This window comes from Polyodon spathula, chromosome 40 (assembly GCF_017654505.1).
Source record: "Polyodon spathula isolate WHYD16114869_AA chromosome 40, ASM1765450v1, whole genome shotgun sequence".
Classification (NCBI taxonomy): domain Eukaryota; kingdom Metazoa; phylum Chordata; class Actinopteri; order Acipenseriformes; family Polyodontidae; genus Polyodon; species Polyodon spathula.
The window spans coordinates 1729602-1800937 of NC_054573.1; the positions used below are offsets into that span (position 1 = coordinate 1729602).

The window sequence follows — 71336 nt, forward strand, 5'->3', positions numbered from 1 at the left end:
TGACAGTCCAGAACCTTTGCATAGGGTTACTCCATTTCTTTGGCTAGGGCATTTGTATTGCTATACAAGTCTAGTTTTATTTCTCTGTCACAAATTACCAAAAAAAAAAAAAAAAGCATAGGGCTATTAAACAGTAGTATTATTTAAAAATGGAAAAATGAAACTACAGCTATGGCCAAAAGTTTTGCATCACGTGGAATTATTGGATTGAGACAAAATGATGTCAGTCACTTTAATTAAAACTGCAAACAGAACTGAGAATAGAGAAGTTTTATGCTGGATAACCAATACAACCGCTGAGGTTAAAATAAATAAATAAATAAAGATAATACATTTTTTCAAAAGTTACACCATAGCCCAAGGCAACAGATTAAGGACACGCGTTTAGTAAACGTTAACCACTTTTTAATAAAAAATTCAAGACGTTGCCCTGCCAAAACTTTGAAAAACAACACATACGCATTATAAAATACATATAGATATGTAGAAACATCACATTATACAAGCAGTGACTGAAGGGAATATAATAAAAAATAAAATAAAAAAAAAAACATACAAAACATTCGACATAAACCTTTATTTACCTAAATGATGAAACTATAAAAAACACACACACATATATAAAACAAAAATATTTTACTATTACACATGTTAACAGACACCAGAGATACAACTGTAACACAGAGGTGTGTACTATTAAATTGTTCATACAGTATATTTCTATTTTACTTAGAACCCCTGCTATTATTAGGATAATCATTCTTCATAGATCTATGGGTTCACTTCACATGCCTGGTTCTTATAACCTTAAAACAAACCTTCCTGAATTTTGCTGTAAAAGGTAAAACTGGAAGTCAAGTAGACAACGTTTTGGCTTTGCGACCAATTCTACCATGGTTAGCCTAAGCCCTTAACCTGCCTTTCTTTAAACTTTTATATTTACACCCAATTTATAGAATTGAAAAAAGATTGCATCATCAATTTAAAGTATTAGCATAAACATCTGAACACTTGACTTTGCATGCAGTTCGACCTTTAACTCTTGCTAATCGTTTGGCTTTATACCAGTCTATAAAATCTGATGTTGTAGCCTCGCTAAGCCACCAGAGGGGGCTCCAAGAGATTTCAATTAAACAAGATTTCAGCACGCCATTACGATTGTACAGGCATTGCTGTCGCACAGTTCACAATTGTGTGTGATTTTTAAATATTATACATACTAAAACAAGTTAATACAAAACGTCACTGCACGTTACAGTGTAAAACCAGGAGAGATTGCACATTTCCCATTTGGCATCAGACCTCGTCTTGGCACTAAAGAGTAAACTGATAAGATAGGACTCGAGCAATTGCTTTGTCTACAAAGTGGTGGCTTATAAAACAAAGCTATTAGCAGCTGAGCTCTCCTGAGTTAGTGCTACTGCAATAAAAATGACTCCACAAAGAAGTTCGGTCACTCTTCTTGTGGTCATAAAAACAAGCAAACTCGTATTACAATCCTTATGGACAACTCACAAGGCACCTCTGGTGAATGTCACACTTATATTTCAACAGAACAATCTTAGGCAAACTAAAAACACTATGTTATACATTTATTTGAACTCTAAAGATGGGTGCACACTGCCGCAATCTGGAAATTCAAACTCGTCATTGAACAGACAATCTGTACAACAGCAGGGGGCTCCAGCCCTGGTCATGGAGAGCTGCAGGGGCTCCAGCCTGAATCCTGGAGAGCTGCAGGGACTCCAGCCTGAATCCTGGAGAGCTGCAGGGGCTCCAGCCCCGGTCCTGGAGAGCTGCAGGGACTCCAGCCTGAATCCTGGAGAGCTGCAGGGGCTCCAGCCCCGGTCCTGGAGAGCTGCAGGGGCTCCAGCCCCGGTCCTGGAGAGCTGCAGGGGCTCCAGCCCCGGTCCTGGAGAGCTGCAGGGGCTCCAGCCCCGGTCCTGGAGAGCTGCAGGGGCTTCTGGTTTTCATTTCAACCAAGTCTCAGTTGCTTAATTGAACCAATTATTGGATTAACAGGTGTTCCAGATCTTTAGCCACTGATGATATAATGACACCTATAAAACCTGCTGGATAGGGGCTCTCCAGGTCCAGTTGGACCTCTGTTGTACAAGGTTATCTGTGCAATCAACCAAAAATGTGCCAAATGGACACGGTGAGGTTACCAACATTCAAAAACCAATTGTATTAAAATATGTATCTTCATTTAAAAATCTAAATCTGGCCATCGGTGGCTGTGGGCTCGGACTGACAGGCTCATCTCTCTCCATCCTTAGTTAGAAGAGCAGACTGGAGTAGAACAGACACTGCTTTATGGAATATCTTATTTGATCTATCTTATTTGAAGTCGGCAGCCTGCGTGAGAATACCGAGAGCTGTCGTCACAGTGCTGTCCCTCCCTGTCTGGGCTTGCTGTTATTGGTTGATGGAGTTGTAAGAGGGCTGGATGCCTGCTATCAGCTGCTTGTGAGCCACTTCCTGGTCTGGCTCGCTTGATTCCTGGGAGTCGATGATCTGAACCTGGTCCTCCTCTCCTCCTCCTCCTCCTCCTCCTCGCACTTGGGCAGATGGAAGAGGCTGGTGAGTCCGTGGATATCGCACGCTTTGTGGAAGGAGCGCAGGACCAGAAGCATCGCCATCAGCCCCACAAACAGATACACTGGGGGGGGGGAGAAGAGAGGAACAGCCCCCTGATTAGCAAAGGACATCAGGCGATTTGGAAGTAAACAAAACTGCTCTGGAAGTTGCAAATCAAAAACAGTAACTGTACTGTGCTGGAAATATCTGGGGGGAAAAAAAACAGTATACAGACTAAGTATTTTTATGTTATTGCATGTGCATGACAAAGCAGGCTTTGAACATAAAACGCTCCAGGATCTGCTCTGTAAGGAGATAAGAGGGCTGATAAAATGTCTATAGAATGCTTGAATGAGGTAAACATACTGTATATGTCAGAATAGAATTCCAGTTGGTATATATACACACACAGAGTATATAAAACAACATTCTATCTATCTATCTACAGAAAGTGTTTAAAAAACATCTCATTTTAATATCAGACTAGGGTTTGCCTATTGTCAGATCCATCCGCTATCTACAATTCAAGCAAGCCTAGTCATTAGACATGGGCTGCAAATTTCTAGATGCAATCTGCTTGCGCTTTTCACTTTGCTGTTGCTTTGCATCACCGTCTCTTTAGGTTGCTTCAGTCTTTTTAGTTTTTTTCTGAGGAGCTCAACAAAAGTTGCTCAGCTTCAGCTCTGGAACAAGCCATCGCAGTGCAGACCGCGCAAGACACCGCTAGTGCATCTCCCGAGACGTGATCGGCTGCCAGAGCGGTGTAAAGATATACATACAGCAGTGTGCAAATGCATTAGCACACCTCAGCATTTGTCATGGATATCCATTACACACCTGCCTGCAAGACAACCCCTGGGCGTGAGAATTTTGTATAATTGGAACTGTAATTGAACAACATAGCATTGGAATAGTAATTGCAGCAAACAATTCCCCTGTAATCAGGGTAATAATTACATCAGTCTGCAGTTAGCTACCACCACTCAGGACAATGCAGCACTGTGCTGCGTACGTACCCATGACAGCGATCTTGTAGAGCGGACGCAGTGCCTGTCCATGTTGCTCCCCTGGCACATAGTCTCCCAGGCCGATGGTGCAGAGTGAGATGAAGCAGAAGTAGAAGGAGTCCAAGAAGGTCCACGTGTGCTCGATGGTGCTGAAGATGGCGGCCGGCACCACGAAGAAACAGACCACCACCGCCACGAGCAGCAGCACGAAGTGGACCTTGCTGGCCGTCCTGCTGGACCAGCCGGCCCTCAGCTGGCACACCCTCATGGGCCAGTAGGTGAAGAGGTGCATAAGCCGCTGCAGACTGGCCGTCAGCACCAGCATGGTGAAGGGAACTCCCAGCAGGGCAAAGGCTATAGAGAAGGCTTTCCCGCCGTCCGACAGGGGAGTGGTCTGACCATAGCCTGGGAGAGAGGAGAAGATACGAGGCATTGTCAACCAATGGCTTTAGTGTAACCACAGCAATTACCCACGCAGCTCAAGATAACTGAAAGCTCCTCCAGTCTCACGACCAAGCCAGCTTCCTCTTTTACACCCAGGAACTCAAGAATAAAGGTCAGCCCTGCAGGTGTCTGCTCTGAGCTCACTGGGCACCTGGCCAGCAGGTTTCACTGCAGCGTGATGAAGAGGAACTGTCCCTGCCAGTTTTGCTTCCCTTACCCGCAGGTTATAACAAGTTAATGACGATCTAGGTACCTATATACAAACGTAGGCCATGGTATAAGAACACATGTAGTGCACAGCCATCACAGAGACGCATGTCAGCAACATACTCGTAGGTTTGAAGTTTTAAACACTGATGTGGAAGTTCATGGTTAACCAGTACGATTTCAGTATCACTTCCTTTGGTTTGTCACAACGGTTCTCTACAGTATGTAGACAAAGGGCACTCTGTGTTCAGCCCTTGCAGGAGGCTTATGCCCGTCACAGGAGAACGCATTAGATTAAACGCTAATCCTTGTGGTCATAAATTACTGCATTATTCAGTATCTGAAATCCACAAACTATATGTTTTCTTTTCTATTTGAATTTGTTTATTTTGTTATATAGGGATCAGTTCGTGTTGGCAGCCAGAAACACAGCAATGGAAGAACTAACAGGAAATTAATTTAGTAAGCTTGGCATTGTACTCTGAAGCTTTCAAAATCCCCCTGCACCAAAAAGAACCCCAAAAAAACCCTTTTCTCTAATCTTTCTTTAGATCTTCCTATTTCTAGTTACAGCAACCACAAAACAAGAAGTCATTCTAACCGATTAAAGCCTAAACTATTGGTTTCCCATTCATTTACATTTGTGTCTGTTTTTAGAATTGTGTCTTGCTGAACATATTTGTATCAGAGTCTAACTCTGCTTTCGTCAAATTTCTTTTTATATATTGACAGCAATATTGCTCTTAAATTACATGTAATGAAAAAATTGAGGCCAATTATTGTCAGGAATAACAGTTGGCAAGTATTACCAGGGAACAGTATACAAGCCCAGAGGGGCATTTGATGGCAATAGGAGATAATAAAATGTTTTTTTAAGCCTCGGGTATTGCTGGTAAGTCACTCAATTTGAACGTGTCGGCATTTGAAAAAGGATATAACCCATGACTGTACGAGAAATAGTCATTCATTCATTCAGTCATTTTTTCTTAAAAAAAAAAAAAAAAAAAAAAAAAAAACACACACACACACAGAAGTTATATTTACTTATATAATTTTATACATTACACTTTTGCGGTTAGCAAAATTTGGGGTACTGGTAAGTTATCATGGCAATATAGTTAGAAAAAATGTAAATAGCAGGTACCTGGTCAGTTAATGCTCAGTAGTAGCATTTAATGGGTTAACTAACCTCAAACAGACAATGAAATACAATACTAGTACTGTGGGTTTCTCAGCCAGTTTGCCCTGACCAGAGCCTGTCTAACTTATCTGCTATCTACTTATTAACTTCACTGACTCGCCATCGGCCTCTATCAGTTATATTGGTGTTGCATGTCTGTACGTGTCTGTCCAGAGTCATCACGTTACAGTCCAAAGTTTGAAAAAAACAACTTGTATCTATTTAAAACCACCATAGCAGAACATAGTTTCCAGAACAACCGAGTCAATGCTGTATAGCAAGTATAAAACGTTGCCTTTCTCTCTGCTCAGACTCCTTGATTGAAGAGGGGAGGAAATCAGCGCTATGCAGACTTCCACACATCTAACCTGCAACACCCAAGTCTGACGTCAAACAGGGTGGCAGCCTTTGTAAAACACACTCCCGGGCTCGCCCTGAAATACAGCACACCCGGCTGTTGCCCGTCGCACGTGTGTGACATCAAAGATTCTTAAAATGCACTTTCAAAATCACCCTTAGCCTGGTTTTCAAAGCCTGAGACCAGACCAGAATCGTAGCGAAATGTTTTCAGAAAAAAAATATCAGTGAATTGTACGGTTTAGGGTTAGGGTTAGGGTTAGGGCAGCTGACGGTAGCTTACTGGTCTCTACTTGAATTTAGTTTCTAAGTTACTGTGCATTGCCCCGATGTCAATCCTCTGCAGCTGTGGTCTTCCCCAAACTAGTCAACCATTAGACAGACCTGTAGTTCTTGCAGCGGTTTCCTTGTTAGTCTTAGATGGAACTACACAGCCATCATTTCAAGCTCTGTTTAATCTGTTTTACTAGCTGCTCTTGGTCTTACACTGCACACTCGCATGCAGCTCTTCAGCATAATGATGTGCTGACATTATTGTCCAACAGGTGGTTAATACACTAGCTACACTCTGTGCTTGTGCCGTTACTAAAAAAAGGTATAGAACGGAAATATCCAAGGTACCTTGATCTTTTGAAACCATTAAACTGGCCGTGACAACTCTGTCTCCCTGACAACAGCATTCATTCTACCAATGCAGTCTTCAATTTCCATGGCAACCAGCTGTTCCTTCCATGCTGGCCTTGTCATTAGTGGTTGCTTTTGTGTGTATTACAATGGCAGGTATGAGGTATGATTGTCGTCAGCTGCAGGATAATCTGGGCAGCTTTTTAAAGAATTGTTGTCCTATAACACAGTTAGTTACCTATTTGTGCAAATCTTCAGAAATGACAATGCTGGGCTGTTAATGATGATTGGTCAACCAATAAGATTCAGCAATCACTCTTAGTTAGGTGGACTGTGTTTATCTTAATCCCAATACAAGCATTACCTCCAGCCTGTCTCTGCTTTGTAGACAGGCATGACTGCCTCTTGGCTTATCAGTTAATTACACTGCAACTACAAATGGAAGTTACATAACACCAAAAGAAATAACAACAACAATAAGTATAACTGCTTTTAAGTTTACTTTTGCATGTTTGTTTTGTATAAAAATGTCCCTTACAAAAGTTTACCATGTATTTTTGCACTTTTTACCATGTTTAAATGATGCACTTAAAGGTTTACCCTGATTTGCTATGTTTTTTAATATGCTTCATCATATATCTCTGTGCTTTACAATGCTTCCCTATGCTTTACCAGACCCCTCTGCTTTACAATGCTTCCCTATGCTTTACCAGACCTCTCTGTGCTTTACAATGCTTCCCTATGCTTTACCAGACCTCTCTGTGCTTTACAATGCTTCCCTATGCTTTACCAGACCTCTCTGTGCTTTACAATGCTTCCCTATGCTTTACCAGACCTCTCTGTGCTTTACAATGCTTCCCTATGCTTTGCCAGACCTCTCTGTGCTTTACCGTAACTTTTATAAGGGACCTATGGTAGCCAGATAGCGCTGCCATAAACTATTTCACTGAAAAACACCGAAAAAGACCACAAAATGTTTGCCTACTTTGTACAGCATAGGTCGCCGTCTGAACTATATCCTTTTCCCCACTATGTGAAATGCAACCAGTAGCAGTTCATTGTGTCTGTTACAAAAACATGATTCAGTACCGCACATGCATTTAAAATGTATGCCCGTGGCTTTACTTTGCAGGACTGCAATGAAATACTTGGACTTTGAACACTTTGAACTGTTAAGCACCGGTTTCAGAGCTACGGCAAGAATGACAAATTAAGCAAATCTTTCAACTCACTTCACTTCTTTAGTTCTTAGTAAATCTGGGGTAGTTTACTAAGAAGTTTACTAGAAGCAGTTCTGGAGTAGACTGAAAAATAAAAACTCGTTCGCCCGTGTGCGTTTCTTACCTACAGTTGTTAGCAAAGTGCTTGCGAAGAAGAGAGAAGAGGCGAAGTCCCAGTTCGTGTTTACCGAGGCGTTGTTGAGAACAGACACGCCGTACTTACTGGCAGTCAGAACATGTTCCAAAAAAGTTTCGAGCGAGGAGGAATCTACACAGCTGCGGTTCAGAAAGTTTGCTTTCAAAATTCTCAGCTCGCCTCTCAGTCGAATTTCCTCCGGTCTTTCGATGCTGGAGAATATAGCAGCCCCCAGAAAGAGGTAGGTGAGATAAAACACGAAAAAAAGAAACACCAGAATGCCAGACCTAGAATTTGAAGACATTTTGGGTTTTTTTTTTTTTTTGGGTGCGTCTTTCCTGTTTTAAAAAAAAAAATAAAAGGCTCTTTTCTGTCTTCCTTTCTCGTTATAGACTGCGCCGTAATGTGTTTTACTCAAACTTTTCTCCACCCACTTCGACGGTATTGCCAGGAAATAGATCAGGGACCGGATCAAAGACAAACACAATCATGTGGGTCGTTTTATTTGAGACATTACGACTGTCTGTGAACTCTCACGACCTCTTCATAATTACACAGTGGCTGGGTTTGTCCAGATTTCTCCGTTTCAGAGTTTGCAGATTCCTGACCGCGTTACCCGTGCACAGAAATAGATTTAGCTCGTAGTAATTACAAAAAATAAAATTTAAAAAAAGCATAACAAACTTGATTAATATCCTTAAAATTAAAGTCCTTAATTAACTCCCGAGTTAAAGCTTTGTGAAATAAGACTGTATAAAGTTTGCTAAATCAGTTCTTATATATATATATATATATATATATATATATATATATATATATATATATGTGTGTGTGTGTGTGTGTGTGTGTGTGTGTGTGTGTGTGTGTGTGTGTGTGTGTTTAGCGCCACCAGATGGTTTACACTGGTACTGCTTCTATCATATTTGCTTCCACTGCACAGTACAGATAATTGTCAAGAGCAATTTGTCTTGTTTCTTATTCTTAACAACAACAACAAAAAAAACACTGTTAAAAAATTGTAGTTATTTAATTTCCCAATTGCTGTTTCTGTGTGGTACTAATAACACGGTCTGATCCCCACAGAGAATCTGTGAATAAAAGGCTTTTAAAAAAACGAAGCTCCAGTATCTGCCGTGGCGGCAGGATAGCGTGCAGCCTTCAGCATTAAAGCCACAGCAATGTTTTCTGTTGAACGCGTACACAGCGGCCCTAGATCTAATCAGCGCGCTCGATTGATTTATATGCATTGTGTTCTCCAGCATCGCCGACCTTGCTTGCCTTTGATATGCATCTGCATTGAGCTGCATCGTGCAAACAGTTTGCATGTTATTGCATCGGTTAGTGGGTCTGGTGGTAGCCATGGCAACTAATGAGCGACAGCGACACGTCCAAGTGCCCAGCTGACACATTGCAACCGCAAACCATCAATGCACGCAAGACAGAGTGCTGCTGCAGTAGATTCGCGTGGTGTAGTCAAGCATTATAAAGCACAGAGAGGTCTAGTAAAGCATAGGGAAGCATTGTAAAGCACAGAGAGGTCTGGTAAAGCATAGGGAAGCATTGTAAAGCACAGAGAGGTCTGGGAAAGCATTGTAAAGCACAGAAAGGTCTGGTAAAGCATAGGGAAGCATTGTAAAGCACAGAGAGGTCTGGTAAAGCATAGGGAAGCATTGTAAAGCACAGAGAGGTCTGGTAAAGCATAGGGAAGCATTGTAAAGCACAGAGAGGTCTGGTAAAGCACAGGGAAGCATTGTGAAGCAAAGAGAGGTATGGAAAAGCATAGGGAGGCATTGTAAAGCACAGAGAGGTCTGGTAAAGTATAGGGAAGATTTATAAAGCATAGAAAGGTATGGTAAAGCATATTAATAAAATAAACATGTTAAACCAACCCTTATAAAAGTTTCCCATAGTAAAAGTACAGCAAAGTGTAATACAGCACATTGAAAGCATGGTAAAGTATAGTCATTGTAAAGCACAGAGGTATGGAAACATATTAAGTTATAGTTGATGCACAGTATAACCGTGGCAAAAGTGCAAAGATACTGTTTAAACTTTTATAAGGGTTTTGCCCGCAAGGGAGGGGCAAAAAAAAAAAAAATCCAATATCTACTGTGGAAGTTTTTTACCTTTGATGGCAGAAATGAACTTGTCTGACATAACAAATACAGGTTGCTATGCTAACAACATCCCAGTGCTTTAGGGTGAAGTCAAACAAGCCACACCATTGTCACGTCAACATTTGTTTTTCTTTATTACATAATTTAATAAATTAACTGTCTAAAATTATACAGATTATTTTGCCAGAAAATATGTTATTTGTTTATATTTTCATTTTTGTTATTCATAATCATAAATTGCCAGTAGTTCATTAGTTGCGTAGTGCAGAATTAATATTAAGAAAAGGAGAGAATTCTTATCTATTTCAAGGTTAAAAATACCCCTCTTTCAGCAATGGTTTGTCCCTCTGGTAAATGAATCTCACCTGGGATTACCCTGCCCAACAATAAGAAGAGGGATGCGTGCCTGTGAAGGTGCTTTTTATATATTGTTTTAAATAAATGCAAACATTGGTGTTAGAAAAAACAAAGTGCTGGTTCACAGGAGAAAACTTTGTGTGTAAAATACAAAGAAAGCATGATTTCATGTAACCTCACCTAATGGCACCTGTTCTGTGCATTTTATAAGCAAGAGTTTTGTACTTGAAATACAGTGGCACCTCCAAGTAGTCACACAATTGCCCTTCAGTATCTGTAATTCAGTACAAGCTGGTGTTTTGTGAATTGAAGTAATCAATTAAACTACACATGTAACTATGCACGTTACAATCGAGTGTCTAATTATGTTTTTGGTGCCACTGTATGTGCTACCTGTGTTTTGCAAACCTTGTGTTCAATTACTTGCTTTATTGCATTGTATGGATTGTGGGCTATATTTTCAAAGGATTCTTAAACCAAGCCTAATGGGAATGTTTGAGAACTTACTTTATGTTACTTATTTGTTTGGTTCTAGTTTTGTAAAATTAACCATCGTTTTAGCTCTTGTAAAAAAAATAGGAGTTGATTAAAAACTGTTGTAGAGGCTTTGAAAACATGACCCGTGTTGTCCTTTCTGTAGACGAAAGCCGCGACCGAGGACATTTTGTTTATCGTTGGTTTTAAAACCAACAAATCCATAAATGCAATTCATATTATCAAACTGTATCTTGTACTATCACATACCCAGGTGTTTTTAAAAGATTATTGCTGTCTAATTACCTGTACAAATAAATTGTCCCGTTTTAGATCAATACAGCACTGGCCTTACCAAATGGTCTTCAGTGGTCACAGGGTGCTTGGTACCCCTGTGCTGGCTGGTGCTTGGTATTCTGACAATAGTATCACAATCACACATTTACTGCTGGTAATTCCATCTCGGTCCCTATCAGTACTAGACAGATGATGTGCTAGCGAATCAGGACCTCTGAACTATGCAATATCAGTTCCAAACCCACTGCCTGTGGCATGTGCTGGCAATGCCACTGTCTGCTAAAGGTTCAATATGGGTAGACACTCCAGCTATGGCCATCAGTTTGGCATCACCCTATAGAATCAACTCATTTCATAAAGTCGAATGAAACCTGCCAAATAATGTTACGCTAACACATTGAATTGCACCCCGCTTCGTAGTTTCCCATATACCAAACTAAAACCTGACAACAAATGTGGCATTTCGTAATCTAATGTGAAACACTACCAGTATTATGGCTTGCGGTAGACTTTCTTTTGCAAGATCATTTTGTAGTTTCTTTGATTACATGATGTTAAATAAAAGATCTAAATTTTATATATATAATGTCTCAATCCTAACTTTCTTGAGGATGCAAAACTTTTGGCCAGAGCTGTAGACTGAGGGAGGAGGTGTGGTGGAGGCATGGAGCTCAAGCCAGCATGTTCTTGTTGGGATCATAGGAGATCTTTTTCTTGCTAATCCTGTCCGCTGGGTTCCGCTGCTTGAACAGGTTGAGTCTGTGATCAGGGCTGGCTCTACTGAGCTGGGGGCAGGCAACGGTGTCCTGCAAGGAACAAAAATAGACTTCTTTAGCAAGGAAAATCTGGTGTTCGGCAGGAAGAGAAAGATGCTTGACCATATTTGTCATTTTTTTTTTAAATTTGCTCCTATTTTTTTGGAAAAGAGAAGAAATCATCGATATTTAAATTAAGAGTCAAGTTAATCCATTTTAGAAAAGTTCTGTGTTTTTTGTTTAGATTTCTGAACGTTAGAATTAGGTGTGGAGTTCTAGGTATGGATGACATTCCCAAAGGATAAGATGTATGGGAATTCTGGCAAATGCTTCGCTGTGATTGGTTGATTTCTGATAGTTTTCATTTTTTAATTATAAAATCACCTAACAAAACAACTCAAAAGAACTTGACATATCTATCGTGGTTGCTGGGTTAGAGTTTTTAATAAAACTGCTTTAATATAATAGGACAATAAAATATTAAAAAAGAAATGGTTTGAAAATATGACCAAAACATTGCACTTATATAAGACAACATGTTTTGACCAGAATGGCTTTTTTTTTTTTTTTTTACATTCAAAACGTCCATTATATTATTCAGAGAAAACAATGCTCAAAAAAAAAGAAATGTAATAAAGCACAAGGAGCCTTTGAGTTATTTCATCAATGAATAATCGATTCACTACAGAAAAATTTGTAAAACATTCATTGCTGATGAGAACCACCAGCGCTTGTACTGTCTTCAATTGGCCACAAGGTGGCACTCAAACAGTATCAATTCATATACAGTCACATCACTTCTTGTAATCAAATAAACTGCAAAATGCTATTACAAAAGTCTACCGGAAGCCACAGTAGTAGCACATTAGTATTTCATGTTAGATGTCTAAATGTCAATTTTTTTCCCCATTTTTGCCAGTTTTCTTCGTTAAGTATATGGAAAACTCCAAAGCGGTGTGTAATTCAATATGTTAATGTACATTATTCAACAGGTTTTATTTGACGTTGTGAAGCAAAATGAATACTGGTGATGCAAAACTTTTAGCCAGAGTTGTACATGACTCTGTCTGGTAAACTGTTTAGAAGTGCGCTGCAATCTTATTGAGAACGTACAAAACATTACAAACAGGTTTACAAACGCGAACTGAATTTAAGGTTAATTTTTTTTTTTTTTTTTTTTACCAACATAACTTTTAAATCTAAAATAACTTCCTTTTAAGTCAAAGAAAACCAAGAACCCAAGTTAAATCAACAGTAAACTGCATTACATCAAAACAGCCTGTGTGGCATTTATTATGTGAGATTAGTGTGCGATTCTGGAAAGCTTGATTTCCAGCCAGGAAAGTAAGATTTAAAGAAAGGATTTCATCAGCTACTGCTGGCGGTCAAGGTCCTAACAGCTGTGTGTGCCTCAGCGAGGGAGTGTCCAAGAACCTAGGAGTCTTCGTTGAAGGGCGTAGAAATCTCACGTGGCAAAGGTGCCCTTTCCAGTTTAAGAAGGTTTTGTTAAAATACTTAGAATGCTCAATTCCGATCCCCTCACCATAGAAACTTCCCACAACAGTTGAGGAGAAGGGAAGGTCAGTGGGGGACCTCTGATCCCACGACCAAGCCAGTTCTCATCACTCTGCATCCAATTTGGGCAAGCTAGCGGCCTCTAGAGGATGGTGGCAGGCATTGCAGGTGCTGTATACTCACCACGTCGATGTGAAGGGAATGTAGGAGGAGTTTTTGGGCACCAGATCCCGCCCACTTGTATTTTAAACCAATTGCCTCGTTCACATCCTGGAGTCCCTCCCACAGACTGGAGGCCGGCCTGTTAAAATGAAAACCAGGTTCCAGTGCGTTAAAACGCAAAACAATCTTTCAAATCCATTTTCTCAGCAGTCCGCTTGCAATCTGAACTAAAACCAATACTGGTCATGCTAATAAGAAGCACAGCAATGGATTTGAGACAGCACTCCTTTAGCAAAAAAAAAAAAAAAAAAGAAGTGTGTTTGCTTTTCGCACGGTTCTGCCTGCCTTACCTTTGCATCTGTTCTCTCAGAGATGGGACCTCGTCTGTCTCCCAGTGTGATGATGTCACAGAAGGGAAGCAGTCTTGAAAGACCCTGGACTGTACAAGACAAAGTAGACAGCATTCAGGTCTCGCTGCATACTGCAGGAACGAATCAAGTGTACTAAACTTGCACTGAAGAAGTGGGATTCTGCTGTTCAAATGATACATGTTTAGCATCTGTTTTGACTGCACTTGCATCTACTTGGATTACAGCTAGTCCTTGCAGTCCTTTCAGTCTCATTAAACGGCTAGCGCTGAACCTGTCATAGCCAAGCTGTGTTTTTTTATTTATCCAGATGCATCAGCAAACAAACTGGCTTTGTAGATCTGCAAGAAAAATATTATCTTGTATGGTTCAGCAATTCCTATGAATCCCTTGTTTTCTTTTATTTATCATGGTTAAACTGGGCAGTTACGTGAAGCGACAGAAAAAAATATGCATTGGTCACTTTCCATCTGTACAGTTCGTAAATGACATAAGTGGGGATAGTGTCTTACAGGATCGGACATTACAGGTTCTGCTGTTCTATAAAAAGGTACTTGTGAATCTACCAGGTTCAGAGGTGTGCATGGTGTAGTTCCGGTGTCCTCTACAGCACTGTCCAGCCACCACTGTCCACCACTATCTCTGTCCTGCTCCGTCCCGTCTCCCGGTCCAAATCCACTGGTGTCCTCCTCTGAGAAGGCAGTCCAGCCGTCCAATGAGGTGGACTGTGGACTGACAGCAACATCTGAGGACAGACATTGGACCACTGTGACACACAGACAGACTGAGGTTCTCTTGAAGTACCCAGCATTTCCTAAATGCGTTTTATTATCTCATTGTCTTTTAAGTATAATAACACAATCACAATTTAACAGCTGTGGCCCAAAATTTTGCATCACCCTATAGAATGAACAAATGTTGCTTCATAAAGGTGAATGAAACCTGCTGAATAATGTTACGTTAACATATTGAATTACACACCGCTTTCATAGTTTTTCATATACTTAATGGAAAACCGACACACATTACAAAATGTGACATGAAATTCTGTACTACTATTCTGGCTTCCGGTAGACTCTTGCAAAATAATTTTGTAGTTTCTTTGATTACATGGTGTTAAATGAAAGATCTATATTATGTTCATATATTAATTATGAAAGATAAATTTACCACTCACCAGCACAGCCCTTCTTCCAGCAAGACCCTTGTTCAAACTCTAAAAATTCTTCGTCCCAGTGGAGGCGATCCCCTGCCTTCTCAAAAAGGCCAAATTCCTCTTCGTCTCCTGCCTGTTCAATACTAGGGCTCTCCCCGTCATGATTACTAATCTCACCGGTCGTGCTGAGAAAAGGATAATGACCTCCGACCACTTCTGAGCTCTCTTGTGCCACGAACGTTGCCTTGGTTACAGAGACTGACAGATCAGGCCTAGCTGCTGCAGCAGGCTTATCAAACTGCAGTGGAACTGTGTTGTCTGAAATGGGGGCTGTGTTTGAATCGCTGCCATGCTCGCCTGCCTGGCTGGTGTGAAACCCCGATAGTAAAGCCCCCTGCTCTGTGCGGCCTGCTTTTTTATCCAGGCCCTGACTCTGTGCCACACTGTCGTTATTGTGACTACAGATAAAATCTTTTGGCATGGGTGTGCATTCAGTCTTTCCCGTCAGAGAGTCTAATGCCAGGCTTGGGTGCTTTTCACAGGCTTTGGCACATTCTGAGAAGCGATTGCCACATGAACCAGCTCCCAGTCTTTCTCCTTGGGCCAACTGCTGCACTGAAGCACATGCTTCAAACTGACTGTTACCCAAAACAGAGACAAAATCAGTGGTCAGACTGTCATACAAGTCTCCCCTATTGGACGCACAGAAATAGCCATTCCTTACATTATCGACTTCTCCATGGAGCTTTCTTTGCCTTAGAGAAGTGATTTCACAACAGTCACAGCCCCCTGGGTTACAGCAATAATATTCCGCAAGATCAGAAGTATCTGCTGTGCACATTTCCACAGGCCTGCTGTCCAGCCTATTGGTTTTCCCACTACTAGTTCCCTCAGGCTTCTTAACCCTTACAGTAGCATGAGCTATCATTTCACCACTGCTGTCTGCAGGGTTATGGTTTGGGTTTTCATATTTTGCAAGATCTGCGATCCTTCTTTCGCTCTGCCCATTCCCCGCGCCTCCCCGCCTGTGACACCCACGGCATGTTTCATTCACGACCCTAAGCCACGGAGGCGCGTTAGCTGTAATTCCACTCCTCCGATCCCCAGCATTGCGTTTTTGAATTTGATATTCCGCAAGCGCTGGAGAATCTCTGGTCACGTGATCCACTGTTCGGCTAGTTTTGTCTCCCCGCATCTGACGCCCTGATCGGCTCTCCAGCGTCATTTCCATAGAACAGCAGCAATGGTTATGAGACTCCGATGCTGCGGAGATAGCCTGCTGCCTCGTGTTCTCCGTCACCAGATCTCCAGCGTGTTGTCTGCTGCCTTCCCTGTTTATCTGTGGGTGGTGCTTCTGATGCTCGCACCCTGGATCTGCTAATTTCCTCTGAACATCATCACTCTGCGTACAGTGATTGAATCCACTCCTCATGCAGTCTTCAGCATTTCCCGACCCTGAGTTTTTGGTATCACGTCTTCCCAGCACACAAGAGTCAGCGCTCAATTCCTTCACATTGTCATCTTCTTCTTCTTCTTGCTTGTCCACATCAATCGTTGTAAAGCCCCAGCTCTCCTTCTGCTCCCCTGCATTGCCACAGGACTCTGTATCAGTCTTAAACCCTTCCCTGGCATCTTTTGCCAAAACCTGTGCGTTTGTTTCCACTGCTTTCCCATCTCCGTTACTGGATCGGACAACCCCATCCTCCTGCCCAGGGAAAGCAGCTTCCCCAGTCATATTTCTGTCTTCCCTTCCCCGGAGGTTTAGAAGAATGTCATGTCTGCCAACAGCCTGTGGTTGGGAAGCAAGACTCTGGGTAGCCCTTATGTAAATGATCCCAGTGCTGTAGTATTGGTCTCTTGCTGTAGTACTCAGGAATGAGCCCTCTACTGTTGTGGGAGCCACTGTTTGGTTCACTTCAGAAGCTTCTAAGGTTGCCACGGTTACCGGTGATCCCAGGCTGCTGATACTGCTTAGACTGAGAGCGCTTACATCGGCACGAATCCCAGGGCCGTCACAGCTATTCTCTGAACGACTGGAATAGAACCTGCCTGTATTCAAGCAGGAGATGGTATCGCTTACCGGGGAATCTGACACCAGCCTCGTCTGGCAGGCTGTAATTCCACCCAGGGGTTGGGAAAGAGGTTGAAGGCCTGGCTTTGTGAGCTTGGCTTTCTTTTTGTTTTTGGCACAGGCCCCGCTCACCGTTCGGCTCCTGAAGCCTTTTGTTTTGGGGCCTTGACGTTGTTCGCCCCGTCTCTCTGCTTGTGAAGTGGCCTGCGGTAGATTGTCACCCCCTCCCCCTCCTCCTCCCCCACAATCGCCGCTGTTTTCTACAGTTATTTTTCTATTGTGACACCCCCGCTCCAAGCACAAGTAATTATTGTTATTGTTTTGCTGGAGCATGTCCGTGATTTCAAAGGGGCAAAGCGAATCACACATAAGGGGAACCAGGGAGAGAGTGACTTGTGTGTTAAGAGGGCAATTGTCCTTATTCTGTTTTAAAATAGTAGCAAATAAAACAAAAAAAAAAAAAAAAAAAAAGGTTTGTTTTTGTGTTGTCCTTTTTTGTAGACGACCTTGTTTTAGGCACAACGCTTTCTTGTAGATGCAGCAGTCCTGTGATGAAATCTTTTGCTTTTCATTTTTCTCATTGAGAGTTCAGGTCTACTATGGTGCATTCATATCCTACAAATTAAAAGAAAGAAATGGGTTACCAACACATACCCACACAAAGAACACAGTGTTCCCTTTTAACAAAACTGAAAGAAAATGCAGGCATGTTGTTAAAGCAGTTACTCAGGTCTATAATTTGCTGTTTATTTTAATAGTGAACAAACAGCCAGGGAATGCATAAGATAACTATTGTTCCAGTATCTAGTTTAAAATTAAAATGAGTTAATTTCCTTTAAAGAAATATGTAATTCTTTTTTTTTTTTTTTTTTTTTTTTAAATAAGATCTTTTTAAAGACATGCTATTGAAAGTAAGCCTGAGTTAAGAAGAGATGCTTTCAGCTAAGTCCTTATAGATGAAGACAGAGCCAAAATGCCTTACTTGACTAACTAATAGTTAACAGTTTCTAAAAAAAAAAAAAAAAAAAAAAAAAAAAAAAAACTTTGAAGGGATCTGTGTGAGATTGGACGCAGTCTTTTAAGTTCTGGTAATGAAATAATCACAATGCGTACCATCGGAATATGCCTCCCTGTCACAATTTGCTACCCGTTGCAATTTGTGACAATTATAGATGTAAAAATGTGCCACCTTGTCACAAATTGCCACCCTTGTATATTCTACAGGATAAAGCAGGTAATAAATTCTAGGAAGTCGTATTGTGATGTTGCAAAAATGCCACCCTTGTATATTCTATAGGAATATACTAGAGTTCTTGAATGCGTTCTAAGCAGAACCTTGTGTTAGTTCCGGAAGCCACGTTTTGCTTTGGGTTCTTTAAATAACCATTCTGTTGCTGATGACAAGCTATGTGCTTTGCTCAGCCTTACTCACCAACACGAAACGACGTCCTACAAATTCTTGTTGTCTTTCTGACTTAATGCCAACGGTATATATTATATAATATAATAATAATATATATATATATATATAATATATATATATATATATAATATATATAATACAATTTATGTTAAAAAGAAGTTTATTTAGACAGGCGTCAGTGACAGACTGCTGCACCTTACAAAACTGACGTTTTAACATGCGGTATAAAAGGCTACAATTAGATGCTAAATTATGTCTACCTAGTCTTGTGGTTTTTTTTACTGTGTCTGTATCCCACAGTATAACTAAACAATATAGTAATCTAGCTACGGTACTGTAATGCGAATGTGTTGGATCCTCGATAGGGCTGATGTTTTAATAATGCATTGCTCACTGTGTCATGCACCAGCATTCCTAGCGTTCAGTATGTGTGAATCTTAATTGATATTCTTACAGTGTTCTGTAAAGGTAACCACGGAGTGTAAATTGAAACCAGTCGAACACAGGAACAAAGACGAGTGTAAGTTGGTACCATATAATAATAATAATAATAATAATAATAATAATAATAATAATAATAATAATAAATGTGAATAATAATATTATATTATCAATATTTTAAAATTGATGTAAAAACTATGCTAATTTATATTTTGGTGGCACCACCGTGTGATACGGATATGCCTATGTATATATATATATATATATATATATATATATATATATATATATTATATATATTTTAAAATTGTCAGATAATAACATATATGTCTGTAACAGTGTAGGTCTAATCTACAGAAAACGACGATCATATGCAAGTGAAATAAAACATTACACACGCATGTCGTCAAAACCGCAATAGTAATAATAATAATAATAAATAAAGCTAATTGCTACTCTAATCTCGTACAGGATGGCAGACAGCTAGCGTTTGCATTTCTGAGACAAATAAGCATTTCACCACAGACACGATAAACATTTTTGTGTTTAATTTAAGTAAATTCTCTCACCTTGACAGGAACCCCGCTCGCTTACAGTGGTATAGTAGCCCACAGTGTACGTGCTCGACGCCGTACAGTTCCCTTCGTCCTGGGGATGTTGAATTTCATTACTCTGATTCCTGTATCAAAATTGCAGTCAACCACAAAGCCCCCTTTGTGTATCCTAACGCGTTAAGCTCTGTTTGCATCCGCTATTCATTTTCCAGCAGAGGTTTGACGGCAGTGCTATGGATTTTAAGCCGCTTCAACGCGCTGCCTTGGTCAGCTCTAAAAAAAGATTGAGTAAAAGAATTACGTCTTGTTTGCAGTATCCAAATATCGCATTGTCTGAAATGCGCTCTCGGTCTACGTCTTAGCTAGGGGGTGAATTGGTGTCTGTCCCACCTATATTCACTAAAATGCAATGGATGCGTGGATGTCAAAATATGCATTTGAAGGAAGCAGTAATATTAGAAGACGCATTTTAATATGGTAGGAGTACTCGTCCATTGTGTAAACAGGCTGCACGCATCCTACAAACAGCACCTCGATGAGCTATAGCTGCGACAGCCTCATCAACTTTGAATCCCGGTTATCGGTGTTATTTCATGGGCTGTGTCTCATTGTAATTGCACACCGGCTTGGTACCGGGCCCTTGAGCTAAGTGGATGGTAATTACAATTTTCTATTCCGTGGGTAATTGAAAAACACCGAGAAGGCTGCGTACGATTTCTAAATGAACCACGAGGCGTGTAGTTTCACTCGTGCGTAAAGAAATAGAAGAATCCCGGTGCACAGACGCACACCCATACCCACATATATATAAAGTGTGTGCTGTATAATGCATGTTTCTAGGTTTTTTTTTTAAACCAGCCTCTGTGATTATCTTGCACAGACTACTAAGTACTGCCCCCACGCATCGAGAGCTAGCCTTTCCGTCCTTCTCTTTTCCAGGCGGACAGAAAGGCTTGGGTGCGGTGTGCCAGTCAGTAGTGAAGATGGCGGTAGGTGTCCTATCACTTTGAGGGTTCCTTCACTTCAATTGCTTTTCTCATTGTTTTCGTGCGTCGGGATATGTGTAGAGCGTACGTTTGGTTAAAGGTGTTTTTATGCGTGTGAGTGTTGATTTGGCATTTCGGTCCAGCTTAATGGTTTAATATGTGTTCGTGCATGGGGTTGCTGGAAATTGCCCAAAAATGGGCACGGCGTTTTGCGGATGTTGTGATTGACTGTACAGCATGCAAATGCTTGCAATTTATAAGCACACGCTTTGTGAACCTCCGCATATATACATTGACTTGACTTGCATAATGCACATTAATACTTATGAAAGACTAGCTAGAAAATATTTAACATTTTCTGCAAAGCTAATACATATCCGTTTTGGGGTTTTCTTCGCCTGGAAATAACATAGGTTATTTATTTTTGTCTAGTTCCAAAATATTACACGGTGTTTGAAACTGAGTTTAAATTTATTTTTGAAGTGCGCATAATGTTAAAGATGCATTGGTTTGACTATTTAAAAACAAATAAGGCCGCGTGTGTGTCGACTGGCGATACAAAGTTTAACTTTATTCTCAAACTATAGCTACATAATGTTACTTTTTTTTATATTCTCGACCACTGTTTTGAGACAAGGAGTGGGATTTAAATGTTAAGTAGCAGCAAACCGCTCACAGATGTGTTTTAAGACACTTCAACGATTCACTATGCTTTAGCATTGCGGATTGCATTTGCAGACTGGGCCGGCCTCCCTTGCAGAACCGTAAACCAAAGGGAAGCATTTCTCCCAGGAGAGCGAGCTCGTAGTTTCTATTACGATATAACACTTGCAGGGGGGCTGAGTTAAAGGGGAAACAGTGTTTTTTTTTTTTTTTTTTTTTTTTTTTTAAATGATGTATCTTTGCGTTTTGTTTGCTATTTAATTTACTATAGTTAATGACGTCACATTCTACTATAACTTTCTACTTCTGCCCTTGCGTCACGGTAGGGAGTACTTAACCAGTTATGTTTCTTTATTCCGTATTCATTATCTAATTGTTAGTTCTAAAACAACAAATTGTAGGTTATTCGTAATATTAAACTGTATGTAAAGTGTTATGTTTGATAGGATGTGTGTGTATTTATTAATAACGGTTCTTTCAGTCTGTTCTGAGACGTGCAACGCAAAATAAATAAATAAATGGTATTTTGAAACCGCTATCCAGACGTCGGGTAACGCTGTTAAGAGCTGCTAGACGACGACACACGCACACCCGTTTCGCCACCAGTTCCACTAACTTCTTGTCAGCGGTTTGAAAGACGCCGACCCAACTGGTGTAGGAACAGAAGCCCTCCAAGCTGGTGCAGAGGCATTTTTATCTAGCAGAATCAGCATTTCATGCGCAGTAGTTAACATTAATAATAATAATAATAATAATAATAATAATAATAATAATAATAATAATAACCCTAATTCGCGTGACCAACTATTTCGGTTTAACGGCGTTACCAGCAGGCCAAACAAAACGCTAACCTTTCGCATCACCCGTTAAATATCCAGAGCTCCATTTTGCGTACCTAGTCATGAAGGACCCCCATACACACACATGAAATTGTCATAGTGGGACAGAAGGCTGTTTTAACTGTTAAACTACTGTCGTTTTTTTTTTTTTTTTTCCAGACTCTGATTGTTGGAGGTCCTGCCCAGTGCTGATAGCTGCCCAGTACCGTGCAGTGCAGCTGAATGTGATTTCTGGACTGTGAGTGAAGATGGACTGTGATTGAACCGATACATTCACTTGCAATGTAGTGCACGGCTCTGAACACAAGGGGGTGGTATTGGTACAGTAGCTCAAAGTAGTCCAAGCAAGATAGCTGCCATTGCTCGAGTGTCTGAACCAATGCATTTAGTACCAGTGGACCTTGGAAGGCTAGACTAGTGAATGATCCCTGCAAAGGGTACTATTCCCCTTTGGTACTGTACACTGTTACTTTGGTACTGTACACTGCTGAATGCATTTGAAGCAGGATTACTCTGAGATTCAGCCTGCTGCACAGGAGGGGGTGCAGTCAAGTGTGAGTGAAGGACAACAAGTTGAATTGCTTTAACATTGTGGGAATTGCGTTTTATTTACTTTTTGTTGTTTGTAGTAAAGGTTTTGGCACCAATTTAAAAAAAAAAAAAAAATGCATTTGATAGAAATGCTAACATCTGTTGAAAGAACTGTCATCTATTTTAACCTGAAAGTTAATCCATTCTGTTCTCAATTATCAAGATTTCTACACTACCTCAGACTGGGACCTAGGAGTCCTGTGAGGTTCCAGCGTGATTTATGACGGCCTGTGTTGACATACAGTGCTAAGATAAAGTCCTGCCTGAACTGAAAGGGTTAGGGTTATGATTTTATGCACGGTACAGCACTGTAATCTGTGCTGTTTGTCTTATTGGTTCAGGATGCCTCAATACATAAAAATTCCAGGACTGTGGTGAAAACCAAAAAAAAACAACTCTATTTGCTTTTTGAATTCTACGAAGAGAAGCTCCCATAAACGCTTCTAGAAAACAGAACAAACGCAGACAAAAACAGAACCCTTTTAATATAATTCAAACATTTTCACAGCTGTCCCGTCCTTAATTTTGATTTTGTTTCCAAACAACCTACACCTCCTACGGTGTCCCTGTCCTGGTAGAGGTTACTTTACCAGCAGTGAATGACACCTTTAATTTTCTTTGTCCATGTTATTAGATGCTACAATTCAGAAACAAAGTCTCCTTATGTATTTTGTCTTGGTGGCTGTTGAAAACCACTCGCTGTAAGTGACTTGTGCAGAAGACTGCTATTCTAACCGTTCTTGAAACTAGATAGCTACTTTCTATTTGACATTGTTCCAAACGCAGCTGTATGACTTGACAGGTAGTGTAGGAAATAGTCAGACCTTTCTAAAGCTTTAAGAAGTCCAAGTTGAGCTGCCTTGTAGAATAACGACATGGTTTGCAGGGATGGGAAGGACTCTTGGTGCATAGCCGTTTTGATCCATTCCGTGCTTTACTAAATAACACACCTGAGCTTGTTGTCCACGCACTGGCTAATCAAGCTGGTAGTGGAATCTGCTGTACAGGAGAAGTCTTCTTTCCAACCCCGAGTTGTTCGACTAGCGTTGGCATGACCTCTTGCCAATTTGCAAAACAAAAAAACAAAAAAAAAAAAACTAGAAACCAAATGCATGCTGTTTTTAACCTTTAAAAAAAAAAATACCAATTTCCAACCAAATGCTTCTCAAGAGCAATGAACTTCAAGGGGAAAACATTGATATTAAGCAAATGTGTTTCTTATTTTTTTTCTAGTTCTTAGACAATCTTATTTTGGTTAATTTCCTGGTCTTCTACCAAAATTAAGTTTTTTTTTATAGATTGTTTTACATTTACTGTTTTTTTTTTTTTTTTTTTTTTTTTTTTTTTTGTTTTGTGGCTTTTTTCAGTTCGTTCTAATCCAGGAATGTCTTCCAAACAGTACCGGGATGGAAATGACTGGCATTGCATAGCAATTTTACCTAGATTTGAATGAGCTTGATTTAGCCTCAGTGCACAGGTAACAAGCTCAGGTGTATCGTATTAAACTCCTAGCAAAACCAGGAATGGATCAAACTGCTATGCAGTGGGAGTCTTATTTCCATCCCTGCAGTCCAGGTCCTTGTTGCTACCCTATCTCAGTTGACAATTGAAGGACCTGGTAGTACTGAAAGAATCCATGAACAAATACCACTGTTGTAGCACAAAATCCGAGATAATGAGGGTGGATCTGTTAAGTTCTACAGCCAAGGGGCTGGGGCTGGAAATGGCCTTGGGCTAACTATGTAGCAATGGAAGCGTGCGTCAGAGTTTCCAGCCTGTGCTCTACGTGCTGGTCCCTTGCCCTCCAGACCCCTAACAGGAAGTCTATTTGTTATCAGGATGTCCTGTGCTTACAATGGAGCCGATCCACGCCTTCGCCGGGAGAGCGCAGGAGACCGAGCCTCCTCCCAGCTCGCATCTCCAGGGAATACTTCAACAAAACCCTTCCATTCACCCACAAAGAGAAATTGCTAGCGCCGAGTTGAAAAGGAAGAAGACCGGCTATTGTTAGGGTTATTTTTTGCAAGAAGACTGCTATAGTCTGCCAAGTAATGGGAGTCTGGTTAGCCGATTGTCCCACCCAACCTGAAAGTAACAAGGGCGCATCGCATGGTAAAAAACTACTGCCTGCTTCAAAAGCTTAACGCTGCAACTTATGAAGCACAAAATAATGTCCGATGGTTTATTACCAGGTGGTAGTCTGGTTTAATTGACTTCCAGATTCTCTTGGAGATTAAATTATAGGCGAACACACAAGACCCTTGCTTTCCCTAGACTAGTTCCTAGATCATTTTCCCTGGAAGTCCCAGCTCCCAATCTAGTCCAGAGAATGAACAGAGGGACCCTATTCAGTTTCTTCTCTCGCATTTTAATACAACTATTAAACGTGATCCTCTCGTAGGGCAGAATACTTAAGATCCATGCATCGGATTTGAGTGACCCAACTCTTGGAAATGTGCACTCGGTACCAGCTTGCAAGTTAAATTATATGGGGCGGTTCCCACAAAGGCAGCAATAAAATTCTATATTGTGTTGTATTGGGTGACCGGACAGCAGATGACTTGATAACATCTACCTAATCAAGTTGTGCCTCAGTCATGACCATGAAATGGTTTAAGAGGTTCAATGTTGTTCAGCTTTGCTTAAGCTGACTTGTAGAAGTCATGCATTATCTGTTTTATATGGCACTTGATTAGTTCCCGAGTCAAGCCACTCTGGTGTGTTCCCTTGCCCGATTCATTGTCCATCGCTTCACACTTTTATCCACAGCAGAAAGATGACGCAGTTGGTTGCAAACGTGGCTAGAGTTTGTATTAGTCTTTTTAGACAGTTCTCTGCTTTTGTTTCATTTAAAAGGTTCCCGAGGGAAGAATAATAGCCTTTGTGCACGGCAGCCTAAGCAGGACAAATCTTTCCCTTCCTCCCTGATTCAGTACAATAGCGCTCGAGTGGAGGCGTGGGCTCTGGGCTGTGCAGAGGAGACTGCGTGGCTGCTGTTGAATCATCATTCATCGTTTTAAAGGGCTTGCCTTGACTGAATCATAAATTACAGAGCAACCAGCGGTTGTGTGATTGGGGGGGGGGGGGGGGGGGGGAGTTTTAAACATGAGTCGCAGAATTAGTCAGGCAAATTTGTTGGCAATTATTTTTTTTCCTTAAATATGCAACGACAGCAAGTATTGAGACTACCTCCCTGAAGTAATAATAGAGAGAAGGATTTGGTTTAATTCTGGTCTGTAGCTGCCTCTAGACTTCTAAGCTGCTAATTGGGATAACCTTTAAACGCTCCTGCTGTAAAAATGCTTATTCATATTACATTTATACACCTGCGTTTCAACCCTGTCTGTACATGCACACCTCTGAATAATTGTTTGCAGCTGATCATTACTGATCCACAGCAATGCAATTTATCCTTTCTCAGACATTTGTGTCTCTCCAAGCAGGACGCTTTTTCTAAGGCTATAGCTGGGAACGAATGTGTCTAGTCTATTTGGATAGCTTAGTTGCTTGCGGTATGTTGACTGGAGTTGGAATCTTTTAAATGACGTCTGTGTTCTATAAAATCTGACAGTGTCCCTTGTTTCTCCGCAGTGAGTACCAATACTCTGAGAGGCAGTGGCCCTAAAGACTCTGCCCTGGTCCAGCAATGGATGAGCTACCCCAATGGGGAGGTTGTACCCTCTGTCACCAATTGGGTCTGCCCAACCCTGGGATCCCTCCTTCCATGAGCCCTTCTCCAACGTCACCTGCTGGTTCTGCTCATGTGTGCACCAGCCCCAGTTCAGTGCCGTACTGGGAGAGGTGAAGATGTACGAGAAGGCTGCCCAGTGCCAAGGTGCAATAGATGCTAGAAATTATGGCAATTTAAAAAAAATAATAATTGTGACTTTCATGATTCAGTCCTCTGGTGTTTTTTTGCAAATCTAGCTTCCTAAATCTAAAGTAGCCTGCAGAACTTCAGAAATTGCAACAGAGATCAAAAGTCCACGGCAATTCAGTCACACTCAAGTAAAAATGTGTTAACTTGAGCAGTTGCAGTGTGTACAGTAGTTTATCCCTCCCTCGAAACCCTGAAGTACAGCTATTGAAACCTGATGTGTCTTGCCTAACCCTGCAAATCGAGATTACATTCCTAGCACTGCTAACAATTTTACTGTGTGCTTCGTGGATATTCTGTCAGTATGAGGACTTACTCTAGTGTGTGTGGTGTAGTTCTGTATTTGTTTACCTGAGCACGTCCTTAATTTTACAGTTAAAGGATGTAAAAACTCAAAGGAAAACTGAGCAGAAGACAAAGGAGGAGGCAGATGGCAGCAGAGAACGAAGCTGAAGACCCCTTTGCTGCCCTGCCTCACAGGTCTGTAGACTCTTTAATACTTAATCCAAAATCAACCAGAGTTTCTTTCTCTTTACAGGGGTGAAAATAAGGCTCTCGTTGTATAGCAGTTTGTTCTATTCCTGGTGTTTTACTATGAGTTTAATAAACACCAAAGCTTGTTACCCATACACTGTGGCTAGTCAAGATCTTATTAAAACCTGGAATTTGAGGAGGAGTTGCTATGCAATAGGAGTCTTATTTCCATCCTTGCTTTATAGATTTAAAAATCCATTTCTGATTTCCATTTTTTGGGGACATAATAAACCCAGTAAGGGTAGTGCTGTCTTGAACTGTCTCTGTTGTGTCTGCCTTTTGAGGACTGTCTTGCGTCCTTCACTAGCACTAATTCTGAGCTATGTGCGTGCTCAACCATTGGAGAGACATGTGTCAGTGTGGGTTATTGTGGAAAGTGTCCTACGTGCCAAAACAGGAAACTCCATTCCTTCCTGTGTCGTAAACTCTCAGCCCAGTAGAGTTAGGAGTGGAGCTCCAAGTTCTGTACAACTTCTGTGTAAGAGAAAACTAATGTACCAGGGTCTGTTAACCAGGGGAGTTTAAGCGCTTTAATTTTAAAAGCGAACTGCATAACTTCTGCATTTTAGAATATATCCCAATGTGAAAATGTAGCAGATGTTCTGTTGGCCGAATGTTATAAAATGACAGCCAGCATTCTCCGTTGTTACTTGCAGTAGATTGAGAACCACTTCATGTCCATAATTTTTATAAATGGGTTTACAATTATAATAATAATTAGTCTCTGTGCCTTTTAATTTCGATATCTTTTTGTATTGCTGTGCAAAACTTGAACCTGCAATTCTGTGGGTTAGGTGGTTGCAATGCACAGCTGTCAACAAGCCTTTTCATCGCCCTATAGAATTAAACACATTTTGCTTCAAAGTCAAATGAAGCCTGCTAAATAATGTTAACACATTGACTTGCACACTGTTTTGTAGTTTTCCCCATACTTAATGGAAAAACTAACATTTGAAAAATGTCAGATTTGAAAACTAACATTCAAATACTGTACTAATATTGGCTTTTGCAATATTATTTTGTAGTTTATTTGATTACATGATGTCAAATAAAATATTTTTTCTATCATTTCTTTAATGGTCTCAATCCTAAAATTCTAGGTGATGTGTAACTTTTGCATATAGCTGTACAATCCCTTGGGTTTGCTGTTTTTCTAACCTTTCCTCTCAATCGCTTGTTTGTTGTGAAGAAGCAACGCCTATCCTGTTTGCCTGCCAGCCTCCCTCCTGCTCTTATTCCCAGCCTGCGTCTCTCTCTCTCTGTTGCAGCCCCTTCGTTCTGGATGAGTTCAAGCGCCAGTACTCCAATGAGGACCCCATTAGCCCTACGCCCACTTTGACAGGGACTGCTGGTCTCTGTGGTACGCAGAGTATAAATATCCCAGTGAGCTGGGCAAGGGAATTATGAGCAGCAACCTTATTGCAGGTGTGTACAGCGCAACATGGCAGCCTGGCACCTGTGTGGTGAATGGGGTTTTTATTAGATGGTGTTTGTTTGTTTATTTTCGACTTGGGGTACTTAACATTATTCCACGCCATTTAAAGTTTCTAAAATACTGTAAGTTACTTTTAATGTTGTGTTACTGAATGTAGCAGCGATGGAAACTTGCATTGCATAGCAGTTTCATTAATTCCTGGTTTTATTATGAGTAAGACACACCTGAGTTTGTTGCCTAGACACTGTGGCTGATCGGGCTAATTTTAAAACCTGAAATGGGGAGAGATTGCTATGCAATAGGAGTTAATATCTGTTCCGGAGTCAGGAGGGTGACTTTTTAATGCCAAACCTTTGCTTCCACTACTACTAGTGATCTGTGTCTGTTTCATGCACTTTAATTACCAGACTATTGGAGTACAGAGCTTCAGGTTTGGTGACAAGGGTGCATGCACTAAAGCGGCCCATTGCAGCTAGACACTTACCCATACTGGAAAAGGCAAGATCAAGGGCCACAACAGTGTAGATGGGACAACTGTTGCATTGCATGTGAGAGACTACTGTAGAACTCTGTTTTACGTGCATGATTTCTGTGTTTTGTTTTTTCCAAGTGCATAGAGGCATGATGTCTTGTGAAGAACAAGTAATTAAGAAAAGGGAAGTGTGTAATGGGGGAGAGGAGGAGAGAATAGACCGATCAGGCCAGGAATATATATTTGAGCAGGGGTGGCCAACCCTGGTCCTGGAGAGCCATCATCAATGGCTAAAGACCTGTGGGCCACCCCTGGTTTAGACAGGTTATCGTAGAACTAACCTAGTTGATCCAACCCAATATTCTTCCTTTAGTCTCTGGAGATCTTTTAAGAATAGACTTCTGGGGGGAAAAAAAAACCGTTTAACTTAACTAGTTCAGATTAAGCATGGACCAGGTTGTTTAGATTGCTAAATTGTGATTTGAAACCTGATCTTCTAACCCTAGCTCTTCCGGTTACACTAACATTTTCAAGTTTGCCCATTTCAACCAATGAGACAGCCAGTCTAGAATTTAAGCCACGTGTGTCATTGTGGTACATCGGCACGCCTCTGGGTACATGGTGGGATGTGGTGAATCCAGGATCTCCCCTAACCTGTTCTCCCCCCTCCCCCCTGGCAGGGGGGGTCTCCAGGCATGTTCCAGCGGCTTCGCAAGAACGGCTTTGCCAGCGTGGCTGTCTTCGGGAAGGACGCCAACAGCTCCATCTCTGGGGTCTGGCTCTTCAGAGGACAGCAGCCGGCATTCAAAGTGGGTACCAACAGGTTCTGTAAAGCTAAGAGAAGATGTGGCTTGGAACTTGGTTTCAGGAGACCAGATTTCACGAAACTGCATAGCACATCAGGGGAGCCTTTAGAGTTTGATTCAGCAAAGTCAAACTAAGGGCTCCTGGAACCAGGTTTCAAGCCACTGTTCCTGAAAGTGGCTTAGTGTTTCCTCTACTTTTTACAGTGCTGGAGAATAATCTGGTTTGGGCCTCTTGAGTGAAATGACCACAACAGAATTCTGTTTATTTTAACAAGTACGATATATAGAAGTATGTTTTAAACAAATTAAACATCAGAGCTTTACTTTCCTTGGTTCAAGCTCTGTAATTTTGGCACTGCACATTTGTCTTTTTTTTTTTTTAAGCAATGCAAGAAGCTTTCCAGAATTTATCTGAAGGAGGAACTGGATGTCTTGTCTATTTTGACTTCTAGTTTTCCCTTGGAATTGTGGTAGAGGGTCTTGAAGTTATGGATGATGTAACGATAAAAATAAAAAAATCACTTGGCAATATGCACAGAACATGACTAGTGATCCATCCCTACAAATAACTCGCAGTGCACATCAGCTTGGTCCATTCTTGGTTTCACTTTGACAGACTTGAGCTTGTTACCTGCATACTGCGGCAAATCAAGCTCTTAGTAAAACCTGGAATGGGTGAAACTGCTACACAACAGGAGTCTTTGTTTCCAGCCCCGGATTATCTGTGTTCTGTTTCATTGTGTGTGTTTCAGCTCTGCGATGACTGGAAGATGGATTACAGCTTGTATTCCTGGAGGAAGCTGTATCCTGACAGCGAGGAGTACAACACCCTGGTGAAGGAGTACTTGCGCTGGGAGGGAGAGTTCAAACACGTGGGCAAGCCCTTCAACCAGGGCAAGATCTTCAAACAAACGCCCACAGCCAGCCTTGGCATTTGGAAAAGGGTGATTGTAGGCGATCAGTTTCTATAGTGCACTGTGAAAATTGTTTCATTTGTGTTGTATGGTGTGCAGGGTTTAAACCTGCATCTAAGTGAGACTAAATGTAATGTATTAAGTTTAAGTACATTGAAAGGGTCATAACCAGGGACTTGCATGCACAGTAAGGGTCCATGTTGGTTTGATGAGCACGGTTTGTATAAAAACCGAGCTGTGTTACACTGATCTTCGTGTCCTGCACTGAGAATGGTTGCAAGATTGTTTACAGACTTGCTCAGTGCAGAATGAAACCAAATGTCTCTTATCAGAAACATTCCTCCAGTATTAGAGAATAAAACTTGCACTCATTTTAGATTAGCTTATTTTCCTATTCAAGCACTGCATGGCTGTCTACCTCAAAACATAAGAACTTTACCCATGTATTATACCATATTAATGTCATAATTTATGAAGGATGTGTACAAATAGTACAGCAGATTAATAATTAAACATGTAAAATGTCTGTCTTTATGCCTGTGAATACAGCTGTGTGAATAACCATGTGATTTGTTTATTGTATTTACGATGGAGTACATGGCGATTAGTATCGTATCAGCTGTTCTTTCAATTCTGTCTGGCACTTCCAACTTCCTTGTAATCTGTGCTTCTCAAACTCCCTCCCCCCCCCCCCCCCCAAATAACCCCTGGGGGTGGGTCTGTCTGCAGACGACCAAAAGTAAGTTTAAATCGAGCTCTAAGTTTAACCAACTCCACCAAAGACTCTCTCCATTTAACCAGACCCTTCACTGAACAGATCATTTGCTTAGACCTTTTTAAAATTGTTTGCAGCTCTTAAAACAGTTGCAGATTTCAAGTTAGCTAGAACATTTTAGAAGTAACTGGAACACTGCAACTTTAACAGCTGATAACAATTAAAGGTTTAGTTAAGAAAATTCATCAGTTGAATTTAAACTTTGGCGCAAGAACTCGGAGTCACTGGGGATCTTGATTTCCTTAACCAAATCAATCGGCAGCTGTCTGCCGTACAAAGGGCTACAAGAAGGGGTGTCAAACTCTGTTCCTGGAGGGCTGCAGTGTCTTCTATGCTTTTGTTCCACCTGAGCTCTGTTACTTTACTGGTCTAATTTGATTAAATGGACACTTAATACTTCAGGCATCAAAATGTTTCATAGGTGATGTATCTTGAATCAAGTGCATTCTTAAAACCATCAACTGTGAAAGACCTTGAAAAATATTAAACGTTGAATTCAACGAATAATTCGATTAGTTATGATAATTGAGAGCTTAAGTTGGAATGAAAAGCAGAAGACCCTGCGGCCCTTGGAGTGGAGTTTGACACCCCTGGGCTATGGGGCCTGTGCTTCCTGAAGAGGATTTTAAGGTGTTAGAAATAGTCTGTATCAGAACCAGAGGAGCAGCAGGAAGGGTGACGACACAGAAGCTGCTGAAAGGTAGGATGCTTTTTAAGGCAAGGGGGGTGGAAGCCTTTAAGAAATAGCTGTTGGGTTCGCAGCAACTTGTTGTCTGTTCTACCTGAACGAAGAACCTGGAAGATTTTCTGCACATTCTCGATACTCGAAGGGGACGGTTTCTTTTATTTCAATCTTGTTAAAAGATCATCTCATTTGCCTTAAGCTTGGGTTGGAGGGAGCACTTTTTTGGGGGGTTGAGAGAGGGAGCAGTTCAGTCTCCATGCCTCTTGCCCTGGACCGGAGAGTTCACTTTCTCCTTGGCTGGGGTGAAGGAGCATTTTAGTCTCCGCTACTCAAGCCTGCCCTTGACTGGAGTACCACCAGTATTCTTAGAATTGATAGTTGTTCTGTCTTCGGGCCCAATGCATATAGAGGGTAAAATAATATCCAATCATAACTGAATCGGACGCCGCACCTCTGAACTTTTCTCCATTCCAATCGCGTCCCCTCTGCACAAAACACTAAGCCTCAGACAAGCCACGCTCACCCAAGTTAAATCCATCCTGTGTGAGACAATAGGGAATAGGTTTAACTGGGGGGCCAAACTGCTGAGTGGGGGGGTTTGCTGATTCAGTCCATTCTCTTCACCCTCTCTCTCTGTCTCTCTCTCATGCCCCGGTTCAGTAAAGCAGCAAGCAATTTCACTCGCACACCCTCGTTCGTTGGTTACCAGAAGAACTGCAGCTTTTTTCTTCTTCTTTGGGTGTCTTGTGTTTGTCTGAAAGATGTGTGACTGTCTCAAAGGACTCTTCAGAGTGACCTGGTCACCCACGACCGAAGCTGGTGAGTGGAGTACATGCTGTAGTCTGTATCATTCTCTGTTGTTGATTCTGCTTAATTACCTTTTGCTTTGGAGGAGAGGAAACATTGGGGTTGCACAGGTATCGGTGCACGTAGCTTCAGTGCAACACTAATATGCTTCCCCACCTCATCTGTAGGGTGGGGTAAGGGAATTAACACATATAGGTGCTTGATGTAGGGTTACCATACGATTGCATGTAAACCTGGACAATTGAGGCTTTTCAACTTGCCTCTCCATGCATTTTGGTACGTTTTGCCGGTCTCGGGTACCTGTTGCATCAGAACTACACTTTCCAGAATGCATTGGGGTGTGAGTTGAAAAGCTCGAACAGTCCTAGCATACGTGAAGTTGTATGATAACCCTAGGTTGATTCAATCCATACTGTAAAAGGCTCCACCGAAATCAGGATACAAGTTACGAGCTCAGAACTGATGGGGGTGAAAAACAGCTGTCTCCTTCCAAAGCCAGATACTAATGTGAACCTTTGCAGTGATGGATGTCCTGTTTATGCAGATAGCAGATCCTGCGTACCATTTGTTATCTGCTCCAGAGCACTTCCTTTTGTTTTGTGTAGATGTTTCTATTCTTGGCGAGCTGTTTGTGTTGTGAGAAACCTTTTCCCCACCCTTGTCTTCGTGTCTGTTTACGAAGTGAAGGTCGATAAGCCCTCAAGGCGAGCATCTCGTTATGTTGATCTTATCCTAAGCTATTGTTCTTATGATACTAAGAAAGGTAGTCAGGAAATATTGGAAAGGCGAGGCACATCCAACTTTCACAGAATAGAAACTTCCGATGCTGTATGCATTACAGCTGGAGAGACTCTACCAAACAGACAAAGGACAGTTCTTTGTTGTCCCATTTCTAAACGAATTACAAAAATAGACATGATATATTACTGTTGGCTTACTAGAACAACTTTTAAAAAATGTACCGTTTATCATACTATTTCTATTATGTAATAACTATCACTAAAGGTATGGCTTGTTGGTTTAGATTTATACATGTATCAATGGTAAAGTTATATTTGAGAATATGTTTGTATTATAAAATTGCATGCATGTTATTTAAAAATGTAATACAAATTATTTATATATATGACATGCATCACATCGCTGCGAGTGAACATGGCCCGTGATTGGTTGAGGTCAAAGCCTTGAGGAAATGTAATAACTAAGCAAGACATTGGCACCTGTTTTGTACAGAAATAAAACACAATAGCAATCTAGTCTTGTCTGCCTAAAATCAATCTCGGTGCAGTCCGGCACCAAGTCGTGAGGTTTATTTAGTTTATAATCGAGTATGTTGTGTAAATTCTTGTATCTGTCACACAGTGTTTGTACATCCGTGAACTAGACTGTGCCAATGTTGTCTGGACAGCAATAGGTTTTTAAAGGGTACAGATACTTTGTCTTTTTATTTCTTTTAATTTTAGTTTTGGCACAGTATTCCAATCCCAGTTCCCTTTTCTACAATTTCCTATTCCCTTTCAGGGCACAGTCCTTGCTAAGGTATATGCCGCAGGCTTGATCAGGTTACCTGACCGGTTCATTAAGTTGTGAGCAGTATTTGTTTGCTCAATAAAGCCTTTGTTGTAAAGTGATTTGGAATAGGAATTTGAATTGATTGAAAGGGAATTGGGATTAGAAATTGAATTTTTGTCTTTAGTTAGTGGTTTTTGTTTATGTGAAGTGTGTTGGGACAGCTCCAGCTAATGCTAGATAAGTCAAAATTGGTGTCGCCTATATTTTTTTTAATGTATTTTAAAACAGCAACACAGTGGCAGTAATTCCTGATGTCCTTGGCTCACTGAATTGTGCTGATGAGTGAAGTGCGACCCTGTATTGCGATCCCCTCTCCCTGCCAAGCCTACGCAGTGCCAAAGCTCCCCTTGCCAGAGCTAAATCTAAGCTTTTGTATCCTGATAGTACATCATAATAGCAACATGAGCTAATTAAAAAGAAATCCACTGTCTAGACATCTGGTGTTTAAAATAAAATATACTGACAGATCTGAAAGTTTACTGTTAATTCGTGTGAATTGAATTGCCTGTATTCATTCCATGTTTCTTAGTGGCACGTGATGTTGATTGCATGTATAAGGCATGCATTCATACCCTCTTTCTCGCCTACCAGGGGATTGTGAGAAGTGTTAATTAGAAACAAATTTCTTTAAAGGCATTAATAACACCTGAAAGTGGGGTAAAAAGCCTAATGCAACACCAGTAGCAGGTACAGTACAGTTAAATCACACACACAGTCACCAACAAACTCCCAGAGTCCCCTGTTTTCAGAGTGGGCAGTGACCAATAGGACTCCGCTCCCCTCCCCTTGCCTGCACTGAAGTCTAGTTTCTCATAGTTTCCTTTCCAGCACTCCTTAGATTTGGTAGACGGGAGAGGGGAAAGCAGCAGGCTTCACTGGGCTAGGGACACTGCAGCTACCGTCCTGAGAGCTGATCTTAAACCAACACACGGAGGGTAAGCTTTAATAAAACAGGCAGCATTCTTCAGGGGCAAAACACAACACTGGAATTTGGGTAAGAGCCTCGCTGATCTCATGCACAAACTTGTTAGGATTTCTCAGAACCTTGGATTTGGTTTGTCAAAGTTGACCACAGTGGTGCATTGATTCCATCTCTTTACAGGGGTCTCTTTGAAGGCTGCTATTGCCAGTACTGCAGTGATAAGTGTGTGTATAAAATAATATATCTGACTCTTTAGGTGATAAAGGACAGCATTCACTTATTTTGCTACATTGTTATTTTGCACATTCCTAAGTTCTGTCATTTATTAATTAATATATAACTTTGTGTGTGTGTGTGTGTATATATATATATATATATATATATATATATATATATATATAAATTGGCTCCACTGTGGCTCCACTCCAAAGGAGGGGGCTTAGAATGCTGTTTTGAAGTATAATATTTGAAAGGCTGTTCTAAATGTAGATTCTATTTAAAGCTGAATAATATTAGAGTCTAATGAGGTTGTCTTTCAATGTAATTCTAGTGGGGAAATAGCGTTTTATATATAAAACGACATACAAGAGGAAGCGCCCTCCCTATGACAAACTCCATATCAACACCGGCCCGCCAGAGGTATTTAACAAAGGGGACTGACCCAAAATAATGCATTGGTAATTTTGTGAATTTCTATTGTATGATGGTACACAAAGTATAAATAATAATAATAATAATAAGACGGCCGGTTCATATTATTTGAAATACATGTGGAATTAATAATGAGTTATGCATTATCAAATGGCAATTGTAACATTTCCATATGCCGCTAAAGCACCATGTCATTAGCACATGCAATGTTGCAGTGGGGTCTTATATAGTCTTGCAGGTCTTCATAGCCTTTGGACCTTTTACATTTAAACTTTGCGAACAGCTGCTGTGCAAGCCATGTGACCCCCTCATTGCTTTTGATGTAGCTTGTTGCAGTGGTTAGAATTCCAAGCCAGTGTGGAACAGGCAGTTTGTTTACAAGGCTATGCTGTCCACAGACTACATGGGCATTGTGTGCTTCTCTGCCTGCTGTTAGCTCTCTGTACAAATGAATGGGGCTCTATGGAGGGAGAGTGGAATAGTTCAGCATATTTCCATCAGATAGATGTGATAGTGTCTTTTCCCGATGCTTGAAGTGCAAATGGTCGAACTGAACTTCTACACCCCTCTACAGTGATGTTTATATTTAGCACATCACAAGCATAATTCACACAGCTTTAAGAATGTTTTATGAAGTATGTTTCTAAACATTAATGTAGGTTAGTGAAGGAGAATAAACTAATTCATAAACTCCCTAAAACAGTTGACCAAAGGTTGCATGCAGTGATAATATATAGCTTTATTCTGTGTTGATCGTTGGTTTTCATAGGGGAAAATATATATGCATCAAAACATTTGAATATATATTTATTTAGCTGCAAACAGGTTCAAATGTCTGCTTAGCTAAAACTAGTAGTGTGCAAACAATGGGAGAATGTATTTTTGTTTGTGTGTTCGTTTTGGCGCTGGCTATATCTGATACCCTGTGGTGTGGAGCTTGTTAGTTTCTTGTGTGCTGTGAAGCTAAAGCCTACACACATTCCTTGTTGCATTCCTAATACATTATTTCTGCATTCCTCCTGAATCCTTTAGATTTGTAGAATCAAAATGACCAAAGCAAGTAGATTTATTTAGTGTATTCTTTGTCAGTAGCTCAAAGTTGATCAGTCCTTTGTACTGTAGTGCATTAACTTGCTCATTTTGCTTAAGTTAAAAGAATCCCTTTGGCATTTATTTGGAATCCTGTTCAAATCACAAAAGATGAAAGTAATGCTGACTTGAATGCGTTTTGAATTTTGAACTGTGAATGTACACGAGTCTCATGGTTGATAACTTCAGTCAACTAGAGTCCATTTTAAGCAGACATATGGAAGGAACGTGCTGTAAGCAGTCCCGCTAGTGTTCTCAACACGTGGCGGTGGATCATAGCAATGTAAGCTAAATTTATGTTGTTGTTTTACCTGACCATACATTGGGGAAATGAATCCTGAAAGATAGCCTTCTGAAAATTGTTATGGGCTTCTGTCTATTTTTCACAAACTCAAATTAGATTTTTCTTTTGTTTATTACGGTTCATGAAGAAAAAAGTGGGATTATTTGTCTGATTCCTAGTTTTGTGCATTTCGCAAACTTTGCACTGCAGCAAAGCAAATCTGAGTGTGTCTGTCTGTGCAGCATACTTTAGTGATGGCTAAAATGCTGTTTACTCTAGCGAGGATACAGGAATGTACCTCAGAGAGGGCCAGATCGGGGAATGCAATGTCTTGAATCATGCAGATCTCAGAACTGGAGCTGAAAAAGGCAGAGTGGTGATGATTAGTCAAGATAGCTGCTGTGTCCTGATCGCTCAATTGTGGCATGACTTCCTTGTGTCTTTGAAGCATTCTGTAGTACATAGACTAAGTGCAACAAGGCACTTTGAAAGTGTGATGGATTTCATCCGTAACGATTAAAAACACGATAGTAACTCATTTTTAAAAAGAAAAAAAAATGACAAACACCTTTCTCAGCGCCATTAATGAAGACTTTTAGTTGAGACGTTTGCGATTGTCTGTCTGTGTGTGAGTGTCTCTGCGTTGGAGTGTTGTCAGGGAAACATTTGAACAAGTTGGCAACAGACTGGAGAGAGGAGGGCCCTAATCTCTAAAATAGGAACTTGCTGAACATTGCGAAGATAGAATGCAAAGGCCTGGTGATGAGCTATAGATAGAACTGATCACACTGTAAAACACCCACCTCAAGGCTCTTCTGTCGTGGATTCTGGCCTTCTAGCCTGCGGATAGGTGAGGGGGAGCCAAATACCATGAACTACCCACTATTTTAATTATCCGTTCAGCCAATCGGAGGCCGGCAGCTTATTGGGATGACCAATCAGAATGCACCGTGATTCCAGCATCTTTGGAGTTGCAATCTCCTGCACATTACAATATTACAGTATGCTCTCGTCTGTCAATAACTTGTTTTCTCAAGAGAGTAGAATTATGTACAAATTAGTGGGCACAGCGTGGCTCTAAGTTTGATTTAATTCAACCAGGCCTTCAAATCAAAAGGTGAACTTATAGGTAGTCAAGCAGACATGTCCATTTTTGTATTGGTTTAACCCAAACCTTCATTATAAGGCAGATGTTTTTCAGTTATAATGCAACAGTTATCTTTTTATTGTTGCAGCATTGTCTTGAATTTGAATACATTTTTTCCTGCATCCTCGTAAATCAATATCATTTGAAATCTGCCCTTCATTTCGATTTGTTGATTTTTGTCAGGTGGTGTGTACCGCTATTCTGGTGAAGACGTCTGTGTTTATCAATAATAAGAAGAATTGGAACATGTATTTTAGAGACTAATTGCTGTCATTGTTTGTCTGCTTTTATTTGAAGCCAATTTAATTCACGAGCAGAGAGTGACTTTATTTTAAGTCATGTGTTGCCAGTGTGAGCAGCTCATTTTAACAGAATACTGTTCATTACAATGTTGATCAACGGCGCGTTGGAATTGATTAAAAGGGAATGGGGAATTGGAAATAGATTTTAAAAAAGTGCTGGAAATAGAATTGGAATTGAAAATCAGGAATTGACCCAAACCCTGCTTGCAACTGTTTGAACGGCAAGTGTACAGTAGCGTGCGTTTCAGGAGTACACTGCCGTTTCATTTGTTCCAGCTTGTGGAACGGTGGATTCTCTCAGCCAGCCAGCCTGACCGTCTGCAGCTGTTGAACACTTTGCACAGAAGGGGAAAGAGTCTCTTAATTATTGTTACTGAACTGGACCCTATCTGTAGTGCAGCTTCATAGTCTCCAACTTCTGAATCGCAAGCCCCACAAACCAAAGACAATCCTCCTATCTAATGAGATGGTATACACTCTGATTTGCAGCAGTAGCTTTTCAGTGTTCTAGGCTAAGGGGCAATGGTAGGGGGCTGGTAGAGGACTACAGCAGTGGTAACATTTTCTTATCATGACACACCAATGGCATCGCAATTGTATGAAGAACCAATTCACAATGGTATCATCGAAGCACCCTGCATTAGTGCCCTATCAATGCTGAGGACCATTGCTAAAGCATTGCTGATGACGCTGGGGTTGTGTTTAAATTCCTGGCAATGCTGCAGTTTGCTAGTAGATCTGCTAGGGTCATACTCATCTAGGGCATTGCAGGAATTGGATCTGTAATGGGATTTTTGCACTTTTCTGTGGGGAGACTCATTTAGCATTGGGGGATCAGTTGTTTCCCTGGGGTCACCCCTAAAAATAAGTGATTTGGTGAAACCCACTGCTGTAAAAGGGGTAGATGCATGACACTATACCAAGGTCCTTTTCAGAATCTTCTTCTCTACCCCTATACTTTCCATTCAAAATGAAATGCATTTGCCACAGGTCTGCCCAGTTACCGAGACCCAGCGTTCTGAGACGCCCTGGTTCCAGAACCACAGACAAAACTCAAACAAAGGTGATCTGCAACAGAATGTGTTAACAGGAGATGCCAGAGGGGAGGTTTGAGGATATCGTAAGGAAACAGACTCCAAAGGGAGACAAACAGATGTTGCTCACTGTGACTTTAAAACTCTCAGGCAAACAGAGTAGGACACAGGCACTGTTTCCTTTACATTATCCCTTGTGGCAGACTGGAGCTGTCAAGCCACCAGGATGCCACTGCAGAGGATACAAGACCTTCCCAAACCAGGGCAGTATGCAGGACAGCTGGTAACAGCACTGGCAACAACACAGCCCGGGTATAATACTTACAGAATAAGTTGTTTTATAAAACAAATTATCCTGCACTGTGCAGTTTAGACATAATTGATAAGGCATTCAAAAAAAAGATACACTAACTCTTATAAAAGTTTTCCATAGGGAAAGCATGGTAATGCATAGGTAAGCATTGTAAAGGGGCGGTAAAGCATAAGAATAGACATGACAAGTCAGCGTAAACTATGGTAAATGTATTGTATAACCATGGAAAGAGCATACACAAGTACTGTGGTAAACCTTTATAAGGGTTGAAGGACCGAACAGCCTCTTCTTCTTCCCAAACTTGCAAGGAGAATGGTGATAATGTTAATAACAAAGGGAGACGTTGATTTCCACTCATTCGAAGAGGGTCTTGATGATCTGGCGGGTTAATCTTCTTTCTTGTCCTGGATACAGTACAGTGCAACTGCTGCCTACGGAATATTTTAAGGAAGCCTGCGGAATTGTAGACCTTTCCAGGAATGTTTGCAATGCCAGAGAGGGCTTTGCAAGTTATTGTTTTCCTATGAAGAAGGGGGTTGAAAACACCGACCGCTGACATTTAGCAAGCAGCTTGGTTAACGCTGTGGCGTGGGAACGGAGTGTCGGACTATACTAACGTTTTATTATTATTTGGTATTTGTGCAAATGTTTCAGAATTCACGACAATAACAGAAATTATGGCTAGAACATTTCTTGCAGTTTTCCGAGAGCAGGACAGTGGGTTATTGTTTGGGAGAAACCGCGATAAGCATGTGGAAGCTGACATTTATAAATAAATAAATAAATAACTATAATGCATAGGCTTACTAGTCACTTGTGCTGTGTAAGCACCCCTTATAAATTCCAAAATCTATCTGTCAGTAAGTGTGTCGGTATGAAAATGTGTGATTGATACATTACTTCAGTGATCTTTTAGCATGCTATTTTTTTTTTTTTTTTACCGTACCCCTCCTCACAGGGATCAGGCAGGTAGTGTCCCCTGTGATTTGCAAGTTTCAGAAAATGCAAGCAGATTGGGAGTACAGTGGCTTAGAGTTGCCAAGGAATGTGAGAGACTGCTAATTTGAGCTTTCTAATTCTGGGATGGATAATTACACACGTGGAAGAAGTTTAGAAAAAAGTACCAAATAATAAAGAAACGGCAGCAACTTCAGTTTATTCCATGTTTTGTGTTCCCTCATCTTAAGAGGGCAAACATTTGAAGACGCTTTTTTGTGAATGGAGAAAATTGTTCAAAAATTGCTTTGCAATAAAAAGCTGGTGAACATGTTGTATTTAATTGCAACAGTCAATTTGTTTCAAACTATACTAGCTTTTGGAGGAGGCTTGTGGCTCTCTGTATAAGTGAACCAGAGGTCCCTTTCCATGCAGATCATTGCTTCGGTTGGTGTAGTGACTCTTCCAATTGGGATTCCTCCCTCGGAGCTCCTAAACATGCAGATGTGGGAACGGCCCGTGCCAGGACTGTGGTTCAGCTATACTAAGGAACGGCCTCAATTCACAACAGAGAGCTGCTCACCTAATTCCTTCAGAACCAGGACTGCAAAACAGAGAGAGAGAGAGAGAGAATAGTTTTTATACACTTGCTGGATCCTGTGATTATAGCTATTATGGGATGTCTACTTTTTTTTATTAGGGTCGGTTGGGTAAAATTCTTGTTTTTTACTTTCAATTCCTTTTTAAAATCAATTCCAATTCTTTTTCAATCAATTTTAAGTTCCAATTCCTAATCAATCCATTCTAATTTCCAACACCTTTTTAAAATGAATTCTAAGTTCCAATTCCTTTTAAATCAATTCAAACACATCATTGATCACTATTGCAATTAGCAGTTGAGCAATCCCAACTAAAACTATCAATTCAAATTCCTTCAAAGGAATTGGAATTGGGGAATGTATTTTAAAAATTGGAAATGTAATTGAAAAATAGGAACTGACCCCAACATTGATTCAGGTCCAGGATTTTAAAAAGCAAACAGTTAGTGGCTGCTTCAGCTCAGAGTCTGGTTTCAGTAGAATCAGTTATGCAGCGGGCTGTGCCGAGTTGTCAATGGGAGGCTTTATGTCATTTGTTTATGGAATCTGTGTAATGTCCTGGAACCCCAGTGGCAGTGAATGACAGAGAGATTTCACCACCTTTAGCATTCTTTATGCAAACGCAAATGTGATCCAGACAGATCCTCTAATTCAGATCATTGAGGGGCTTGTAAATAGAGATTTGTAGAAATACAAAACTTAAGATTTTACCCTTTGCATGGTATTAACTTAACTTTTCCTTCCTTCCTTCCTTTCTGCCGTCGACAGAGGTCACATGACCAGTCTCGCCTCTCGCCTCTTTCCCTGGTTGTTTTTCTAAGAATTATTATTTTTTCTTTTGTTATTTATATGATTCCTCCTTGTTCTTCCTGCAGGCGGTGACAGAGAATCGAAGGAAAGTCATGTTTTTATCAAGGGCCGGGAATCTTTGGTGAGTTGTTGCCAGACAGTCTCCTATTTCCTCTTCGGATTTCCACAGGAGTTTTACGCCATGAGAAACTCAAGTGGGGACTAAGAACCTTTTAAGTGCTCTGATGAAGGCACTGACTAGAGGACCAGTTTACACAGGGTGTGCTTCAAGTTTACAGACCAATCAAGATGCTGCTGTTCCTCTTGCTCTTCTAAGTGCTGTTTTGGTCACACTTTTAAGGCTGCAAGTTCATAATGAATTCCAGTTGAATCCCACAGGAACACTTATATGTACACAGTATATCTCTGAGTTCTGAAGTAATTCATTTTAAATTCAGACCCTGTTAATTCATGTGGATTTAATTACCTGTATTTATTCCACATTGCTTTTGTAAGAAATTATGTTGATCACGTGTGAGGCCTGCATTCATAGGTAAGTATTTTTCTGTAACGGACTTGGGGTTTGTCAACTAGACTTCAAAGTGTTTTTTTTCCTAGAAAGCAGACTGTTGGATTTTTCTAACAACACTTCCCTTTGGTGTAACTTAGACTCCAGATTTGCCTTAGGAAAGCTGATTTGTTTTTCCCCGCTTTCCCTCTTTTTCCCTGTTTTTCCCTTTCTCCCCATGTATTCCCTGTTTTTCCCGTTTCCTTGTCGCTGAAGTGCCCTGTCTGTCTTCGCAGGCTGGTGAGGTAAAGGATACAGAGCGAGTTGCCCACTCAGGGAGCCCTGCACCCGTCACTCGAGAGGAACCAGAGAGTCCAGAGAGAGTGGTGAGGACGTGCAGCAGGGAGATGCAGCTTTTATGTATCACAAAAAATGGGTTTGATTTGAGGGATTTGGTTGGCATAACAAATTATTCAGTCCTGTGATGGACAGGCTCATAAGGCAGAAGTTTGTACTGTTACAAACGTTGATACATTTTTTGTGTAACGCAGATGTATATATGTGTGTGTGTGTGTGTGTGTGTGTGTGTGTAGATATATATATATATATATATATATATATATATATATATATATATATATATATATATATATATATAGTCCAAAAATCACTCAATTTAGTGCTAGATTTATAAATATTAAAACAAACAAAAAACTGAGTCAATGACAAAGTTTCAACGAGAAGTCTTTTTCAATGTTTTTCTTCAAACGTTTGTCATTTCATTAATTTTGTTTTTTTTAGTATTATGTACTATAGATATAATGTTTGCATTTGTATATATATTGCATATATATATATATATATATATATATATATATATATATATATATATATATATATATATATATATATGAGAGAGAGAGAGAGAGAGAGAGAGAGATAGTGTGGCAGGGCAGAGCACTGCCTGTAAATAGTGGTGTGTGTTTTGGTGGTGGTTGGCAGGGATGGGGTTAATTCCTATCCCTGCCAAATACATGTGAGAATGGGGCGGTTCCCAATTAGCACCAATTAGGTATACAGATATGGGATATAGATATACAGATAGCTAGATTTGCATGTTGACGTATAGGCCCATATTTTCAAAGCGTTTCCTCCGTTCTTTAATTTAAAAAAATAAATAAAAATAATGTAAATGTTACAAAATGAAAAACCAAAACCCCCTGAAACTTAACGTACAGACCAGGGGTCTCTAAACCTGGTCCTGGAGAGCTACAGTCTTCAGCAGGATCGGGGCTCTCCAGACCAGGGCTGGAGATCCCTGATACAGACCTTAGTTGTCTAGTCCTAGTTTGCTAGTCCTAGTTTGTCCAGGTAGTATGCATGTTACTGGCATGCATGTTAATAATATCCTGCCTTCAATAACCTCCAGGTCCAGAAGGAGAAACTCCATTCAGAGTTGAAGCAGGTCTTAAATCTGAAAAAAAGCCTTCGAAAACAAACATCACCGAGAAGCATGGACACGCCAGCGGAGATCAACGTAACACAGGTGAGGAAAGAAAAAGCATTACCAATGTGGCCTTATGTTTCAAAGACCATGCCACCTTAGCATGTTAAACGCCACCTCATGCTATTTTTTTTATAATGTATCGTTTAATAAGAATAGTGCTCCAGTATAGCTAATTGCTATGTCCTTTTTTATGTGCTACGGCCCCCCAGAAACCACCTTGCGGCCCCCTCCGGGCTCTAGACCCCCCCCCCCCCCCCCCCCAGTTTGAGAACCCCAATCCTGCAGTATATGTGTTAACTTGTGCCTGCTTGTGTGTCCAGCAGAAGGAGGAGGGGAAGCTGTCCGAGCTGGTGGAAGTGGTGGTGGAGACGGAGCCCGAGACGGGAGCCACTGGTTTCAGCGTATCTGGAGGAGGCAACAAGGGGATCTTCGTGAAGGACGTGCTCAAAGACTCACCGGCCGCCAAAGCCCTGAGCCTCAGAGAAGGTAACTGCTTACAGAATGGAACAGTTCAGTCAGAAAACCCATGCGATACATTAAAACAGACAACGCCTATGGCCAACATTTAAGATCGAGACACACGAAACTATATGAACATAATTTAGATCTTTTATTTAACATCACGTAATCAAAGAAATGATACTGGAAGCCATAATAGTAGTACGGTAGCTAATGCTGGATTTTTAAACATCACAAAGTTTTGTCAGTTTGCCATTTTGTCATACGGAAAACTACAAAGAGGCATGTAATACAATATGTTAACGTAATTCTGTTCAGCAGATTGCATTCAACTCTATGAAGCAAAGTTAGATAGAATTCTATAGAGTGCTGCAAAACTGTTGGTCATAGCTGTAGACAACGCTACTACATTCTTTGGCCTTTGGCCTTGCCCTTCGAGAGGCTTACTATAGGGAAGCCATGGACAGGGGGGCAGGATAGCTGCCCTCCCCCGTTAGCAAAACCTAAAAAAAGCAGATGAAGGCTGGGGAGGAGGAGGAGAATGTAGTGGATGTAAGATATAAATCCTTTCCTTGCAGATCATTGGACGTGCTGTTTTTCCAAAGACACATAAGATACTAGATATTAGATTGACGATTTGATCTGGTCGTTGGAAGCACCTAAAATAGGCTTGATGTTTTTGTGATTCGATCTGAGGTTAAAGGAGCTCCCAGGCAGAACCTCGGCTTGGCTATTGGATCTCTTACGACCACCCAGCTAGCTGCCGGCCCTTTGATTAGACAGCACTTCCCTTTCATTGTCACACAAATTAGTCAGGAATGTGATTGTCCAGTAACGTTTTTGCAACAGGAAAGGACTGATTAGCCTTGCAAACGTTTTGCTGAAAACGTTCCCAGAGGATTTAACATGCAGATACTAAAAACAAATGTGTACACGCCAGGGTGGAAACTCCAAACTCCACAACAATGACTTCTGTGAGAGATCATCAAAAAACATTTAGTTTCACGTTCCCTAATACTGGGATGTTTGAGTTCAATGTAGGAGCCACACAACTTTTAGAAGTGGAGAATCCAGTCAGCTATGTCTGTATGGTTCTACTAGAGGTTATTAAGGACTGTGTAGTATTTTGGTTTATTAAATAATCATGGTTTTAAAAGCTGCCTTGTGATTCGTTAAACCATCATCACATGACCTATTTTAGCACTAAGTCCTTATAGTAACAGTACATATCCATGACAACAGTATAATATACTTTATATATAGTATAATAACCCTTACACATACTATTTAGACCCTATTTGCTATATTTCCCCTTATCTCCAGTCCATGTTTGTGCTTTATGGAAACACTATAGTAATCATATAACAAATGTCATAGATTTGCTATGCGATTTCATATTATGTGTGCTATAGCATTGATAGCTAAATATAAATACTATTTTTTTAAGGATCATATGTGGACATTTTTAGCGTAAAGTGAACAGAAACGACCAAAAAAATGTAATTGCCTTCAGTGTGGCTCCCGCCAGTTAATTGCGACAAACTGAATTCAGCCTTTGTTGTATTGCATTCCATTGGAAGTTTGCCTGCTAATCTTGTAAGCCCAGGGCAGCATGGGAAGAGACAGAAAAACAGTTTATAATAGGACAGTGAGAGACAGCATTGGGTGCAGGAGAGTGTTATTGAACTGAAAGCCCATAGACAGCCATTGGAAAGCACAGTGGGGAATTCAGTGTTATCTGAGAGCGATGTGCTGGTCCGACAGCTTTAGACAAGCCCACAAGAGATTAAGCATTTATCCAAATTTCTTTGTCAGCATATTTTTTATTAACATACATGAAACATTATAGATAGTACACACATAATAATAACCTGTGGCATTAATACGACATTTAAAGGTGCAGGTCCATTATTATTATTTTTTTAGCTGTTAGGAGTTCACGCTAAACCATGCTAATTGAATAAGTCCATTTCCATCCTGTGCTTCAGGGCCATTTTTTCCTTATCATTGTGTGGTGCAGAGTTCATGTTCAATTAGATTCCTGCTTTTCAGAACACATTTCCGGGTAGAACCCCATTTAACACATGCTGTGCCGTCAGGCTTTGTTACTGAAACTTTTGAAGTGGTTGAAAGAGTCTGGTATTTCCTTTGAAATGAACATTCTGTCCATCACAGAAAGCACTCAGATTATTAGAAGAAAAACAAATGTTCTCTGTAGACTAAGGTGGTGGCAGTAACTATCTGGAAAAGCATTGTACAGTATCATCGTGTGAATAGGGGCATGGGATTCTACTTGGATAGACACTGTACAGTTACTACTCTTTTACTCATGGCCCTTTCTTTTATTCTCGACCAGAAGCACATCATATTGGCTTGCATAAACCCTAAGGCGAAATGCATATTACGAATTAAGTTGTTATGCTACGCAACACCATGATCGTTCCGCTATTGTAAGATGTACACATCTCAAAACCTTGGACAGCTATGGCCAAAAGTTTAGCATCACATATAATTTTATGATTGAGACATAATTAAAATGGTATTGAAAAAAGTCTACCAAAAGCTGTAGTAGTTGTACAGTTTTTCATGTTAGATTTTGAAATGTGAAATTTTTCTATTTTTGTCATTTATTTAAGTATAGGAGAAACTACAATGCGGTGTGCAATTCATTATGTTAACGTGACATCTATTCAGCAGGTTTCAGTCGACTTTATGAAGCAGCATTTGTTAATTCTATAGGGTGATAGAAAACTTTTGGCCAGAGCTGTAGATGATATTCTATAGATGTTCCCTTCAATAGTCCTGTGTACACACACATCGGCACAATTATACAGCCAGTGAACGGATAAAAAGCACAAGCCTTTTCTTGAGGTTGATCGTTGGTCTCTAACCTCATTTCCCTGACTGCCTGCTTTTCATTTTTGGGTTCTTGCAGGAGATCAGCTGCTCAGCGCCAGAGTCTACTTCGAGAATGTGAAGTACGAAGACGCTCTGAAGATCCTACAGTGTGCTGAAAACTACAAGGTGTCCTACTTACTGAAGCGCACTGTCCCTGGAGCCAACATCAGCATGTCCCCAAGCAAAGACATTAAGGGACCCAAAGCCAAGCTGCCTAAACTGGTAAATGCACTTTCCATTCTAAATACTGTATACTGTGAATCGTGTTGACAAATCAAAAAATAGATAAAATACAAATATTTTTGTGTTTAACAGACTTTCATGGGTACAGTCTTCATTTTAGTGATTTCTAATAAGTTGTAGGGTGTCTCTTATTCAAGCACAGTTTGAGCAGCTTGGCTCTGAGGTCTTCGTGCCCAAACTGCTTGAGATAACAATAAGAGACAGCCCCCACGCGACATTATTGAATTTATTATTCTTCTGGCAAGAAATTGAAGACAGAAGTAAAACTGAGTACGAATCAGGCAGGTTTAAATTTCAGTTCACAGAGAAGTTAATTTAATTTGGAGAAATGATTAAGATGATCAAATTCTTTGTTGAGTCTGAAGGGTTTAATGAAAGGTGTCCCGTTTACTTTCAGAGTGTTAAGAGCATCACACCCATGAAGAAAAAGAAAAAGAAGGGCAAGGCCAATGTAAAGCTCAGTGGTGACACATCCCTTTCAGCAGAGACAGAGTTTAATGTAGAGGGAACACCGGCCAAGCTGGAACTGAGTCCAGTTGACGTTGAGTTTGCTTTTCCTAAATTCTCCAAGCTCAGAAAGACAGGGAAAGCAGCCACAGGTGGTGACATGAGCCTGACTGGTTTAGAAGCACAATCCAGTGCAGCGATCCCATGGCGGAAGAAGCGAAGGATCAAATTCCCGAGGATGAGAGTCAAAGATGCTGCCATGGCTCAAGTTGACGTGAGCGGGGAGACACCGGAGAGATCAAAAAGCAAAGTAGAGCTGGGTGTTCCAGAAGCTAAACTCAAGACCAAAGAAAAGTCATCAAAGTTTGGGATCTTCTTCCAGAAAACCAAGAAAGCCAAAGCAGACGTGAGCCTGCCGAAAGTTGATGTCGATATAAAATCCCCAGAGGCCAAGTTTAAACCCCCCAAAGTAGAGTTTGATATAGGTATGCCAATTGGGAAAGCTGACATCACAGTACCTAAACCAGAGCTGGAAGGCAAAGAAGAAATCAAATTTAAACCACCCAAACTTGAACTTGATTTTGGGTTGCCATCAGGGAAAGTAGAAGTTCCAGAAGAAAATGTCAAAGGGCCGGCCAAAGACGAAATTAGATTACCTAAAGTGGGACTAGATATCAACTTGCCAACTGGGAAGGCTGACGTCCCAAAGCCAGAACTGAGTGTGAAAGGTCCCAAGGTGGATATCAAAGGAGACATTGAAGCCCCAGAGGGCAAAGTGAAAGGAGAAGGTTTTAAAATCAAGATGCCCAAATTTGGGATCTCCTCAACATCTGACCTTGAGGGTCCTGCAGTAGAAGGGGACCTCGATGTGGACGGTCCAGAAGGCAAGTTAAAGATGCCTAAAGTGAAACTCCCCAAAATAGGGATTTCTCTCCCCTCAGGTGAATTTGAAAGTGGTGTTTCCGCACCCAGGGGTGAGGTGGACATAGAGGGTCCAGAGGGGAAACATAAAGGCGGACCAAAGATGCCATCAATAAACATTGCAGCCCCCAAAGTAGATATAGATTTCAGTTTGCCAAAGGGGAAAGGTGAGATGGAAGCAGAATGGAAGATGCCAGCAGCTGAGGGAACCGCAGAAGCTGGCATGAAGGGCCCCGGTGTTGAGATAAAAATGCCCAAAGTGTCACTTCCGAAATTCGGGGGCTCTGGAGTGACGGATGATACTGATGCTAAAGTGTCTGCTCCGAAAACGGAAGTCAAGGTAGGGAAAATGGAAGTGGAGTCTCCTGATCTTAAAGTTAAAGGACCCAAGATGAAGATGCCGTCATTTGAAATTTCTTTACCGAAAATGAAAGGGGACGGTTCTCTACCTGAAACCGAGATCCTTGATGATAGTGCAGAAGGAAAGATTAAGCTGCCTAAAATGCCTTCCATAGACATTTCATTGCCTGTCCCAGATTTAGACTTAAGCCTTCCAAAGGGTAAAGGAACTGGACCTGGAGCAGAAATAAAAGGTGATATTGAAATAGAGGGACCCTCAGCTAAGGGGCCAATGATAAGCATGCCTAAAATTGACCTTTCCCTACCAAAAATGAAATCACCAGCGGCTGAAATGGATATCTCTGGAATGGAAGTAGAAGGCGTCGATGTTAAGGGAGGAAAAATAACCGTGCCGAAAATGGACCTTTCCCTTCCAAAAATGAAACCCCCCAAAGTAGAATGGGATGTCCATGGAATTGAAGTTGAAGATCCCTCAGCTAAAGGGATGAAGATAAGTATGCCTAAAATTGACCTTTCCCTACCAAAAATGAAATCAGCAGAAGCAGAGTTGGATATTCACGGAATGGACATAGAAGGCTCTGGATTTAAGGGAGGAAAAATAACTGTGCCAAAAATTGACCTTTCCTTACCAAAAATTAAATTTCCTGAGGGGGACGTTTCAGTGCCAGAAGGTAAAATAAAGGTGAAAGGGCCCAAAGTAGAAGGTGATGAGACAGATGCAAGACTTAGTATGCCATCTGTCAAAATGCCAGCTATTGATATTGATATGCCAAAGATAGAACTTGATTTAGGCATCCCGAAGACTGACGCACATGTGGAGGGGGGTGGAAAAGTTCCTGAGCATTCTGGAGCTGGAGGAAGGTTTGAAGGGCCTGACATCCACCTGAAAATGCCCCATATTTCTCTACCGAAATTTGGGATCAAGGACAGTGAAGCCGATGTTGATCTTGACTTGAAAGGACAGGTCAAATCCCCAAAAGCTAAAGCTGAAATCAAAGCAACAGATATTGGAGATGCCAAAGTGAAAGGGTCTGGAATAACAATGCCCTCATTCGGGGTTACTTTTAGCAAAGGCAAAGAAGCCGATATTGATGTTAAAGCACTCAAAGGGAAGATAGACCTCAGTAGCCCAGAACCTCCAAAAGCCAAAGCTGAATTAAAAGGGCCTGACTTTGAAGCTGAAGGTACAGATGCTAAGCTAAAACTCCCGACTGTCAAGATGCCATCATTTGATATTTCTGTCCCAAAACTGTCGGATGTTCATTTTGACATTAAAATGCCAAAGGGTAAGGCTGAAGCATCTGTTGAAGGAGACATCAGCAGTCAGCCACCAAGTGCCAAAGCTCCTGACATTGAGATTAAAATGCCAAAGCTTCCCACGTTCGGGAAAGGAACGGGTGAGGTTGAGATTGAAGCCCCAGAGATTGATGTTGACGGTCCAGATGGAAAACTAACAGGACCTAAGCTGAAGATGCCTAAATTTGGTATTTCTTTCCCCAAAGGCAAATCTGGAGAAGATGGTCTTGAAGGTGAGCTAGATGTTTCTAGACCAACCTTGAAAGGGGATGTTAAAGCGCCTGAAGTCAAGGTCAAGACTCCCAAAGGGAAGTTTGAAGTTACAGGACCTGATGTGGATATAGAGACGAAAGGCAGAAAAGTCAAGTTGCCCACTGTGAAACTTCCCTCTGTTGACATCTCCTCCCCAAAAGTGGACATCGACTTTGGTTTGCCCAAAACAAAGGGGGATGACAAGGAGCAGATTGGACTGCTTAAGGCTGAAGGAGATAGGCCATCCTCAGGAACGAGTTTTGATGTCCCGGATGTGTCCATGAAAATGCCAAAGTTCTCCCTTCCCAAATTTGGGGGCAAGGTAAAGGCAGGAGCTGTTGATCTAGAGGGTCCCAAAGCAAAGGTTAAAGTTACCCCTCCAAAAATAGAGTCCGATGTTGATGGGAAGGCAAAAGGGAAAGAAGGGAAGATGAAGATGCCAAGAATGAAAATGCCTTCTTTTGGCATGTCCAAGAAAGAAGGTGAAATTACAGTCAGCGGCCCAGAGATTGATACCAAGCTGAAAAAAGGAAAAGTGGAAATCAAGAGACCTGAAGTCGAGCTGGAAGGTCTAGAGGGTAAAGCAAAAACACCGAAAATTAAATTCCCTAAATTTAAAATGTCTTCACCGAAAGGCAAAGGGCCAGAAGCTGAAGCCAAAGTAGATACTGCGATTAGTGGGAAAGGTGGCTTTGAAGCACCAGATGTGACACTCAAAATGCCTAAGATTTCAATGCCGAAATTCGGAACAAAAGATGCCGATATTGATTTTAGTGCAGCAGGTGCTGACTTGGAAAGCAAAGGAAAGATCAAAATGCCATCCCTTGAAATTTCCCTGCCAGCTGTAAAGCAACCAGAGGGGGAAGTGTTGTTACCGAAAGCAGAGGTAGATGTCTCTGAAGCAGACATCAAAGGATATGAAGGTGATCTGAAGATCCCCAAAATGCCAACCATTAGCATCTCAGCCCCCAAAATTGAACTTGATATAAGCTTGCCTAAAGCCAAAGCAGATACAGACATACAGTCTGATACAGACATCAAGGCTAAAAGTGACAGAGGCATTGAGGGACCTGATTTCAAGTTGAAAATGCCTAAGGTAAGCTTGCCCACTTTTGGCATATCTGGGTCCAAGGAAACGGACATTGAACTGGAGACGAGAGGAACCAAACCAGACATCTCCAAAAGGGCAGAGATCAAAACACCAGAGCTTCATATCTCCAAACCAAAAGTTTCTATAGATACACCAGACTATGACATTGAGGGTGGAGAGGGCAAGTTGAAGATGCCCAAAATCAAAATGCCAAAAGTGGACATATCCTTACCGAAGGGCAAAACAGGAGAAGCAGACATGTCTCTTACAGAAGGCGAGGAACCTGGGTTTGATGGAGAAGGCAAAGTTAAATTGCCATCAATAGGACTCCCAAAGTTCTCTAGTCCCACGGTGAAGGCTCCGGAACTTGACCTTGAATTCAATTTAGGTAAACCCAAACATGAGACTGAGATCGCTGGCCCGCACATAAAGGGGCCAAAGATTGAAGGTACAGGTCCCCATGGTGATACAGAAGGAGAGTTTAAAATGAAATTGTCAAAAATTAAGATGCCCAAAGTAGAAATATCAGGTCCAGAGCTCAAAGGTGCTCATGGTGAGATTGATGCAGGTCTTCCAAAGACTGAGAAAGAGAAAGTGAAAATTGAGATTAAGCCTCCAAAAATAGAAGGGAGCCTTGATGTTTCTAGCAAGGAAATAAAGGGGCCAAAGGTTAAAGGTACAAAGTTTAAAATCGGGATGCCGAAAAGAAAAGTGGAAGTAGATCCTGGATTAGAAGCCGATTTGAAAAAGCCTGACATTGATGTAAAAGGAGCAGGAGGAAGATTTAAAATGAAAATGCCAAAATTCAGCCTGACCAAGGGCAAGGTTGAAGTTCCTGAGTTGGAAACCGATGTTGCCATTGAAGGAGGGGACAGCAGGTTCAAAATGCCCCAAATTGCTTTACCAGATGTGGGCTTTTCTTCTTCCAAAGGGACAGATGCTGATGCAGAGGTAGATGTATCTCTTCCCAAGGCAGAATTAGATTTGAAAAAAGATGTCAAAGTTAAGGGTCCCAAAGCAGAAGGGAAAATGAAAGTTGATGCTCCAGAATTAGAAGGCCCAGAAGGTCACCTTAAAATGCCCAAGTTTAAGATGCCTTCAATTGGAATTTCAGTATCCAAAGAACGAGGAGAAGGGGAGAGTGAATTCATTGCCGAAGGTAAAGACTTAGAAGATAAATCAAAGAAGCATCATTTTAAAATGCCTGGTGTGGAAATCTCAGCCCCCAAAGTCAAAGCAGATGAACAAGATAGTGAGCTTGAGCTTGTCCTTCCAGAGGACGATGAGGGAATAAAGCTGAAAATGCCAAAGATCTCAATGCCCTCTGTTGGTTTCTCTGACTCTAAGGACAAAGAGGCATCTGTAGAGCTGATTACCGCAGAAGGTGAAGGGAAAGGAGACATTTTTAAAATCAAGATGCCCAAGTTTGGGATCTCTTCAAAAACATTTGACCTCGAGAGTCCTGCAGTGGAAGGGGACCTCGATGTGGATGGGTCAGAAGGCAAGCTGAAGATGCCTAAAGTGAAACTCCCCAAAATAGGGATCTCGCTCTCCTCAGATGAATTTGAAGGTGATGTTTCCACACCCAGAGATGAGGTGGACATAGAGGATCCAGAGGAGAAACATAAAGGTGGACTAAAGATGCCATCAATAAACATTGAAGCCCCCAAAGTAGATATAGATTTCAGTTTGCCAAAGGGGAAAGGTGAAGTAGATTTGAAGATGCAACCAGCTGAGGGAACCTCAGAAGCTGCCATGAAGGGCCCCAGTCTTGAGATAAAAATGCCCAAAGTAGCACTTCCGAAATTCGGGGGACAAGGAGCCATGGGGGATGCTGAAGATCTCCCAAAAGGGGTTGGCGTAGGTGGCAAAGTGAAAGTTGATGGTAAAGACCCAAAAGTTGACATTAAGGCACCAAAAGTAGAGATCAAAGCACCAAAAGTCAACATAAAAGAGGTGGAAGCAGGCAGTCTAGAATTGGACCCAGATAAGAAGTCAAAAGTTAAAATTCCAAAGTTTGGATTTGATTTGCCCAAACTCACTGAACCTCAAGCAGATATTGAAGTTTCAGCACCAGATACCAAAATTAAAGTTAAAAAACCTGAAATCAAAGGCAAGGGCAGTGAAGTGCCTTCTAAATCAAAGAAGATTGATGGTGAATATGAAGGTCCCAAGATGCCCAAGGTCAAAAAAGCTGTGTTTGTTTTTGTTAAACCTAAAACCAACGGATCTTCTACCAGTGTTTCGGAAGGTGAGGTGAGTGTGGATTCTGCTGAGGCTAAAATCAGAATGCCCAAGATTAAAATGAAGCCAACATTTGGAAAGTCTCACTCCAAGTTGAAAGGGCTGGAAGTGAATGGAGAAGCTGACGGGGATGAGGGAGAAGGAGAGGGGAAATCAAAATCAGGCAAAATCAAGATGCCCAAGGTAACCTTCTCTCCAGGGAAAACTGGTTCTTTTGACGTCACTCTGAACGGATCGGGCGGAAAGAAAGGCGAGGGATCTGGACCTCATGTCAATGGGGAGAGTGATCCCACATTCCAGAATGGATCCCAGGAAGACAAAGCCAAATTCGGGAAGCTCAAGCTGCCAAAGATCGAGTTCTCTTCTCCATATACCAAAGAGGCCGAGGGGGATGCTGAAATGAGCATGAAACTGGTCAAAACAGAGGAGATATCTGGAGCCGATGGCGAAGGCAAAGGGATGAAGTTCAAGTCTCCCAAAATAACCTTTCCCAGCTTTAAAAAGAAGGGAAAAGGTGAAGAGGAGAAGCCTGGCGCTTTGGTTTCTTCCAATGCCAGGACTGAAATGGCTTTGCTGGAATCGGGAGACAAGAAAACCACAGAGTCCTCCTCCAAACTTAAACTCTCTATAGGCTTTGTCTCAGGCAGATCCAGGGAGGAGTACGCAGAGGAGAGCAACTCATCAGCTGCTCGCGGTGAATCAGACAGAGTGCCCACTCTCAGGGGTGTCCAAGGAGTCGAAGAGGACACCAGCAAGCGAAAAACAGAAGGCAAAGAGAAGTCCCCCAAGTTTAGGCTACCCAAGTTCTCCCTCAGCCCCAAGTCCAAGGGGGTCCTTGAAATCTCGTCGGAAGGGTCACCACAGGGAAGCAGGGATTCGTTGCAGCAAACGAGAGATGTCGCATCCTCTGGGGGTTTCAAGATCCAGATGCCCAGCCTTGGGTTCAAAATGAGCCAGGAAGTACACACCTCTGAAGAACAGATCATGACCGCAGAAGAGGAGGGCGGTGTGGTGGCGGGGTCTAAAATGCTGAAGCACAGAGCAACAGAATCAGTGGCTGAGAGATCCACAACCATTTAACAACATCGAACTGTAGACAACATGAACTCCGTTCATCCCCTTCGTTATAAAAGTTAACACCTTATTATTCATCTTTGCTTGCTCAGTTCTGATTGTTGGTTATGCTTAAGCAGTCAACCAACTCTGAAGAAATCTACTACCAGGACTTGTAGGACGTTTGTTACAGAGTCGTACAGCAATGGACCTCCAGAACCTGTTGCATAGACCCATCAGATACAGTCATGTTGATTCTAAGGTCTTCACGGTGGTCATGCTTATGAATTGTATCCCACGGTTGAAAACAAGGGACAGGTCTAATGTAGCACTGACAAGTATGACAACAGGTTTAAGTGCTTTGCTTGGACAATCAGTGGATGCTAGAAGATGCCATGAGTACATTTCTGTCTAGCGAGTTTCACCAAGCCAATACAAAGAGTTGACTGAAATGGGCTTGCTTCTTTAGCCTGTGTGGTCCTTGTTGAATGGGCTTTTATAAACGCCTGCTAACATGCATCTAATATCATTGTCTACTGTTACATTTGCTGTATTAAGCTGCAGTGCTATATACTAGAATGCCTTATAATGTGACTCTGCCTTGGGACGACACTAAAATATATTTGGATTCAAATAGCCAGTCCTGTGCCTTATCAGAACATAATGGAACATGTATTTGTATTGACAGTAAATACCACTGCATTCTTCAATTATTGATTAGCAATTAACAGTCTAGACCTATGAGAAAGAAACAAAGTGTTCAATTAAGACCCTTTTTGGCCACGTTTGTTAGTCTGAAAACTTTGATTGTCATCTGGTATGAATTGTCTTTTTATTCAGGGTAGATTGGGTGATAATAATAGCCACAGACTCATTGTAAAGGTGCTTTATTTCCATGTTTTTGTGGTTGATGATACTGGCTTTGCTATCACTGCTCAGCATTTTTTTTATGCAGCAATCTCACATTTGCTCTCTTACATGCTACCATCTTCAGTTCCCCTGTTTTCTTAATGTACCGTTTTTCAGCAGCCAGGCTCACCTGCAATCTTGTTTCCTGTGTGCTTTGCTGCTTGACATCAGTGCATTACTTCAGAACTCTGAGATAGAGCACAAGACATACAGATGTTATTCCTGTGGCATTCAAATGGAATTCATGATGAATTTACTGCTGTTATTTTAAACCTGGGGGTATTTAAATATCTGAATTGCATTAACATGATCTGTATAAGCGTGCATTTGTATTGTATTGTACCCTAAACCAGCATGGGGTATATGTACCCAACCATATACCAGCGCGTGGTGTGGTGGGGTATTTCAGTAAGACAGCTCAACATTGCTACCAATCAATAGGACAAGCATTTAATACTTCTAAGAACAATTAATGGATACTCCCTATTCTGTTTTTTGTGGCTAATCATTTGTGAAGCTTGTTATTTACTTACATTGCTTAAACATACTCTAAAAATCCACGTCCATGTCACATTAGTCGATACCCATCATATTAAAGGGTGTCTTCCCCTAGGCTTCCACTAGATGGCAGCATGAACAAGGTGAGTTTGCCTGGGAATGTACTAGTTTTAGCCATTCAAGGGAGGGAGGATATTTGGGCTTTTGCTTGTTCTTATAATCCAATTCTTGTGCAACCCAGGGTTCAAAACTGCAAGCCACTGAAGACTCTTTCTCTTTCGTCTTCTGAAGGTGATTGGCGATTGTGGCCCTATGCAAGTTTTCTTTCTTTTGAATCTGACAAACTGTCGTGTGAATTATATTAACTGTAAATATATTTTATTGCAATGTGTAATAGAAAATATTGCTAATAATGTGAGGTGGCTTCATTATTTGTGTTTATTGAGATTTTTTAAGTGGAAAATGCTCTAAACTGTACCTTAAAATCTATTAATCGTTTTAGAACTTTATTGCATTAATATCGTGTTTTTCCTGTATACAGTTGTGATCTGAAATGTGCTTTACTTTCATGTGACCCAGAATAATTTTATGTTGGGGGTTTTACTTCATTATAAAACAACAATGTACAGGCAAAATATATATTGTGTTCTTTAAAAGACTAATGAACTTCCACAAGCTATCCAGATCAGATCTGTCCTGAAATGAATTTGAGCGCTCTTTTGTTCCTTAGTTTTCATAATTTCTGGATCTTCAATTTAAAAAACCTGCCAGCGTTTATTAACTGCAGATTGCATGGTCTCTTTGAATTAAATTTTGGGGGTTACTTTATTGGATTTCAGCATTTTAGAGGGATGGACTCTAACAAAAGATTGAACTCTGTGGTTTCGATTCACGCTGGCGACTTACATTCTGGACAGAACTTGCAGAATGCATTTAGAGGAAAATATATACCCATCAGCAAGAGACTTCAATCGTCTACCGGGATATATAATATATATATATATATATATAATATATATATGTAATATATAGGATAATAATATATATATATATGCCCTTAATGTGTGGACTTCGTGGGATCCAACTGAGCTCCTACTATCAGACCTGTATCAAAGTCTGCGAGATCTGCAGCCCAATACAAATGAAACAGAAAATATGGACAGATTTGAGTTTGGGAATGGTCTGTGAAAACCAGATATTTGCCTTAAACCATTTGCCTGCTTTTCTGTCTCTCTCTCTTTCTTTTACCGAGTATATCAGAGTATTTTTAAGTTTGTTAATAGAAGTTCAAATTATTTAAATAAACAAGAAGGACAATGTACCTTTTACACTGACCGTTTGTACTAAAAAAAAAAAAATTCATAAAAAATAATGCTGACTATTTTTGTTATTTTTATTAAAGAACCCACCCCCCCCCCCCTCCCCCCTCCCCCCCAAAAAAAAGAAAGATCACAAAATACTTAAAATACTCGATATTTTTTACTGAGGTCATATAAACGGTACATGCATGTTTTAATCTCTATACAACAGACATGTTGTCAGTTATACAATAGTATTTACACCAGTGAACTTGTCTACTGCCACTTTCTTATTTTTCCCATTTGTATTTGTAACGGGCAATGTTGTATTCTACACTGTCATTACGGATTCTGTCCAATCCCCTGACGGTGAGATGAAATGAGGTTAAAAGCTCTAAAAACCACAAATGCAATGATATGTCCTGCTCTGGTAAGGGAAGCAATACCACAGTTTGCCAGAACTGCTTCGGATGCGCTGTATCTTGCAAGCTGTTCCTTATAAAGGTTTCCCGTAGTACAAGCACAGCCAAATGTAGAGCACAGTGACAACATGGTAACATAAGCATTGCAAAGAAAAACGAGGTATGGTACATATTAATAAACATGGAAGACATGGGTAAAGAATGCAAATATAACCATGGGCATTGTAAAACAGCAAAAATACAGTGCAAACTTAATGGTATCGTCCTGTACATTCATATGACATTTTCAGCTTTCCCATGTTAAAATGTCTTACCGTCTTTTTAACTGAGACTACTCCCTACCCCAGCTCTGCAATTTCTTCAGAAAAATACTCAGTAATCAGTGCTAAGATTAATTAAATACAAGCGAGTTCCAATTGAACCAATACGGGATCATTTTGACAGTCAGCTTTGCCCTAGGAGTCGGCAGTCGCTATTCCCCTGGACACAAAACTTGGACCAAGACTTTCATTGATTTCATGCCCAACTTCTGGTGCTAAGGTGGGTCAATCTCTCTCTCTCTATATATATATGAAAAGGTTTTTAAAAAATGTACACACAGATTTTAAAAGATTAAAAAATATTTTATTTTCAGGACGTTTCGAGCAAAAGCCCTTCTTCAGCTGTTTAAAAAGAAAAGTAAACACAGTGCAGTAAAATTGTTGTTCAAGAATTGTAATTATACAAAATGTTCATTCCCATTTTTTAAAATAAACACAAAAAGTTTAAAAATGTTCATATGCTTTCAAGTTTGTACACTGCAGTTATATAAAATTCAAAATTTGTTTAATGACCATATTTTATGATAAAGCGGTTCATACATCGTTCAGACCCAGATAAGGGAAATATCTGATTGTTTAAAAAATGAGCCTTTAAGGTCAGCCTCCATTGAGACTTAAAATGGCATATTATTCACTGTTTAATAATGCATAATGCATTTGTCCAGGTAGGTCATTTCTGTGCACTGGAGCTCCAGTGATGAAATGCCGAAATTCTCCAGGCCGTCCTGCCTCGACCACGCCCCATCAGGTGTAGTTGTTACTCAAACCCCGCCCCCTCAGGTGTAGTCCTGACTCTGACCCCGCCCCCTCACCTGAATCGCAGGTACTGCGGGCAAGATGGCGGCAAGGTGAGTTTGTGCTCCTCCTTTTGCTACATTTTATTTGTGTGTGTGTGTGTGTGTATATATATATATATATATACTATATATTATATATATATATATATATATATGTAAATAAATATATAAACATAAATAATATTTATTTATTTATTTCCCCGGCGGGATAGCCTACGAAGTATCCACAGCGTTTGTTTTCCAAATCCAAATACTAAAAGGGGAACCAGGCGTTCTAAAGGTAATACATGGCTTTGTATTTCACATAACGCTAACTCTTTGTTTTAATGCGTTTAAACTTATATGTTACCGGGACCAGTACCGTAAAATATAATAACACCAGCGAGTGCGTAAAAAATAAAATACGTGGGCATTTAATGAAGCAATTTAATACAAAAACGGCGTCCTTGAGGCATTAATCTCTAAACTTTTTTAAATAATCCTGGATATTTCTGTGTGTTACAAAGTTACAGAAAGGAGTATCATTGGCGGTCTTTCCTTTGCATTTAGGTATTGTTGTATTATTCGCATTCTCAACTCTCTGATACACATTCCACTATATAAACGAAAACGTGTATAATTACGGTTTTTGTTTTATTGTTGTTTAGATGATCTGAGGATAATGACGCTGAGCTTCATAGGACAACGTATTTTGAACATTGCACTAGCCTGTTTGTTACAATTACAAGTGAAAATAGAAAACAGTGGAATCAATCTATTTAAGAAAACAATGAATTGAAATAATGTGTTCTTGGTGATGTGTATGTTTGTATTTAAAATATGATTCTACGATCACCACACTGTAAGGTGATCAATACTGTCCGTTATAATTCATATCAGAATTCACTTTGAAAATAGATGGATACATTTGTACGAAAGTTGCATTTTCGGGACATCTGGTGATCATTAAAATATTTTGAGCTACACTGTCATGCTTAAACAAATCTGTTAACTAATATTCATTGTTATAATGAATATTGTGATATGCTTACTGTTAACTTAAGCGTTAGATGGAGTAAAGTCGGTGCTGCACGGTTGCTTTTATAAGCTAATACGCCTGTGTGTAAGTGACATAACGCAGTGTTGTTTAATGTGCAGTTTTGTATCAGTCTGATAGTCATGCGCAGGTAAAATGGAATAACAGTGAAAGTGGTTCCTGTGTGTTATGTTATACCGTAAAGAACACTCTGTTGCAGAGATTGGGTTCTAGAGCCATTTGAATGTTAAAAAAAAAAGTTGGTTCTATTCCATGAATAGAATTATGTATAACTTCAATGTGTAAAGATTGACTCTTATGAAGGACATTCCTTTGACATATTTGCATTTGATATACTGTTTGCTTACTTGTTTTTTATTTTAGCTCTTCTATTGCAGAAGATTCTCTTCTATTCTATCTGGGTCCAGCGTCTGCCTTGCGAGGCTTACTGACTTCAAGTTCAAATCGTAAGTCAATATCTCTCTTCCTCCGCGTTTTGCGCACACATTCAGTATTTGTGATGTCAGTGTTTTGGTATTCATGTGAGATCACTCCCTTAATATAGATGCTCCAATCGCAATGGTAGAACACATTTAAACACAAGGTTTAATGTAGTTTGGGTGATACAGTGTAAATGCTTCAAGTTCATTATCGCATGTTTTGTTTTATTTCAGGAAAACGGTGATGATCTGGGTCTGTTAATCTTGCTGTTCCTGCTTCTCGTTGACGGTGTCCGTTTCCATGAGGAGTAATGTAGTCTTGCCTTGTTGATTTAAATATTTGTATGATTTTTTTTTTTTAAATTCCATGTTGGAGTTTTTATTTATTTTTTTATAAACACAACCTAATTCCTACAGCAGTTATTTTGTGCAGTAGTAACAGTGTCATTGGTAGCTTTTGGAAATGCTACATTTACTTAATGTGTTTCTTTCAATAAATGTGTCTTTTTTATTGTAGTATTCCTTGTTTCTTGACGGGTTACGGATGATGATGTCTGGTGACGTTTTTGGCTAGCAGAAGAAAATCTTCCCGGTGCATTTGCTTCCAGTACCCAACAAACCACGCAATGCAGTTTCTCTTTGAATCGCGCTCTTGGCGATAAGGGGGAAACTCTATTGCACGGTTTGCGGGATACTGTAGATGCTACCCTTGGTTGCGCATGTGAAAATTTTCCCGCCAAAAAACTTAGTATATAGGTGATTGAGAGCACAGGAGTGGAGGTACTTGGAGCACTCCAAACAAGGCAATAGCCAGCCCACCTCTCCACCCCATTGGGAGAGGAGGTGAGCTGGTTACCGCCTTATTTGGAGTGCTCCAGCTGTGCTCTTGATACCCTATATACCTGTATGCATATATGGTGCCAATATCTCTGTATTGTAAAGTTGAACACTCCAAATAAAACGCTAGCCAGCCTATCTCCCATTGAAGGAGGGAGCTGAGCTGGCTGCAGTCTGGTGTGCTCAAAGTAACAATGCCGTGATATTACTACCATATAAGTGTATGCACAGGTACACTGCCCTCCTCCGGATATTGGGTTAACCGTGAACATCCCAATATCTGATAGAGGGCAGTGTAAATATGCACACACACAATCAAGGGCGTAGCCAGCCCACCTCCCTTCCCCACTGGGGAAGAGAGGTGGGCTGGCTACATCCTGGCTTCATTTGATTGACATGTGAAAGGACAACCCCCTCGGGTACCCTATATACTAAGTTTTTTGGCGGGAAAATTTGCACCGACACAAAAAGGGGGTGGCCTCCGCAGTATCCAACAAAAAATGAAACGGAGCTCCCCCTCGCCAATTGTGCAAGTTGGGGGGGGGGAAATCTCCCTTGCATCGTTTGTTAGGTACTGTATTCACCACTGGTCTCAGCAAGGTTTCCGCACCAAACAACTTACCCAAAGCCAGACAACATGGATCTAGTAGAAAACGATGGACACAGAAATAAACAATACAGCTTTATTACACAGTGAATCCATGACGTAATCAAGCAGGTAAATAGCGACCACAATTCAACACAAATACACAAAGTGCATGGAAATAAGTGACTTCATATCACTGGCTAGAACAGAAACGTAACATCACTGTAGATAAATTTGCAAATTGCAGTATTAAACCAAAATGCTAACTATGAAGCTGCAAGACATGTGAAAAACGACAACTTGCCAACAAAGTCATGAACTCTCTCCTTGCTTCAACCTCCCAAGAAAGGCACACAATGCAAAGTTGCCGAGGAAAAGTCAGACGGCTTCCCTGAAACAACAAAAAAAAAATGTAATAATAACAATCAACAAACAGAGGACATGAAACAGAATAAGCAACGCATCAAATAATAAAGGATAATAAAGTAACAGATAACCCTTTAGAAATCAAGTTATACAAATCCTGAACCGTTCACAATGGATGATTCCATTGGCATTGTTCAATATATATATATATATATATATACACACACTTTTTTTTTTTTTTTTTTTTACTGGTACTGTGTGTTCTGCTGCAAAGTTCTATTTCAGAAGGTTATTCATCCTTGCAATATTCTTTTAAATGACTGATTGCATGTGAAAAACGAACGCAGGTTTCCATTTCAGATCCTGATCGATGGTACTTATTGTCGGGGCCGTGTTGTTAACATTCTGAAATGCCCCGGTTTGTGTTTTCAGAGCGCAGCTACATCTTAATAAAGCGTACATTAGTATACACGACTCACGTGGGTGTGCAAATGCATACCTTGAGTGATTATCCAAGTTTTCTTAATGAACATACACTACTTTTTAAATTACATTGAAACGCTACATGTACATAGCCTAACAATATGATGCTATCATTCAGAAAATTGTATTTGTATTACCGAATACTGAACGACACTCAATATAAAGGTGGCAATGCAATCTAATAATGCACAATAATCTGTAACTGTAAACTCTCCACTTACCAAGAATCAAACTGAATAAGTCACCCATTTCACACCCTCCCATAACAGACGAAGAGGTTCTTGTAGACGGACAATTGCCTGCCTAGTTTTAATGTTCAATTACAATGTGTACAGATTTTTGCAACAAACTAAGTTAAACATCACATTTGTATTATATATATATATATATATATATATATATATATATATATATATAACGGACTACAATTGATGTTAAACTACCTGGCAGCAATATTTTGGAGATCCTTACTGACATATAATTTGTATTAGTTATACATAACTATAACAAGGCTATTTTTTTTTGTTTGTTTGTTTTTTTGTTTTCTACCGGCTCGAGTCACTATTTTACCCCACTCTTGTTTAGTGGCATTTGATATTTTCAATTAACAGAAATACTTTAGCTGAGATATTGTGTATAACATCCAAAGACATCCAACGTATTTCAGCAGCACTGGGGAGCGTGCATCCAGCTGTGTTATGTTAACGCACTGCAATACATTGCACGCGCCGTTTTTAACAAATTATATTTACAAATGAATTATGTTATGCGTGTATAACACTGCATGTCAAATACACCACAACACATCAGAACAAACCAATATAAATATAAACATGCAGCGTACAAAATTATAGATAGTTAGATATAGATAGAAGCACGCTTCATTCGCTTTTAACAACTATGCAGACTCAACAGCAAAGGGGAAAAAAAAACCGGTTTGCAAATCGAAATGGCTAAAATATTAGCAAATGAAATATTAGCCAATATTGCAAATGAAGCTCACCCTAAACAAACTAAACATCAGCATTTATATATGTTAAATGATGCATTCATTTCTCAGTTCAACTGCAAGCAAAACATGTTGAATTTAAAGCAGACAAATAGACTTACCTTAATTAGGACGAAACGGTTTTTGTTCAAACTTGTAACTACAAAACAGAAAAAAAACAGCACACCGTAAATTAAGCAAATATTTTAAAATAAGTTTTAAAACATTTAAAAAATTTAATTCAGCTAGACCAGCAGCACAAACTCGCCTTGTCGCCATCTTCCCAGCTGTACCTGAGACTCAGGTGAGGGGGCGGGACCAGAGTCAGGACTACACCTGAGGGGCGTGGACAGAGTCCGGACCCATCAGCTCCGCCAGGTGGAGAATATCGGCATCTCATCATTGGAGCCCCACAACAGTGTTTCCAATGCAATAAGCAAAGGTGGAACTTCTTGACAGTCTTGAAGGGCTAGAATTTCTTTATGGATCTTATGGATCTTCTACCAGGATCTCCACCGAGGATCTCCCGTAGGGCAAGGTCTTCCAGGAGAGGAGGAAGCAAGTTCTGAGCTCGCTGGACGAACTGGAGACCATGAACGCCTCCAAAGCTGCCACCTTCCAAGACGACAAAGCGTTGGCCGCAAGAGCATGGTGGAGCTCCTGAAGAGGATGCTGACCCTGGACTCCTACGAACGCATCACCCCCAGTTCGGCTCTGCAGCACATGTTCGTGACCATGCAGCATCTCAAGATCATCTTGCTTCACTCCAAGTACTGCAAGGCGTCCATGCTGGGCTTCCAGGAAGCTTTAAGTTACCCGATCAGCCAGGTAGACGACAAGAAACCCTGCTACCACTTCACCAAGGATCAGAACTCGAGAGATGAGTGTTACCACAACAACTCAGTCCAACAGATCCCTGTGGTCGCTAACGTGCAGAGGACCATTGACAAAATGGACGGTCTCAGGATTGACAAGACAGAGCTGGTAACTGAGATGAAGCTCTGGGGTGAAGGTGGACCAGGAGGGGGTTACCATCCTTCTACCTCCATGGAGTCCATCTCAGACCACCAGAAGCTGCCCAGGCACCATCACCAGCACAGCAGCAATGGCACAATGAGGCAGCCGGTCACGACCTACCAGAACAGTCGTTACGGAGCTAAGCAGCACCCTTCGCAGCACTCAGACCCCACTTTTAGAAAGCTGATTCTGCTTGGGCAGGAGATGGCTGAGGGGGGCTGTACTTTAGTATCAGATATGTTTTGCTGTTTCTTTCTATGTGGAAAACAGCGTAATTTTTCCTTTTTTTTAATGGAATTTATGTTATTAATTTGTGAGCTGCAAGTAGTTTAAGCCCAAAAGCAGCTGTGGATTTGTGACCCAACGTGAATGACATCAACTATAATGCACTCCTTGAAGGGGATTGAAGGGGAAGGTTTGTCAGTTTTATTATTAGGTTTTGCTTGATTTCTTCTAATTTTCCATAAAAAAAAGGGGGGGGGGGGGGGGGGGGACAGAAAAAAAGGCAGTCTAGCGCGTCTTGTTTTCTCGTTTCGGTTTTAATGTAGCCATGTTGTAAAACGCATACAAATTTTTTTATACCAAGAAGTTTTGATTTTACGCCCTTCTTAATGCTCACTTTGGGGGCGAAAAAAACGAATTTCTTGCATGTAACATCCATCCAGTTATATATACAGGTGAGATTTTTTGATAAAGTGCTCCCCTTTTATAACGCTGTAGTCTAGGTCCATACTTGAGAGACTGTGCTATTTGTGTTCCGCCTTATAACGAGAATACTAGTGTCACTGTCATGGCATTATGGGGCAAATGGAAGCCATGATCGATCCGCCTTATAACCTGTTCCGCACTATAAACGGCTGCCTTATAAACGGGGTGCACTGTATGTATTAGACCTTGAAAGTGGAAAACGTTTAACTACATTTAAATGATAAAAAATAAAGATGAATTTACTCCCACTTCCAGCCTGTATTGGGGATCATAAAGGCTTGTACCACACAGCACTCTATACTATATTTATATGCAATAATTAAATAATATAACTCAGACTTGACATAAAGCTGAATTATGTTACTGCAAATTATTATAGAGTGTAGCGAATGGTTCTCGTTTTGACTGATCTGTCTCCCAACATCAGCAATCACAATAGCATGCAGTCTGAATAACAGACACTAGGTTGTGCTACATTTAGAGCAAGCAGCTTCACAGCAATGACGACCAGCAGGGCAGCACTAACTCAAGTCGCATTTTATTTAAAAATGAAATCACACTCCCAGAGTTACAAAGATGCACTACCTGAAATATTTCCCAAACGGCACCCTTTGTAATTCGAAAACTTTAGTCCACATTTGATCGAGGCTTTAACAATACCACAGATATCGAAAAAAAAAAAAAAAATTAAAAGAATTAGGTATTTAATTTACTCATTAGGGTTAAAAACACCAAGTGAAATTTCAATAAGCAATTACGACAGCCTTAAAAACTAAACTATATATACAGAAAATCAGGATCCAAATCATCAGGATAATAATTAGCTACAATCTTACATCTTCCGCCTTCATCGGATAGCATGGTAGAAAACAGGAAGTGTACTCAAGAACACAGAAGCTGAAAGACTGCATCCAATTACTAAAACACAGAGTTTCCAGTTTAGCAATGACTTTTCATTATAGATAGATAGATAGATAGATAGATAGATAGATAGATAGATAGATAGATAGACACCTGCATACACATATCTGTTGCATGCAGTGTTTCAGTGCAAAATGACTGTGTTTTTCCCCAGCACACTGCTGGTAAGTGAATGGAAGACGCTATATTGTTGCTGGCTCTGTTTTGGAGGCAGTGGAGATGTCTGTCTGCAGTAGTAGACGCGCTCTTTCCCTGGGGAGGGAGGCTGCTTCTCCAGTGCTCTGGGCAGCGTGCCTGCATTCCTCTCGGCTCTCATTTCACTGTGCAGATGTCGCCGATGTCAGTGTCCTGGTTGAGCTGGGTGCTGTAGATGGACTCCCAGTCCCTCTGGAACACGGCCTGCAGCTGCTCCTGCACTGTGGGCTCGCTGGATTGGGACGCTGTCTGATTCACCACCAGCGCAGAGCCCGCAGTTTTCAAGAAATAATCTCCAGACCAGTTAGATGTGCCTGCAGGAGAAATCAAAATATATACTGATAGAACGGATTCACTGAGCTTTGTCAGACAATGACTACCACCATTATTCACAGATGGTGTAGAGCTCGTCAACCATTGGTGTTGATTCAGTCACAAAATAAAGGCTGACGCACCCTCCCAGACTGAGTCATCTATTTGATCAATTCAGCTCCAGGGTTTTGACAGCTATGTCTTCATCATGACTACCTACCATCAGACAAAAAATTCTAAAGAAATGGACAGGGTTCGAAACTCACCATAGCCCTGCACCCAGTCCTTGGTTTCCAAACTACCATCAATTCAGTATACTGTTTAATTGATTCAGTAGCCAGGAGTTTGAGAAACCCTTCCCTTATCGTTGCATGAGCAATCAGCTTAATCAGTCAGCATAATCGACCTGTAGACACAGGCGAGTCGCATACAAGTGTGATCAGTCAATTCAGAGCACATTTACCAGCGGCCTGACTGTTCAAACTCCTGGCTCCTGTTCATTTCAATATTAATAATAATAGACTTCACTGAGGGGAGCTCTGAACCCCAGGACTGGGTGCAGCAGCAGCAGCAGGGCTAGTGTGAGTTTCTAACCCTGCTCAAACTCCTGATCATTGCAATATTAATAATACTAGTCTTCATTGAGGGGAGTTCTGAACCCCAGGACTGGGTGCAGCAGCAGCAGGGCTAGTGTGAGTTTCTAACCCTGCTCAAACTCCTGGCTCCTGATCATTGCAATATTAATAATACTAGTCTTCATTGAGGGGAGCTCTGAACCCCAGGACTGGGTGCAGCAGCAGCAGGGCTAGTGTGAGTTTCTAACCCTGCTCAAACTCCTGGCTCCTGATCATTGCAATATTAATAATACTAGTCTTCATTGAGGGGAGATCTGAACCCCAGGACTGGGTGCAGCAGCAGCAGCAGGGCTAGTGTGAGTTTCTAACCGTGTTCAAACTCCTGGCTCCTGATCATTTCAATATTAATAATAACAGACTTCATTATGGGGAGTTCTGAACACCAGGACTGGGTACAGGACATGTGGAAGCTTCTAACCTTGAGCATTAACTATGTATTTTTTTTTTGTTTGTTTGTTTTCTAATTAATTAAAACAAAGTTAATATTTACACCTTGCCCTGTCTTTTATGGTAAAAGAGTGAGATTGGTCAAAAGTTGCTGGAAAGGTAGAACTAACATCTCACAAGTCTGTAGAAATCTACTGCACCTGTGCCTTGGTTTCAGTAAAATAGCTTCTAAAGCCACACATGGGTTTTCGCTTATGCATGGATTGCTAGAACACTTGTAACACGAGGGAAGTAGCTCAGCGTTCAGTATACTGCCCCTACCGATATAGGCCACTTTGTCAGTCACCATGTACTTGTTGTGGTTGACTCTGGCAAAGGGGATCTGGGCTTGAACCTGAGTGGAGGGGACCACGAACAGCTTCTGTGAAGCAAAGAGACAGAACAAGGTTACTAGCAGACAGTGTAGCAGTAAGGGGAATAATAGCCATGCTACTACTAGTTTACATTAGCGATCAAATTAAATGAAATTTAATTAAAATACAGTGCATGATTGATTTATAGATTTTTTTTTTTTTTTTGCATATAGTAGTGTGCAAATTTATTAGCACACCTCAAGATTTGTCACTTATATCCTTTATATACCTACCTGCTTGAAAACCTCTGGGGGGGGGTGAGAATTTTAGTTTTCGGTCAGTAATCAATCATGTGTGAAAATGTTAGACTCATTTGTGCTTTAATTAGGCATCTTAAGCAATTTCCAAAAATTTCCTGCATTTTACCATTGGTGGCTTGGTGTTCCTTTTCTGTTACTACTGAAATTAATTGCACGTGTGGAAAGTTCCATATTTTCACTATTTTCCAAGATTTTCAGTTGCAGCGTACAGTTGCAACTAATGGCTGATAATCTCTTATTGGAATAAACATCAGGATACATTGCACTTACTTGTTAAAAAAAAAAAAAAAGAAAGGTTTCTAGCCACCCAGAGCTGTCAGTGACCGAAAGGGAGACAGACAGAAAGACCCCTCACCACTTGGATGTCCAGCCCGCTCTCGCGGTCGTTGACGGTGGCCAGAGAGCGCAGGAAGGGGAACATGGTGGGCTCGGAGTGAGGCCAGCAGCTGATGAGAAGACGCACGCGCACACGCCTCTCGTACGCAGCCCGGCGCAGCTCAGTGTCGATGGCAGCCCAGTACCTGAGGAAGGGAGGGACACAGGTTTAGAGAGCAAACACACAGTGATACACACACACTCTTCCTCATAAATTCAGCAGAGTAGCTCAGGAGACTCACACTTGCTAATACAGCATAGAAACAATGACATTCCTACCACCCAGCTGCTGGAGAAAGATAGCGTTGAAATTCACAGAGTGATCAGAAAGCTACAAGGAGAGAAGCAGCTTGTGTCTGGGTCTACTTTTCCCTATTATAATGCATGCTAACTGGTAAGCTAATATTGCTTAAAGTTTTTTTAATCAAATATTTTGTTTTTATTAATGCCTGGTTTCTAATGAAACAGACAGCATAAAGAAGGTGGAACTAAGAATTGAGCAAACATTGATGTAGGATTCGTATATTTAAGTGTAAAGAATTGAAGGTGATTGTGGCACACAGCATAACAAACGCTGAAGTTGCAGGCACCTTAGCATATTATGGCTGGTGGTCAATTGTCTTCAAGAAGACTTGGGCTAAGAGAACACTTTGCTTGCTTCCCGAGGGGTGTTTTCTTAGCCAGAGACTACTGTATAACAAATAGTCTTCCCTTTTAACTCAACTGAATCTCAGGAGAATGGGCAAATGTGTCCTCCATACACCCCAGCAGCAGCTGAATGACCGCTGTTTACAAGAGGGTCCGGAAAGTTACAAGGACAGAGGAAGCTTGTGTCTGCAGCTACTTTACCTTATGCAATGCAGACAAACTGGAAAGCGAACCAGGGAATTTGGGAGTAAAACTGAATGCGATTATGCAGGCACCTTTTGGGGTTCGAGTACTCCATGGTGGGGAGGTAGTTCATGACAGCGATGTCCACAAAGTCCTGCGCGTCGTCGATGACACTGAGAATGGACTGCAGGTCCTGAGTCCGTCCTTCTGGACACAGCGCTGGAGGGGCGCTCTGAAACACAGCACGGAATTCAACAGAGTTTAACAAGCTGGGAGTTACTGTGAATTCAGCCCACTACCACTGCTTTTACTGAAATCCCATGATAACCCTGCATTCGTAAGAATAAGCACGGACTGATTGTGCTGTAAAATACTCAAAACAATAGTCTTGCTGTGTCTCACCTCGACTGGGTATAGTTTGATCAAATAGCTACAACTCCTCGAATTCTCCGACTAACATTTTGACTAAGTCTGGCTTAGTATCTTAGTCAAGAAAGACTTCCAGTCTCAATGCTTGTCAATGCACAGTAGTTTCGTTATGTTTCAGTGCTTGCTTGCTTGCTTGCTTACCGACAGGTA

General features: G+C 40.9%; 4 protein-coding genes, 1 long non-coding RNA gene and 1 pseudogene across 10 annotated transcripts in view; 3 read left to right on the top strand and 3 right to left on the bottom strand.

Moving 5' to 3' along the window:
- Positions 1-2017: 2017 nt before the first annotated feature.
- Positions 2018-8267, bottom strand: LOC121304950 (potassium channel subfamily K member 6-like). The gene is given in 4 exon segments (XM_041236400.1): positions 2018-2535; positions 2538-2662; positions 3597-3992; positions 7744-8267. Coding segments are annotated over 4 exon segments (954 nt in total). The 5' UTR covers positions 8060-8267; the 3' UTR covers positions 2018-2418.
- Positions 8268-9969: 1702 nt separating this feature from the next.
- si:ch211-14c7.2 lies at positions 9970-19701 on the bottom strand. Its single transcript, XM_041236410.1, has 6 exons — positions 19461-19701; positions 14978-17642; positions 14367-14545; positions 13783-13871; positions 13454-13571; positions 9970-11806 (listed from the first exon to the last, which is right to left on the bottom strand). The coding sequence occupies exons 2-6, from the start codon at positions 17394-17396 to the stop codon at positions 11672-11674; spliced, it is 2940 nt and encodes a 979-aa protein (XP_041092344.1). The 5' UTR covers positions 17397-17642; positions 19461-19701; the 3' UTR covers positions 9970-11671.
- A 641-nt stretch (positions 19702-20342) lies between these two features.
- LOC121304957 lies at positions 20343-31254 on the top strand (annotated as a pseudogene).
- Positions 31255-35226: 3972 nt separating this feature from the next.
- LOC121304963 (neuroblast differentiation-associated protein AHNAK-like) lies at positions 35227-56378 on the top strand. Of its 6 annotated transcripts, none has more exons than XM_041236420.1 (8): positions 35227-35336; positions 35874-35962; positions 42553-42608; positions 43251-43360; positions 44404-44520; positions 44802-44967; positions 47876-48060; positions 48479-56378. In XM_041236420.1, the coding sequence occupies exons 5-8, from the start codon at positions 44488-44490 to the stop codon at positions 55769-55771; spliced, it is 7677 nt and encodes a 2558-aa protein (XP_041092354.1). In that variant the 5' UTR covers positions 35227-35336; positions 35874-35962; positions 42553-42608; positions 43251-43360; positions 44404-44487; the 3' UTR covers positions 55772-56378. The 6 variants fall into 6 exon arrangements, with proteins under 6 accessions (XP_041092354.1, XP_041092351.1, XP_041092352.1 ...); XM_041236417.1 differs by having other exon boundaries at positions 43271-43360; XM_041236418.1 differs by lacking the exon at positions 35874-35962.
- Positions 56379-60204: 3826 nt separating this feature from the next.
- LOC121304800 lies at positions 60205-61959 on the top strand. Its single transcript, XR_005947999.1, has 3 exons — positions 60205-60268; positions 61388-61470; positions 61678-61959. It is a non-coding gene; the product is annotated as an uncharacterized LOC121304800 (long non-coding RNA).
- Positions 61960-66952: 4993 nt separating this feature from the next.
- Positions 66953-71336, bottom strand: part of pld3 (phospholipase D family, member 3) — an 11314-nt gene continuing 6930 nt past the window's right edge. The window contains exons 8-12 of the mRNA XM_041236395.1: positions 71328-71336; positions 70850-70989; positions 69907-70072; positions 69200-69299; positions 66953-67858 (exon numbers count right to left, since the gene is read on the bottom strand). The exon at positions 71328-71336 is cut by the window's right edge and continues 192 nt beyond it. Of these exons, the coding sequence (XP_041092329.1) occupies positions 67662-67858; positions 69200-69299; positions 69907-70072; positions 70850-70989; positions 71328-71336 (612 nt within the window). The 3' untranslated portion in view covers positions 66953-67661. The remainder of the gene's footprint in view (positions 67859-69199; positions 69300-69906; positions 70073-70849; positions 70990-71327) is intronic.

Coding starts and splice junctions, on each gene's coding strand:
- si:ch211-14c7.2 (XM_041236410.1), bottom strand. CDS start 17,396: ATGTGTGATTCGCTTTGCCCCTTTGAAATCACGGACATGCTCCAGCAA. Junction 13,872..14,366: donor CATGCACACCTCTGAACCTG/GTAGATTCACAA, acceptor TGTCTTGTACAG/TCCAGGGTCTTTCAAGACTG. Junction 11,807..13,453: donor ATTCCCTTCACATCGACGTG/GTGAGTATACAG, acceptor TGTTCCTTGCAG/GACACCGTTGCCTGCCCCCA.
- LOC121304963 (XM_041236420.1), top strand. CDS start 44,488: ATGGACACGCCAGCGGAGATCAACGTAACACAG. Junction 44,968..47,875: donor AGCCCTGAGCCTCAGAGAAG/GTAACTGCTTAC, acceptor GGGTTCTTGCAG/GAGATCAGCTGCTCAGCGCC. Junction 48,061..48,478: donor AAGCCAAGCTGCCTAAACTG/GTAAATGCACTT, acceptor GTTTACTTTCAG/AGTGTTAAGAGCATCACACC.